This window comes from Equus przewalskii, chromosome 17 (genome assembly GCF_037783145.1).
Source record: "Equus przewalskii isolate Varuska chromosome 17, EquPr2, whole genome shotgun sequence".
Classification (NCBI taxonomy): domain Eukaryota; kingdom Metazoa; phylum Chordata; class Mammalia; order Perissodactyla; family Equidae; genus Equus; species Equus przewalskii.
Window position 1 is genome coordinate 31,950,814 of NC_091847.1, and position 72,089 is coordinate 32,022,902.

A 72,089-nucleotide genomic window follows, 5' to 3' on the forward strand; every position below is an offset into this window, starting at 1 on the left:
CAAAGGTGAGGGGGCAAATGAGGTTATTTCAGCCAGACTGAAGGTCCTCATCCTGCGATGTCTGTCAATAAACTAGCCCATGTTGTTGCTGAACTGGATCTTCTGCCGAGAACACAATTGAGAAATGAGAAATATTTCCTGAAAATTTTCTGGTTTGATTAAAAATAAAATTTTAAATGAAATTTACTTTATTAAAGATATTTATTTTTATTTTTTTACTTTTATTAAACATTTTTAATTATTTTACTAAATACTTTTATTATATTTTTTATTTTATTAAAAATAACGTCCTTAGTCTAGTTAATCATCTAGGCAACAGGGAAGAAAAAAGATAGTTGACAACTGTTTTGCTAAAGTGCTCAAAATGCAAGACAGGCCGTGGCAACCATGAGGCTTGGTCGTCTCCCGTTTACCTGCTCAGGTGGCTGCTCCTCGGTTTATGAGGTGGAGCAATTCAACCTAATTCAGCTAAATGTATGTGGTGTAGGGCACACCCAGTTTAGAAATGGAATGAGGAAGCTGAGGCTTGCTTGGCTCTGGCACCAAAGTCATTGCACCGGCTCCTGTAATGCCCTCCAGCCTGTCAGGAGAACTCTGCTCTGCCCTAGACTCCTTATCTGAAAGATGAGGAGGTGAGTGTGTCTGGCTTCCAGGAGTTCAGCCGGCTGTGAAGCAGCGCGATGGCAAGACCATTTTTGCCTGGCTCACCGGTTCTAAGGACGCCAGAGGGAAAAGCTGGTGCCCCTACTGTGTGCAGGCTGAACCGGGCGTTCCAAGGAGCTGACGTAGGTTGGTGAAGGATACGTGTTCGTCTCCTGCCAAGGAGGAGAAAAGCCTTATTGAAAAGATCCGAACAATGACTTCAGAAAAATCTTGAAAGTCACTGCAGTGCCTACACTATTTAAGTATGGAACATCTCAAAACTGGTAGAATCTGAGAGTTTTCCAGGTGACTTTGTGGAGACGTGGTTCTCTGAAGATTAAGATCTGATGCTGGCCATTATGTCTTGATTTCTTGATTTGCTCTGGTATAAAAGAAACTGCATACTTGCTTTGAATTCATGTTACTAATAAATAAATATGATTAAAAAAACCTGCTATATGTCTAAACAATAGAGAGGTCTATTAAAATGCTCATGAAGCCTCAAAAAAAAAAAAAACTCGGCCCCTGACTTTAGGTGAACTGCGTCATGAGGAGGTCAGACGTTGAGGACAGAAGGACTCCCTTAGGAACAGACACCACACACAAACCTTACTGCTCTCATGGCACACACTGCTTATTCCTGTCACTTAAGGCAGAGTTGACGGACTTTGTGCAAATTACAGTTGCCTCCACATTTGGTCACAGAACACGGAAGTGATAACTCTTAGGAGAATGGGAACTGTTACAATGACCTCTAATTACACACATTACAACTGAACTCAGTTCCTTCTCTCTTTTGTTGAGATCCGTGGGGTTTGAAAGGCCCACAGAGCACTTCCTTCCACAAATGTAACTAACACACTAGTAAACACGCATCACTTATACTGAAAAACCTCTGTAAGTGTGTCAATAAAATTATAAGATAAAACACTAACAATGCTCTCATTGTTGACTGTCATTTTATAATCAAGGCTACAAAATACAGTCATGGTCCTAAGGTCGCAGCTTGAAGCCGGAAACAGTCAGGGCCACTTCAGTAGTTCACCCTTGGTCTGGTGTAAACTGGTTCCCATAAGCCTATACTTCTGATGTTGGAAGGAGCCATCTGGTTCCTCAATTACTCACACCTCATGAGGGGTAAGCATGACAAAGCAACATACGCACCCTGAACTGTGGAGAGACAAACCAATCCTACCACCACCATCATACCCCATTTCTCCTGCTCAGAGACTCTGAGTGAGCAGTCCAGTCCCTTCGACGGCCTCTACAACTGACTCAAGCCCACTCAGAGTTTCTGGAGTATCCAACTCTAGGGCCTTCCAGAAAGTTTTTTTCTTTTCTGACTGGAATGGGAGCTCTGTTGAAATCATTCCTATCTTCCCCTCAGACTCTCTAGATAGAGGGCACTAACACTCAAATGTTGGTTCATGATCCAGGGAAAGAGAGAGCAGGGGAAGCCTGTTTATGCCACAATTGGCATGTACCGTATTTGGTCTACACGACAGACCCAGTGTTTTAAATTTGAATTTGTTCTCAATGTTGAAAAAAATCAGAGGATGTCTCATAAAAGTCAATTCACATTTTCTTTTGAAAATGTTGAATATTTGGCAACACTGGGCCTGCATTCCTCCGTGATGCCAATCGGCTGGAATCAATTTGACTCTGCACAGGGCATGCGTTCCCTAGATCGCCATCTCTCCACGGCACCCCATTACAAGCTCTATGCTAAGGCTGGGTGACTGGAGCTACGTAGCACCTTAACCTGAGCAGCCTTCTTTCATTTACATTACCTGCCTGACTCCTATATAAATTTGAACTTGTGACCCCTGCTGTAAGCCATGCAGTCTCCTTTATATACCACTTCCCCTGCTTCCCATGATAGCTGCTCTGGAAATTTTAGTCTAGCCTCTGTGGCACCTGCTCCCCAGAACACCTCCCAATTTGACTGCCGGAAGGGGCACAATCTAGGGATTGCTTTGGGAGTCTTGTACCTCTTCTTCTCTTAAAACATCTGTGAGAAGTCTTTAAGAAGAAGTGATGTATGAGAGTCAAGAATAATCTAGATTCTAGTATCTAGTAGATTTGGCAACAGCTTCAAATTAATGTCTACTTACCCAAAGAGAATGAGCTACTGTGTGCAGATTAAGACTCTTGAGCGTAACTAGAGTTTCCACCATTCTTTCAGATAAAAAAAGGTTTCCCTAAGTTTCATAAATACTTTAAAGGATCTGTGACAGAGTTACTCTGACAAACGCAGTTTCTGAAATACAGTGGGAGAGTAAGACACAGAAAGCAAGGCTAATTCCTTTAATGAGTAGTGAGTATGTGAGAGCTCAGAGATGGGCGAGGCCGCTGGGGATGTGCAATTCATAGCGGCGGCAATTCAGCTGGGTCTTGAAGGGCGAGTAGGATCTGAACAGGTAGAAAGTGAAGGGAGGAGTTTTCTGTATCAAAGTAACAATCTGAGAAAAACACGGAAGCGGAGAAATGTGGGCAGAATACTGAGAACAGAAAGAGAACAGTTCGGTTTGCCTAGAGCGTAGCGGGGGTTCTCATCTTAAGAATTCTCAACTATTTAAAGTTGAAGATTCCTGGGTCCACCTCCAGAAACTTATCTTCTAACCATCATCACAAGTGGTTCTGTTGTGGAAGGACCACCGTCCATACTTTGAGAAAAACTTGCATTGTGTCTATAATGGGCAGACGTGGGAGAAGTGGCAGCATCCAGGGTACAGACAGCCTTGACTTCAGGCCACAGAGTTTACAATTTTTCTGTGGGCAACAAACAGCTACTTTCCCTGGAAGTTTAATATTCTCTATTGGCATAAGGGAGAAGGATGCCTTAAAGATGACCCCCAAGTTTGGATCCTAGGAGGAACCACTAACAGAAGCAGCTAACAGGGTAGAGAGAGAGATTGGGAACGGCCCTTGGTTTAGTTTGCCTTTAGCTCAGTTGCCATCTGCTTCCCTTGGATTGCCTCTAACACCAAGAGCACTGGAGAAATAGATACCCATGCGTGCTGGTCCAGATCCTTCCAGTCTTGGCCTGGGCACACAACCCTTCCAGGACTTACTTCCTCATCTGTGAAATGGAGATGACAATAGTATCTTCCCTGATCAATTGAGGATTTAAACTGGGTAAAGAGTCTGAAAGGTCTTAGAGAACTGCACATATGTAAGAAATTATTTTCCTAGGGAGAAGAGTAGATTTTTAAAGTTCCCAGCCTAGGTAAATGAAGGCCACCACACCTATGCCATGGTTTGCAAGTGTTTGCAGAGTATGCAATAGGAATGCTCATTATAAAACACTAAGAGGAAAAACCCAAACTGGATACATAATCGTATACCTAGAGTAATTACACTTTTTAATTTACTACACTATATGTGAGAAATATAGCTATATTTCAACAATGGTTTTCTCTAGTGGTGAGATTACACATAAATTTCTCTTTTTCTTGATTTTTTTCCCCTGTATTTTCAAAATTCTCTTCATGAGCATGTATTACTTTTGTAATCAAAATAAGAAACTATTTTTGGGGCTGGCGTAATGGCGTAGTGGTTAAGTTCACATACTCAGCTTTGGTGGCCTGGGGTTTGCTTGTTCTGATCCCGGGCATGGACCTATGCACTGCTCATCAAGCCATGCTGCGGCAGGTGTCCCACATATAAAGTAGAGGAAGATGGGCACACGTATTAGCTCAGGGCCAATCTTCCCCAACAAAAGGAGGACGATTGGAGGCGGATGTTAGCTCAGGGCTAATCTTCCTCAAAAAAAAAGGGAAACTACTTTTTTTTCAGTCCCAGAGCCCTAAAGCCTTTCTGAAACCGATGAAGTTTGGGAGCACAATGCTCTTATGGTCTTTCTTCAAAAACACCATTCTCCCTTTATTTTGACTTTTCCTGCTTGAACACAGACCTATTTTCTTGATTGAATGTGTGTGTGCAGTTTAGATAGAGTCCTCGAGGAAAAGGAAAATATCAAAATGCATGCCTTGAGTTTGTGAAGACTAAGTCAGTATATCACAATTAGAATCAGGAATCCTTCAAATGTTTACATTGGATTTGCTCCCAAATGTTTGCCTTTTTAATGGATTGTCAATAAGTTGGGAGGGACACAGCACTGGAGTACAATAAACAGAGAGGATGCTAATGTCTGGAGAAAGGAAAAGAAGGGAATTTGTAGGAATAACCCAATTTTAGAACCAAAAGGGAGCATAATCTTGTTTCTCTAATTTTTTGTGGGGGGTTTGGAGAGTTAAAAAGCAGAGTACATGAGAAGAGACTTGAGGCCTGACTTGTGTTGTACCCTGGGCTTCCAGAGAGACAAGAACCAGTGCCTCCAGGATGTTTAACATGCTGCTCACAGCTTGAAGCCAGAGCAAGATCAAACTGCATACAAACCTAGGACTCACTAATGTCAGTATGGCAGACTTCTAAGACTCGGAAATTAACAAGTTGAGTAGAGAGAGGCCTGTGTCTTCATTATGTGAGTTACTGGAATTATTAGAATGAAGGACAGAGACCAAGTGGGCCATAAAATACAGGCAGTGAGAGTTTCAGAAGATGTCCCTAAGGTGGGAATCATGACCATCCAAACTGGGTTTCCAATTTATTGATCATTTATTCAGAAAATTCATTCAGGCCAATGTTATAAGAGACAAAATGATCCCCTCATGTTTAGTCCTCCTCTTTGTGTTCAGAAGAATGTGAGCGAGTTAGGGAAACCAGAGTTGGATAGCAAAGACAAGATGTAGCAATACAGGAGGACGAGAGCTGTCCATATTCTGTTAGGAGATTTCCAACATTAATTGCAGAAGTGGGTTTTCGAACAATTACTGAGAGAAAAAAGCGTTTGAAGTAATCTAAATATGGAAGCCTGGGGTCCCATCAGATTTTCATACCAAGTTCACATTTTTTTACCGGAAGTTACTGCAGGAAAGCGAATAAAAATATGTATGAATACGATCTAGAAGTGACACGAAATATTTGTATGTTTGTTGAATTCAGCCACTAGCTTTCTTACAGTTCTCATAGGAATGCTTTTAAAGAAATAAAGCATTAAATTTTGTTTCAAAGGCCATTTATTATCCTCTTAAAGCAAAGATAAAGCCCTCTAAAATGACTGTCATCTGGAATGTTTGAGGTCTTAATTTTGGTGTTTGTCTTTGTGTCCTTTTTTTTACTTTTGTTTTTAGTTTTGGAGGTGGAAGATAGGGTGAGTTGAATTCAAACTGATAACTATTTTAGTTTTCCACTTCACCTTGCAGGTATAGGACTAATATAATTATGTCCCTAAATAATAATAGTGATTATCCCTATCTATCAGAAGGATAAACCATATGTAAAACAGAAATACATTTATACCTATAAATCTCTTCCTGGCTTGGCTATCTTTTTGTTTTGAAGTATTAATATTATCATTTAAAAATACTTAGCCTCTACTTATTTCATTTCAACATTCTCCTGTTTATCGAACCATTACTTTGTCCTCCTTAGGCATAACCTCAGAATTCTATCACCAAATACTGGAACCCAGGAATCCTGAATAAAAATACAACAAAGACAAAGTTTATGCCATGATTTTTCTTCTATTTGGTTCACACTGAATGTTTTTGAGTTTTACAAGCATATATTCAGGGCTGGCTTAGCCAATAAAGAATATACAGATTTGTACTTTAAAAGTTCAATATCGTGGCAAACAGTAAACCTTCAAATAAAAATCTTTTGAAATGGTCTTTGTTTCTCTAAGAATTTACGAATTATCTCTCCCTTTGAAGAACTCTGTTCATATCAAGTATTTCTAATTTCATCCGCCAAACAGAGATAATTGGTGACAATGATAAGGAAATATTGCTTCCTTATGAAATAGTCAACCCCGTAATCAGTACCCAAGAAGGTCCAGAACGCAAAATGAAATGATATTGTTTTTGAGGGTTTTTTTCTTTTTTCTTTCTCCCTTGGTTGATTAGGTTAAAAATATGAGAGATGTAAAGAATGATCATCTTTAAAAGAAAGACAAAAATTAGCATAAACCCAAAATCAGATGACAGGAAGTTGCTTTTTACTGAAAACCACATCAGATACATCTTTAGAACACTAATGAAACAGAAAGAGTTCATAGGAGCACACTATTTGGAAATCAGCCACTTTACTCCCCCCCTTTTTTAAAACTTCTCTCTCTTAAGGAAATAACCAAGAGATATTAAAAACTGGAAATGAAACAATTATAACAACCGGCGCTCGTGTAGTTATTGCTAAATGATCGTCGGAATGGCCCAGAGGGGTTTCCCCTTCCTGATGTGGTAAGTTTTATTCTTTTTAAATCACTCATTCTTTATTTTCAGTGAAGGGAAGGGAAGAGGGAGAAAGTGAAAAATCAGACAAATCTCGATCTGAACGGACTTCAAAGACCCAGTAGGGCCCAGCAAGGGTGACATTTTAGCCTCTCAGAGCTCCCTCTCCTAACAGTAACCCTGTCCATTGGATGGCCTTCTTCAAGAGGGGTTCCTCCCTGTGGATCTGGTTTTTCCTCCTCCTCAGGAGAAGGTTGAGTCACATATACCCTATGCATTTAAAAAAAAAAAGGGAATATTTGCTCCTTCACCAGATGGAAGAACTATTATTGTGCTAACAGTTTACATTTAAATATGCTGTTGAATTTCTGCAAAACAGTGATACATCTAGTAACGCACTTTTAAGCAAATAAGTAAAGAAATCTCAGTTTTTAGATGAAACGTGAGCTACAAATCATTTCCATAGATGTAGCAATATAGAATCTTTATTTTTAAGAGGTGTTATGTGCCTTTAACTCTTTTGTGATGACATTAAACATCTGCCTTTGAGTCTGAAACCAAAACCATTTTCTCACCAACGTAGATGTATGGAAAATACAATGAAATAACCTTGATTTCACCCTTTGGAAGGAAGTTGGGAGACTCACACCTTCTCTTTGCTTTGAGGTTTCACTGTTAAGCAGAGGAAGGACATCCATATTTATTTTCACCTGTTTTTCTGCAGCATCCTGCTATGACATCACTGTCCTATTACCAGTGTGAAGGGTAATGATGGTTATGAGACTCGAAATGAACCCACTCTGAGAACAGATCACCCACAGTCCTTCCATATGCATTGTCTTTGCAATGATGTGAACATATGAGTCAGTATGACTCATTTGCTTCCTGACCTAACCAATTGTCTGGCTCTCCATATTTAATACAGTTACCTGAACTAGATTCTCTGTTCATTTGTGTGACATCATAGATTTCTTGCTTTGCCAAGTATCAGCCTGAACATTTTACTGAAACATTAAGATGCATTCAAATCCTAAATATTTAGGAACATATAGACAAAGTATCTCTTTGGGTTCTTTAATATTATAGCTAAATTTTATGTTTCATAGCAAAATGTTAAATTCCTTGGAATCCAGAAGGTGTTTATCATTGAATAGGGAAACATATCCAAAAATCTTTTGGGCAACCTAGTTCCACCATAGCTAAAGGACCTGGGAAAAGGGGGCTTTGAAATGAAACAAAAACTAAAACCCTATTTTGTACTTGCTTGGTTTACCCTCTTCTGGGCCCCCCAGACCTTTCCTTTGTTTGAATCAGTAAATGGTAGACTGTGGAAGTTCAGAGATGATCTCTTCTAACACACTTTCTGGAGGAGGTAACTGCAGACCAGAAAGATGAAATGCCTTGTGTCAAGCTGAATTCAGATCTGAAACCTTGTCCAGTTTAATCACAGAATTCTGAACAGAGTTCAGTGAACTCAGTGCAGCATCAACTTTGGTGGTAGAGGAAAGGTGGAGAAGCTGTAACATTAGCAAACGGGAAAAAGCTTTCTGAAGCAGAGAAAAGCATTTCTACAGCCAATTAGACAAATAACCCTTAGGGGGAACATATTTCTCCATTAAAGCCTGCCAGCATACAGTATTTCCCAATTAGTTCAAAGAACTTAGTCACAGATGTGGGCCAAAATATGCTGCCTCGTTTAGAAGTTCTCCTATCAATAGTTAGGATCTCTTTGATATAATGAATGGACTTTCTGATGTGTGTGGGTTTTTTTCCCTTTAAAAAGGAGTCACTTATAACCTGAGAAATTTAAACACAAATACGCCCACTGAAAACACAGTGATAGCATGGCAGATGTTTAACGTGAGAGTATTGAAATGAGCAAAGTAATAAATAGAAGTCTAAGTTGTTGGTGTTCCAGTTTGTAAGGCTTTTGACCTAATCCCACCCAAAAAGCTATATAAAATATTCTTCCTTCTATGAGTAGGGTTGCCATATTTAGCAAACAAAAATACGAGACATGCAGTTAAATTTGAATTTCTGATAAATGAGGAATAATCTTTTGGTATATGTATGTTCCACGTAATTATGGGGATATTGAATTGATTCCTAGTTTGTCTAAAATTCAAATTTAACTTGACATCCTGTATTTTATTCAGCAATCCTATCTATCCAATCAGGCCCCGTATCTCAGAATTTAAAGAGGTGTTCATAAAAAATAAACAGAAAAATTGCACTTTACACTTCTTAGCAAACTTTCCCATCTATGGGAATTGCTAGTGACTGGGAGAACAGTGACCAGCCAGGGTGTGGATTCTATCTAGAAATCCTGAAGGCTTGCAACTTGAGACATCTGTGAGAGAAACAACATTATAGGAAAATGTGCTGGAGCAACGGTAGAAAAAATCTTTTCTTTATCTTTTTGCAAGTTCTTTTGTGCTGCCAAGTGGCCAGGTGGTACATTTTTCTTTTTCTTTGGCCCAAGTCCATTTGCGAGACCTGTATGGGTTTTGGGCTACATCAGAGTTCGCCACAATTAATTTCATGTGCTATAGAGAGTGGTGAGATTCATATTCTCATATGACTTGTAGACTCTTGGAATGTTAGAGCTGGAAAAGCTCTATTATTTATAAAATCATCTAATTCCTTTGTATCACATGGGATGGATCCTTGGGCCCAGGGCACCTAAATGATTTGTCCAAGGACTCACAGCAGGAGCCATGGCCAGTACCTGGGTTGCTGACTCCAGACTTAGATCATGGTTCCACGTCTTGCTACAATTAGATATCAAAACTGGGGTTGACAGTCTGTAACTGCCAATGAGCTACTATCTGCTTGATTAGTATCTCCAACACTGTAGGTCATCTGGTTCTCTCAAGCATTGTACTACGTACTCATGGTAAATAATACTAGTAATGGTTACTACTACTGGTGTACAGCAGCAGCCCTGTCTACTGGGTAGCTCATGGCTCTGAACTCAAACAGACCTACTCAATTTCTGGCCAGCTCCTCACTAGTGGTCTGGACTTGGGTAGGTCAGGAAGTTCTCAACCTCTCAAAGCATCTCTTTTTTCATCTGTGGAATAGCAGTAGTTATAGTACCTACCTCAAATAATTGTAGTGAGGATGACATGAAATATGCAGGTAGTAGGGCCTGGCACATAATGAGCCCCAGCCGAAGAGTTGGCCACTGCTCTAATTATGAACATTGAGTTAGATCCTGTTTTCACTGAGCTCGTATTCCAAACAAGAATGACACACACAGGCATCTCCACTTTTTCAAATTTAAGTATTTCCTCTGAGATCAAGGCATAATATTCCATGAAATAAACAGAGCATTTGGGTTAACTATCTAACAAAGCCAGCAAAACCACCCCATTGTTATTATTAAGAACTTAAGTCAAAGTTGTAGAGCAGGCTCCGCTAGTGATGTAGGGAGGCAGGCCACATACTATAAATCTTCCCTTTTTCTCTCCCACTCCTTGGAAATATTCAAATGTGGCAGGCTGATTTTATTTGGGCTATTTTAACAACTGCATTCAATTATACCACTGACTCATTTAAAGATGATTGAATATAGCAAAAAACAGAACTACAAAGTCAGCAGAATTCCTCTTTGGGCAGTACCTCACCTCGCATTCTCCAGTCTTCTTTCACTGCTCCACACCCTAAACATTCAGTTCCTTTTGGTAACTCTCCGGTTCTTAAAAGCCCCAAGCCTGTCACTCCCACATGCTCTGACAAAGCACTGAGGCCAAAATGACACTGTCCCCCTGCATCTCCATTAAATTTCCCATTTCCTAAGTTGATAGATCACATCAGGCATTTTGAGGAAACAACATTGAGTTAACTCAGTCCAAGGTGTACCTGATTGATGATCCAGTTAATTCAGACAGTTTTTTTTTTTTTTACTTTTTGAAATAGGCAGATTTCAGCCCAAAATACAATAGATTTTTCTGAGTTGAGGTCTACTTTGAGGTAGGAATGTCTAAGTGAGAGAATTTTAAGTCATGCAACCCAAGGAATGTAACCCAAATGTCCCCACATTTTGTGCGTTTCAGGAATCACTCATCTATTTAGTACCTACTGATGTGGAATGTGCCCTATCCTGTACAGCCAAGGGTTGTCAACCTTCTCCCCCTTGTTTTTCTGCAACTCCTAAAGAATGGTGACGTGTTGGACAAATCCATGATACAGTGATTAGTCAGCTCTTGCTCTGGTCTACTGCTCTGAACATCTTTGCTGGATCCCTCTTTCCATTTCACAATGCTGCTCCAGGCTGCTGGCTTTCGACCTAATATGCCTACGCACTAAATACTGACTCAATATCCTTCCTGAATTTTCCAAAGCGCAACAAACACCAGGTTATGGTATTTACAAAATCTTACTAAGGCTTGGGACTATCAGAAGTGAATTGCAATAGAAAAAAAGAAAACAAAATTTAAAATTCAAAACCACTTCCTCTTAGAATCCAACCTCAACTTCTTTCCAGAAAGATTTCCTACCACATCTCTTTTAAGCCTCTCCACTCCATTCTATCCCCAGCCCTCAACCTGCCACTGCGTTCTAGGATTCAGATCACCTACTGATTCTGTAGGAACTACAGTACGGACCAGTGAAGTGTATGCAAAATCCTCCCAGAGTTGGTGCCAGTGGAATAAGAAGGGCTGGGGGTCAAAGGACATACGGGTCAACCAGGAGGGAAACTGACTTGTGCTGGCTGAATTCTTCTCCAGGGATGTCCTGGGAAGAAATTACTTTTCTCAGAGTGATGCTTGGCTTAGAAAAACAAGGATCCTCCAAGATCCATTTCTGAAATGCATTCAATTGAGAAAAAGAAAATCCTTCCTCAGGTTTAATTTCTCCTCAGAGGGGCTGTCCACACCAGCCTCTGCTTCCTCTCAGTTCTCCCTTTTGCATTGTTCTCAGAGACAAGTACACACTCATTGATTTATTCATTCATTCAGCAATTATTTTCTAAATACTTTTACTGTATGCCAGGTGCATTGTTAGCTGCTAGCAGGAGGGAATGAAATAATATCCTTGGAGCTTCCCTAAGAGCTTCCGTTAGCAGGGAAGTTAGACAATATACAACCAAAAGCAACTCCTAAATACATAAATCGCAAATTGCTGTAAAGGAAAAAGACACAACTCTCTGAGAGTAACTGGGGAGCTGTGCTTTAGATTTGGGGCAGGAAAAATCTTTATGGCCAGGTGATATTTAATCTGAGAAAGAAGGATGAGAAGGAACTAACCATGTGAAGATAATGTACCCTTAAGGGTATGAGTGTGGAGTGGAAGTAGGGTGAGAGTGAAGAAGAAAGAAGAGGAAAATCGTTCATACCAAAGGAACAGCACATGCAAAAGGCCCCAGGGCATTTTCCAGGAACTGGAACAGGAAGAGGGATTAGGATGCTTGAAACAGAGTGAGGCAGAGGTTGGAGGGTTTCAAGGGACTACTTTTGAAGGGCATTCACTGTAAGACTCAAGAATGAGTTTCCATTTTATTCTAAGTGTAAAGGGAAGTTGATGAGGAAGGGAAGTGCAATGATCAGGGTGATGATTTCTTAAAGATCGTTCAGTAGAGGTAATGAACTGGTAAAAGTGGAAGTGAGGAGAGAAGTTATTAGAGATTGATGATTGTGGTGGAGAAAAGCGAAAAAGTTCAAGATAAATTTTGGAGGAACAACAGTCAGGACTTGGTGAAGATTCAGATATGGAAAAGGAGGAATCAATGACTCTCAGAAGGTCACAAGGGAAACTTCTGGCATCTTGAAAATGATCACAAGTGTATTCATAAGTAGAAATTTCTTGAACTGTATGCTTCAGATGCATCCATTTTACGCTTTTTATGCTCTGTAGACTATATTTGAATAAAAATGCTTAAATGAGGTTTCTGGCTTGGCAGCTGTGTGGATATCAGCATCCTGGTCTCAGCTGGAGAGGTCCAGAGTGGAACAGGTTTCAGGGGGGGTTGGTAGAGGAATCAAGAGACCCAGTTTCGTTTGTGAGGTTGAAATCTCTGAGAGTCATTCAAGTGGACACGTCACAAGGACAACTGTATTTGTGCACCTGGAACGAAGAGGCGAGACCTGAGATAAATATTATGGACTCTTCTCATTTTCAGAATTTTACTGCTCCATTCTGAGGAAACTCAGATAAGAAATAATAAACACACTTTCTGAAAAAACAAATTGTGGGAAGTTAAACATGTTCATAAAATATTAAGAAGTTTTTACACAGACTGTTTCTGGTTTCTATTGCAATTCCAAAGGTCTGATGGTAACCAGAAGTCCAACGGGGCTTTCACTTTATGTAACATCTCTGAAGTTCTGGCAGCAGAGAAAATATACATAAGGCTCGTTTTTAGAAATCATGATTGGCCTAGATTTTGTTATTGTTCAAAACCTTTCACAAAACCACTAAACAACTGCTTGTGTGTGTGATTTTGAGGTGGTTAGATATGATAAAGGCCAAACCTCATGCCATCTATGCCTTCCAAAATTTTGGAAAAAATAGTCAGGAAGAAACATTCAAATTAAGCATTTTAAAACCTAAAGTATATGATAAGTTACTATGTTGACTTTGTTATGGTCATACATGTGAGTTATCAATTACTGGCAATATATCTGCACACATATCTCCCAAATTCACACCTCCTTGTTTCTGGACTTGGAGTTGTAACACAGCGAATTGCAATTATCAAGATAACATTTTAAATATTACCATACGAATGAATCAGATAACCAGGTATTCCTCTGAAATTATCAAAATCATTACTTAGTGTTTTGATTATGTGTTACTCTGTATCACTGATCCTTTCTCAGGATCTCAGTGAACCTCTGATGATACAATCAGAACAAAAATAAAAGTAGATGTGTCCCTTTGTGTTTACCTGCTTCCACACAGCTTTTATTCCTAACATGCAAATGCAACTGTTATGGGATGATGTTTACTATAAAGAGAGGTTAAGAAATAAAACCCTGCTAGGAATTTGCTTCATGAAGAAATATGTTTAGAAACAGATCAGCCACCCACTGAACAGAGAACACTTCAAATCTTAGGTTATCATAATTATTTCTGAATGGGCTGACAGCAAACTGTGTGAGAGTCAAACACAACATTTAAGCTGCCTCCAACTCAATCATGGTGTGAGCCACATAGTGATTTCTGCAGGGCTGGAGAATAATTTTCTGGCCCATCACCATTCAGTTTACACCAAGTCACTGGAGATAGAAAAACATTTTTGAGACTTCTACATCCCAATAAATTATACAAATTATCTGTCAAAAGCAAGTTTGATTTAGTACGCATGAGTGCTAGGCAAGACACCCAGGGGAGCAAACCAAAAACCATTGATAGAAAATACAGAAAGACTGGAGGGCACAAATTCAACAGGAAAAGACATGAGGGCCATTTGGATCCATAAAGAGAACAGGGCTGCCATTTCTTTACATACATTCAGGCTGTGTGCACACTTTAAAAAGTTCGTCCTGACTATTTTAGAGAACAAGGGCAAAATAATGTAAATCCTCAATGCCTAGAGTGGACGAGGGTTTGCAATGCTAAAGTGATGATAGAGTTAAAGAGGCAACCAGTGTCTATTTTCTAAATAGCTATCGGAGTTCTGAGAGATGAGGCTAAACTAAAAGCAGGCAAAATATCTAAATTCAGCTTACTGGTGGGAGTAAGATAAACAAGCTAACATTTAGTGGCCACACAGAAAACCAGTACAGAGTGGGAAGAGCTGAGCAAGGGAGCTGGAAGCCAGATGGCTAGGAGTTGAATCCAGGCTCCACGTCTTTCTAACTATACAGCTGTGGGCAGACTAAGGCACCTCTCTCTGCCTTACTTTCCTGGTCTGTAAAAATAAGAATAATAGGGGCTGGCGCCATGGTGAGGTGGTTAAGTTCTGGCATGCTCTGCTTCAGCAGCCCAGGTTCACAGGTTCAGATCCCAGGCATGGACCTATGCCACTCATCAGCCATGCTGTGGCAGCAACCCACGTATATAGTGGAGGAACATTGGCACAGATGTCAGCTCAGGGCTAATCTTCCTCAAGTAAAAAGAGGAGGATTGGCAACAGATGTTAGCTCAAGGTCAATCTTTCTCAGAAAAAAAAAAGAAGAAGAATGGGTCCTTTCTCACAAGGTTCTCTGGAGATTAAATGAGTTAATTCTTGTAAAGCACTTAAAACTATGTTTGTTAAATAAATAGGCACTTAGTTAATTGTTAGGTAATGTCATTTGGAGATAACAAACAATAGCTCAGTCACAAGTTTTCTTCTAACCATTATTCTCATGGGTTTATTTCCAAGAAGACAAGAAGAGGCAATTTATACAAGTTTGTCCATGTAGTCACTTACTTCAATTTCTACTGAAAAGCAAGGGTGAATGTGTTACTGAGCATGGCCTCGCCACCCAATGCCACACAGTCACACAGATATGTGACGCCGTGGCACACCGCTCTTTGAGGGAAGAAAGGCTTTATTGTACAATCGATTGGCAAGGAGACAGGAGGCCAGGCTCTCAAATCTGTCTCCCCATCCAGGTGTGGGGTAAAGTTTAAGGGATTAGGAGGGCCAGCTAGTGTGTGGAAGTGCTGGCAGGATGAGTTTCACTTGGCAGATCAAAATTTTCTTTTCTGTACATGCTCCTGGCTGGATCCCTGCCTCTGAAAAATAGCTTTAACATCCTGTTGTTAAGACGGGGTCAATTATGGGAAGTTATTTGGAAAAGTACAATAAACAAGGGTGAAGTCGTTGTGCAGATTTAAGTCCTTGCCTTCTCCATGGATAAGAGTTCCCAGAGATTTAAAGTCATCCTCCCCTTCCTGGCACAGAGAGGGAGGCACCCCTACAAATGGAGATTTCCCTTATAAATATAAAGTTCCCTGTCAAAAGGGTGACTTCTCCCAGGTTTTCAGAGCTTTTCCTGTGTCTGCTGTTTTTTAATAACCATCAGCTCAAAACAGCCCTTATGCCAAAGGCATATTTTGGGGTGGCAAATTCTGTTCCTGGTCCTGTGGTTGCAAATGGATCACCTAAGACAGTCTTCTTCCTTCTTTCTGTTATTGACCTTGAAGGAAATCTGTGGCCGTGTCTTTGCCCTCTCAATTTGGAATTAACATTCTAGGGATAGATAAATATTTACACGAGTATTTTTACAAATCAAGTGTTAGGCTATGTGTAGGGGTACACAGTATAATAAAACTAGGACCCGGTCCTTGGGCCCTTACGATAAATTGAGTGGCAACCTTGCGAGACTTAAGGCAGATTAGGTGGATGAGAAGTATGGACAGTGCCAGGTTGCGCTGTCTGACACGCAGTACATGCGCAGTAAACAAGGTCTTTTTCTAGTCTCATCTTCACAGCATTTAAAAGCCCTCTACTCTACACCTTGAGTTCTCCAGCTCCTCACAGTTACAGCAAAGAAAAAGTAAAGCAGGATTTTCTAGTATTCAAGCTAATTTTCAAGCCCCATTACGGACTGCTTTCATGAATTGAAAAAAAAATACTATTTTCCATTGTTTTAAAGACTTCCTTTGGTGGTTCCCCACACAGAGAGGAAATGAGATGCATCTATGACCTATTATGTCATTTTATGGCTAGTTTTTGCTTATATAAGATTGTTCCCCACAGAACAATTGCCTATCTAACTACAACCTACTCATGTCTTGATGTTTCCTCCACTTGCTTTAAAAATTTAAACAACATCAGATCGATTTTGGGATGAAAGAATTTCACTTGTTCATAGGAGAAAATGATAATTTTTTGTCCTAGAAAACCAACTTCTACAAGGCAGAAGATAAAATTTAGAAATAAGTAGAAATCAAATTGCAAACTGTGTCTTTGCTATCTCAATCTGGGACTAACATTCCACATTACCAGAATATTTAAAAGTTTCTGTTCATAATCATTTGTTCATTTTGGTATATCATAGATGTTTGCTACTATATAGATTAAAATCAAAACTACACACTTAGAATTTTCTCAACAAAGAACATTGCAAAGAGTAGTTCAAATGAGAAGTGAGTGAATATTGATTACTAGAAGGAAATATTTTCTCTGTTCTAACAATGTATACGTTATATACACTTAGTACTTTAAATTATAAAAAGTGATGACTGTCAGACTAAGTTAATATTCTGTTGTGTAAAATTCTCAAAAAGGTTGAATTTATTTTTGTAATGGAGTTCGGTCACCTGTACTAAAACCATCATCCCTGATTTTCTATTATTTTATGTCTAATGTCATAATCCATTCATATATTTTGACCCTCTATAATCCACTCATTTCTTCGTTAATTCAACAGATGTATTTATTGAGTGTCTACCCTGTGCCAGGCACTGCAGTGGGATCAGAGTTGCAGAGAATGAGACAGATGAAATCTCTGTCTCTCTGGAGCTGGCATCACCCACTTCTCAAAACACTGCTCTAAATTCCCTGGGAAACATGAAGATTCCTCTATCCCCATGACTGGTAAAGAATAGTCAAGGTCAAAGCATTGGCAAACATTTTATGCACTGTTATAGCAACTATCATAGAAAGAAGAGGGATTCAGAAAAGAAACTGTCTGCATTTATCAGACACCTGTTTTGTATTAAGTCATGAGCTTAGCATTTTATATATTACTTTAACTTCCTCCAAATCTGATGAATTACACCATAATTATTCCCACTTAACACATGAAGAAAGTGTGGTTTGCTTTTTGCCCAAGGCCACACGGCTCTTAAATGATAGAGTATGGATTTCAACATAGGTCTGGGGCCCAAGTGTGCATTCTTAAACACTATGCTCAATAACTTTTGGTTGATACAAGAGATTATGGTAGCACAATAAATTGTTGAGAAGCAAAGGAGGCCATCTAGATTCGGGGCTGATGAGATGTGGAACAAACAGTAAGTGTTCAGAAGTTCTCTATTAGAAAGTCTATCCATAATGCTGTAGAATTAGCATTTACACAGGAACTGAGGGTGGTGTAATGCAATCTCACAAATGTATGTGACTGTAATGCTTAACATGTGGAAAAGTTGGGTGGCCCAAAGGAAAAGCATTTCAAGAAGACAAGAGGAGGACACAACATTCCTAAGCTCTGTTTCACCTTGGTTGTCACCATTCCATTTCATTAAATCATGGTCTGTTTTGAGTCATTCAAAGATCATCTGATTAGAGAGTTGTTTTCGCCATCTTTTTCCAGTCACCTCCCATCACATATGCGTAGCTGATCCCCTTTTCCTCGTCTAAGGAAACAAGTATGAAAATAGTCTCATTCTTTTCAAGTCTTGGAGAAGAATGGCAAACAAGGAGGTCAGTAACACCAAGGGCACGGGACAGCTGTGGAATGAGCAGCAGGTGCTCTGTGAGTCAGTAATAGCTGGACTCCGTCTCTGGGACTGCATTCTTCAAGATGCCTGAATACTCGCATCGTGATGGATTGTACTTGCTACAGACGACTTTATTTTGTCTATTTTGAATACTTTAAATAAGATCCCTGATAAAGTCAACCAAAATCCTGAATAATCTGAAAAGAAAAGAAAACAAAAAGCCTTCTGAGCCATTGTGAGAGTAGGAACCTAAAGGCATCAAAAACAAAGAGAAAATCAGGAGTCCTGGGAGTTACGTAAGCACCAAGGTTGACTTTTACTCTAAGGACTGAAACTGGGAGGTTTGGAGCTGCCATTCTGATGGCCGCATAGAGCACAAAGATTGAGAGAGAAAACTTAGGTCTGAGAATTTTCCTCCTGTCTCTCAGATCATTGCTATGGACTTCGAGAGAATTCTGCTGCGCTGTTCTTACTGCTCCCTTCCCCCAGATAAGTCAGAGCTACAATCCGATGGCGAAAGGAGGTGTAGAGAACAGTGGATGTGGGTCTGGAACTTGCCTTTCCCTCCCTCTCACGTAGGGAGCCACCTGGAGCTGCCCTCTTCTCACCCTGCCTCAGGGACCCACACAAGTGGATCAAGCTCTCTGACAAACACAGCGTGAAGTTCAGAGCACATACTTGATCGTGTCTACCAGTGAGCACAATGGACAGTGGAAGTCAAGCACGCAGACTCATGTACCGGGATCTGCTCTTGTGCTCCTAAACTCCCAGAGATGAGCCTGGGTGCCAGGCCTGTATAGAGGGGAACAAGGGCAGCCACCTGGAGGGTGTGCTGGTGGCTTACTTGCACACCTGGCAGTGTTTACACCATGGTCCATATTTCCCCAGGCCACGCCCTCAGGTTCCTGGCAGAGTTACCTTGTAGGACATATGTAATTGTCTCTAACTCTCATTCTAAGTCTTTAGACTCATTCTAGGTAACTACAGATGTAGTGGTGGAGAGAACCAGAGACCAATAATAACACTAATTACTACCACTTATTCACTCTGGGATGACACTGCTAGGTCCTGAACACATGTGGTAGGTGCTATCATCCCTATTTATCCATGTTGAAACTGAGGCTCAGAGAAGTCAAGGAACCCACCAAAGTTGCACAGCTATGAGGTGAGTAAGTCAGGATTCAGCCATTGCTCTGTCTGATGCTACAGCCTGCACTCTAGTGCTACCACACACAGTGGCTGCCCTCACTTTCAGCTGCTCTGCTCAGGAACTGGCACCAGTGTCTCTCGGAACCTGGGAGTAGTGTCTGCTCCTGGTGTCAGTATCCTGAATAACCCACTCACAATCCAGTTGTGGCAGAGCAATGCTCTGGGAGTCTCCCTCTAGGACTTCTATTTCGGTAGGCTTAAAGCATTTAGAGCACTTTAGAGAAATGAGATTCTTAAAATTCTGAGGTGATGTTGTTTCCATCTTACTATTTATTTAGCAGCTTAGCCATCTTATAAAAACAGCCCAGTTACAATGATCACAGGAAAAATATCTTTTTCTCTAACTGAAAGGGCACCTCATATGGTGAGGTGAGTGATCTGGAAGGCTCTACACTCTCCCGGACAGAGATTTCTCATGATTCACAGGGGCTGTAACAGACAGTCCTTGAGGTCTTAGAGATAAATGGCTTTTTTTTTCTGACAGTGTTAATATTCAGCTGTTACTGAGCAGGTCAATTCTTTGTCTTCTCGAGGCCGTGGCGCACATTTCTGGAAACTCACTCATTTTCACCAATCGCCTCCTCTCAGAAAACATGAAATTGGCTTGAATATGATATATTGAATTAGGTTGGGGGAGAGTGCTGAGAAAGCCAAACTGATGATCCTCCAGAATCTGCTTGTCACCTGCTGTGAGTTTCGAATCATGCCATGAAGAATAAAGGACTGCCAGGAGTGTCTCAGATAAAGTGTCAGAAGTGTCTGATTTAATTGTTAGCGTAAGGATTTAAGATGCTGTTTTTCCCTGGTGCTAACACCTCTCATTGATTCTGGAGCATTTCCATTTGTTGTTTAACAGAAACAGCCTTGGTATTTATAGCCCTATCATTCTAGAAGGGAAGCATTTGCAATTTGCACTTTCAATTTTGACTCCTAGACTTCTTATTCTTTATACACCCTTCAAATGGTGTCAGACTGCAACTCAATGAATGCTTTGTAAGCGCGTGCACATAGCAATTCTCAGCCCCACAGGCAAACATTTCCGAAGGACTCGCATGATCTTTTGCTAATTGAAATCTAAATTGATGAGGCCTAGTTAGGTCCGACCCCACTATACTCAGGGCTGGAGGGTACTTCTGTGTGCCTGTGCAGGTGTGCATGCCTGCCTGCTGCAGCTGGAGTCGTATCTTCCGGAAGAGTGCATTGTCTAAAAGTGGTCACGTCAATACATACATTTATATCTGATTCCACGTGCTTTTCTTATGATGTCATGTTAGCATTCCATTATCAAGATGTGGGATCTTTGTTTTCTCTTCCTCAACTTGAGGGGATTTTTGTAAATGCCTGACCAATAAAATGTAGTAGAAATGGTGCAACATAGCTTCTGAGGCTGTCAGAATAGGCAATACATGTTCTCTCTCTCTCTCTTTGTCTCTCTCTTCTCTCTCTATGTTGGTCTTGGAGCTCAGTCACCATGTTATGAGGAAGCCCATGGAGAGACCACAAGCAGATGGATGTTGTGTCTAACAGCTCCAGCTAAACACCAACCAATGTCTGACTGCAAGCTCTGTGAGACCCTGAGCCAGAACCCACCAGCCAAGCCATACCCTAACCCACAGAGACTTCGAGAGGCAATAAATGATTATTGCTATTTTAAGCCACTACATTTTGGGGAGATTTGTTATAATGCAATAGATAACTAAAACTTACCCGTTTCTCACTTTCCTTGATTTGGAGCCCAATTAGTTCATAAATACATTTTTCCTATTTTGGCATTAGAGATGCTCAAGCAATAATTCTGAATGCTTTTTTGTTATCAATGGACTTTAAAAAAATAATAGGGAACATGTACAACTGAAATTTCACAAGGTTGTAAACTATCATAAGCTCAATAAAAAAAATCACATAAGTTTAATGGAAGTGCTTGCACTCCAAAGCCAGTTTAAAAGAAGTACTTATACCACAAAGCCATTGCTCAGACCTCCTACCAATCTAAAATAAAACATATTACTATTAAAAAATAATAATAATAGGTAACAACACCAAGTGTGAACTGTAATGCAAACTGTAACGTAAAAATTGTATCAATGCAGGTTCATCAATCGTAACAAATAAACTACTCTGATGGAGGATGTTGATAATGGAGGAGGTGATGCGTGTGTCGAGGTGGGGAGCATATGGGAAATCTCTGTCCTTTTTCCTCAGTTTTGCTGTGAATCTTAAACTCCTCTAAAAAAAGTAAAGTCTTAATAAATAAATAAATCCAAAGAACATAATAACAGTTAACATTTACTGAGGACTCGGTATGTAGCAGGCATTGTTCTAATCTTTTTGCATGTATTAACATATGCATCCTCAAAATAAACCTATGAGGTGGGCACTAATAACTGTTTGGTTATACTACCATGGAAAACTTACAGACCACCCAGGATACCCAGCAGCTTTCCAGGTTCTGGGATGAGAAGAATAGGCCTAGGGCCTGAGTGAAGTCGGAGGGCAGGGAGGCCAGGCTGTTTGGTGGGCAAGGAAGAGCAAACCAATCATTTGTTCATTCATTCAACAAGTATTTACCAAGCCACCTACATGCGCTAAGCCTTGTTCCTGGTGTTGCAGGCAGAGCGGCGAACAAACTGGAAAAAGCCCCGCCCTCCTGGAGCTGAACTTCCAGTGCTCTAGACCATGTCTCTTCTAGTTTCACAGGGTGACCATGAGGAGTCCCACCATGCATGCCATGCTGCTGAGTCCACTGAGTCATCATGGACACTGAAAAAAAGCCAATTATGGAACATGCTTAGGATCACAAGCACATTCTCTGTTCTTCCCTAACTGTAAGTAAAAGAGCACAGCTAATGAAAGTCAAAGCCATAGGAGAAAGAGGGAAATTTCAATACAAATAAACCACAACTCAATTTTTAAAAAAAGAAAAAGAGAGACTTTGGTAATAATTTCTGACAGAAAGAAGGAAGGAGGTAATTTTGGAACAGAGGCAACTCTGAGCAAGGGAAGCCCATCTGGGTAGGGGCTTAGTGCAGTCAAGCCTGGGCACACCGAAAACCACAGGGGCTAAGTTAGAAGAGGAGATGGGAAGCATCCAAAGAAATATGTTGCTTACTTGGAAATTATGCTCAGAGGCAACCCTGATGGAGACACTAAGGGCTACAAAAGTGACAACCATTACCAAGTCACACCAAAGCTCATATAGAAAAGCTGGTTCCAATGAAAAATTGCTTGTGGTTTCTATTCCACTGAGTTCTAAAGATTTGTAAGAGGAAGAGTGAAGCTACTAAGCCTAACTTCTCTCTAAGAGGATTCAATTGACTGCTCACCCGAGGCAATTTGCAGATTTTGCAGACCACTAGGAAGTTGTAATTGCAGACTGACTCCTCTGGCTAAAGAGGATGTTTGTGTAAAGCCCTTCTCTATGCTCCAAGCTGGGCAGAGGGTCTGGCCAAACAACTGTTGGTGCTTCATGACACAGAAGCCCCAGCCAGCAAGGCAGCTTGTGAGGAGAAGACTAGAAGAACTGCCAGGATCCTAAGGAGTTCCCAACAAGCCTGCAATGAAAGTGCATGGCCAAGGGTTGGCGAGCTGGAAAGCAATCCAGACTCAGTGCATTTCTCTGCCATCTTGTGAAGAACAATGATCTTCCCTTCATTCAGTCACTTGGTTAAAGATCTCACTTCGTTAGCTGCTCAAGCTTTATTAAAATCTCAAAAATTTCTGGGAGTCCTTCTTCACAATTATGGCTAACTGGAAGCAGATAAAGTCCAGGAATCTTGATATATTCTCCTATTATTCCTTTACTGTAGAGTTTCTAAGATAAACCTGCTCTCTGCCATTTCTTCAAACCTCTTCAAGTGGCAAAGGTAAAAGTGTCATTTAAATAAAAATACCCCAAACTAAAGCTGGTTTACATGGAGAAAAATCTTACAGAAAGCGATCTGTGTTTTGAACACATGCATCCAGAATAAAAAGTGTTAAGAGCTTAGAATCGAGAATCTTAAAGTAAATTTAACGCTATATGTAGAAGTAGTTTTAAATTTGAAAACAAAATAAAAATATTCTTTCTTTTCCTTGGTATCTATTTCAGGTTTCTTTTGCCCCAAATTCATTGGGAAGCAGGGAAAGGTAAGGAAATAAACAGTGCTTCATCCAACCAAACACTCTGGCTGTGTGCCAGCTCTCCACCGGGGCATCCTGGGCTGGGGTGGGAGAAGCTGCCCTTTCTTTTTACCTCTTCTCTGACAAAGGAATACTAAGCTATCTTTGAACAGAAGCAGAATCTTTATCTATATAGTGAGATATAACTTGCAAGAAAAAATTGAAGATCCACCTTGGAACGTATACGATTATATGATTATGCACTTTTTCTGAGATGATATATAAAAGAAAAATTAAAAACCTCTGTACAAGTACACCAACAACCTCAAAAGACCATGGGAAAACATATTTTACATATTTATAAGAAATAAAAGCCTATGTTTTTCTAATTATAAATAGCTTATTCAAATCATATTCATTTTTTTAGCAGAATCACAATTCAAGAAACCTAGTGGCCAATTTCACTAAATATTTATTTTATTTTATTTTATTTTATATTTTATACAAACAGAAACATGACTTACAACCCAGTAGAAAGAATAGAAAAAGGATATGAAGAGTCAGTTTAGAGAAAGCAATACAAATAGCAGTTAACATACAAAAAATGCTTGTCTCACTCATTAATGAAAATGTAAATTAAATATTAATGAGATACCATGTTTCACTTTCCAGAAAAACAAAACATTAAAAGTTTGAGGTTATGTTGTAGAGTCAAAGATCTGGGAAATATGGGCTCCTGTACACTGCATGTAAGATAACGGTATAATTTTACTATATGAACATTTGCCAATATTTATCAAAATATAAGACACATGTACTTTTTGACCCAATAATTTTACTGCATACATACACACAAATAATTTACCGCTAAAAATTTCCTTGGACATACACGAAAGTTTATATAAATATGTGTATGTGTAATTGTGTCTCTGTGTGTGTGTTTATGTGATATGACTGCATCTTCACACATATGAGTGTTCATTGCAGCATTGTTTATAAAAGACTAAAACGGCACATGGAGTCCAACAACAGGTATTAAGCAAATTCTAGGATGATGACATCATAAAACACTGTAAAGTCATTAAAAAGAACCAGTTAGATTCGTATGAAATTATATGGAAATATCTCATAATGTAAGTGAGGAAAGCAACGTGTGGCATAGTATATCTATTATGATCCTTTTGCTGTAAAGTAAAGATAAAAATATACAAAGGAGAAAGAAATGCAAGTCTGTGCACTGCCCTCCCCACTATAAGATATATAAGATATCGTCAATCAGTTCCACTTTAGAGAAAGCTTAGGAGTTGGGGTGGGGGCAGAGACACAGAATTTTTGTTTCATTTTGTACCTTTTGGTACCTTTTTACATTTTCTAGCCTAATGTATTATTTATTTTATTTTATATAAATACCAACAGGGTTATCCGGGCAGGGAAATTGAAGTTCAACACTCTATTTTCTTCTTTGTATTTCTCTACATTAAGGAAGCATACTCTTAGCTATTACATTAAAATATATCTTCCTCTCTTTTTTCTTGCATGTTGAAAATCAAAGTCAAATTTCTCTACCAGTTATATAAGTAAAGCCTGCCAGATTCAAAAAGAAATTAAGAGATGCATCTTTTTCTTATCAGTATATAAGGATGGACCATTGATGCTCGTCTTAATAAATACTTCTGTGGTTAATTGGCAACAGATTTTCTAGTCAATGTTTTATGTGATTCTTCTGTGCATGTCAATTCACATCTGGGGATGGTCCATATATCCTTGGTTAAACTCTTAAGAAAATAAAAGTATATATATGTATGAAAAAATATATATGTGTGTATATACACAAGTATTTCTTTTTAGCAAAATCACAATTCAAGAAATCTAGTGGCCCTTTTCACTAAATATTTTATACAAACAAATTTGATCTATACCAGAGAATAACTAATCAGATATTAATATTTATTTATAATAATATTCATGACAGTTATAAAGAGCCTTCAGCATCAGAACAAAGACAGGACACATCTCCAAAGAGATGAAGACTTTCCCCTAAAGGTCGCATCTAAAATGACAAACCTTTCCAAAATCGTGCAAAAAGAAAAAGAAATTCTGAATAGCCTCATATCGACTAAACAAATTGAATGACTAGCTAAAACCCACCAACAACCACTCTATGTGTATTTTAAGTGTCAAAATCCGAAACTGACAAAAGCTAAAATAATCCATATGTTATCGGATTAGAATTGGAGACATCAATATGAACTACTGTTTAGCTTAACATAGATACAGATGGTTACATATAGAAATATTTATAGATAATATACTGTGGTAGTGAAATGATACAGATATCTATATGAAAAAATGATCATCTCTTACATCACAGCATATAAAAAAATTAACTTGAAGTAGAGTATTGACCTAAAGGTAAAACTTAGCTATAAAACTTCTTTTAAAACCACATAAGAATAAAAATCTTCGTACCCCTGGGATAAGCAAGGACTTTTAGAACACAGAAAGCACAAGCCATAAATTTTTAAAATTCATAAATTTTATATTATCAAATTAAAAACTTTTGTTCTTTGCGAGACATCACTATGAAAATGAAAAGGTAAGCCACAAAATGGGATGAAATATTTCTAATATGTAGATTTGACACAAGAATCATTTTGAAAAGTCACTTCAGAAAGGAACCTATGACAGCCAGTAAGTAGTGTTCGGCACCTTAAGGCATCATGGAAACAAAATTAAAATCACAATGAGATACCACTGCATATCCATTGAAATAGCTGAAATTAAAAGAACTAACAAAATCAAATGTCGGTGAGACTATAAAGCAACTGGAATTTTCATACTGTTTCCTTGGGAACATAAAATAATAAAATCAATTTGGAAAAACGTTTAGCACCTTCTTATAAAGTTAAACATAAACCTACCATAAAACCCAAACATTCGACTCCTAGGTGTTTGCCCAACAGAAATGAAAACATATAGCCACACGAAAACTTGTACACAACTGTTCAAAGCAGCATTTTCATGATAATCCAAAATGGGGTGAGAAGAAAGTTCCCAAATGTCCATCAAACAGATGAATAGATAAACTGTGATATGCCCACACAAGGAGCTACTACTCAGTAATAAAAAAGAACAAACTACTGATTTATGCAACAATATAGATGAATCTCAGAATTAGGTTTATTGAAAGAAACAAAAGAGTACGTTATTTTTTATTTGCATAAAATTTAGAAAATGCAAACTAATGAATAATGACAGAAAGCAGACCAGTGGTTGCCTGGTGCCAAAGGCAGGAGGTAGAACGGATTTTTAAAAAGCAGAGATGAAATTTTAGGTGGAGAGAGAGAGGGTGGTAAAAATGTTCTTACCTCAATTGTGATGACATTTCTTGGGTGTATATAGATGTCAAAACCCAAGTAACTGTATTTATTTAGCTGATGTAGTTTATTGTACATTAATTATATTGCAACAAAATTGTTTTTTTTTTAAGAGTCATTTATCTGTTGTTTTGGAGAGAAGTCACCAAGAATTGAGAGAAAAATACACTGGAGTTGGAGTAAGCAGTGAGAGCCAAGATTTAGAGCTAGCTGATAGGTAACAGGGAGAAAGAGATGCAAGAGAAAGATGTCTTGGGTACTAATTGTAAGGGAGGGCAACTTACCAGCTCTGACTCTGATGTCCTCAAAGGTTCTGGTGTCCCTGATGGAATATGTCATCTGATCAAGATGCATCCTCTGACACAAGCCTTCTGTAACTCCTCTCTGTGCTCCCTATCCCAGTAAAGCTACGGGTTCTGAGGTTAACACCTTAGAACCCTGGCAGATAAATTCTAGGATATTATCTGTTAACCTAATGTCTCAAGTAGTGATGTCTGAGAATTGTTTGATGCCCTCTTCCTTCCCCACGCCCACCCCACTTGATAACTTTGAATTTCAACAGGGCGCTCCTAGACTCATCAGTGGAACCCACAGTGAGAACTCTCTGCAAACGTGGAATGCAGGCATCGTGCCTGGGGAAGAGCAGTGTTGGGTTTGGTCAGTGGAGTTTTTGGCTCAGCTCCTGCAACCATGAGACACTCTTTCCTCTAACGGTAAGATCAGCCCTGCCAAACCATAAAAGAATGAAGATCAGGACTTTTAGTACAAGGAAAATCTCACGTCAGCAAGGTGAGTCTTCACCTTTAAAAATTTTTGTTTTTCTGGCACTAAAACTAGGAACTCAACCCGCACAAAATCATGTGTCTCTTGGAAAAATGGCTCCTTTCTGGACAACTTCTGAGTTCTCCCTCTGTTGTCTGGATCATGAGGTTCAACAGGGGATTCAGGTGTAAAGAGAGGGCACACACGTCGTAGGTGACCTCCCAGAACGCTGCCCTAGTTCTTTCAACTACTTGCTTGTCTGTAAAAGCAACCTAATAGGATCAAGGATCAAAGGATGATTTTTTTTTTGAAGCAGGTGTGTTGTTTTGAGTGGGCAGCTCTTTAACTGCTTTCCTGTGGGAAATGTTAACATCTTAAGCAATCAAAAATTATATAGTATGTGTAGTAATTGTTTCATAAACTAATAATTTTCCCCCTCCCCTCCTCTTCCTTGTAGGCCACATTGGTTTGAATTTTGTCCTCCAGAAAGATACTTTGAACTCTTTACCCCCAATATCTGGGAATGTGACCTTATTTGGAAACAAGATCTTTGCAGATGCAATAGTTAAGGATCTAGAGATGAAATCATCCTGGGTTTAGAGTGAGCACTACATTCAAGGATTCGTGTCTTTCTAAGAGGAGAGGAAACCTAGAGACACAGAGAAGGAGCCATGTGAAGAGAGAGGCAGAGATTGGAATGAGGCAGCTACAAGCCGAGGAATGCCCAGGATTGCCGAGAGACAGCAGCAGCTAGGAAGAGGCAAGGACAGATTCTCCTCTAGTGTCTTCAGAGGGCGCATTGCTCTGCCGACACCTTGGTATTGGACTCCTGGCCTCCAGAACTGGGAGAGAATAAATTCTTGTTGTTTTCAGCCACCCAGCCTGTGGGAGTTTGTTATGGAAGCCCTGGGAAACTAATACACAGGCCAATCCTACAAATCAGCGCAGGTTACCAACAATATTTAATTTAGACCATGCCCCAAAACTATGTCAGAGAAACAAGGCACTGAAACCAGAGTCAAGAATTTTCCATGTCTTGCTTAAGGTAAAAGCAAAAGTCTAAGTGATATCATAGAAAGAAAAGACAAATTGGATAAGATTGCCAATTGGTACAACTATTTTGCAAAACAGTCTGGTATTATTTTATAAAGCTGAAGATGTGCACAGCCTTTGACTGAGCATGGCCACTGCAAAGGAGAGAGATGGTTGCCCATGAGGACAAGTGCAGGAACTTTTTAAGAACATCATTGTTCCTAATGGCCACAAACTGGAAAAAATGCAAATGTCCAGGGGCCAGTGTGGTAGCATAGTACTTAAGTTCACATGCTCTGATTCAGTGACCTGGGGTTCATGGGTTCAGATTCCAGGCACGGACCTACACACCGCTCATCAAGCCATGCTGTGGGGGCATCCCATATACAAAATAGAGGAAGATTGGCACAGATGTTAGCTCAGCGCCAAGCTTCCTCACCGAAAACAAACAAACAAACAAAAAGCAAACGTCCATCACAGGATAGCAGTACATGAAGTGAACTGTATACTTACAAATGGAATGTTATTCTATAGTGAATATTCATAAACTACAGCTACATATAACAAACTGAATGACTTTTTCAAACATAATGTTGGACCAAAAGAAAAACAAGACAAGAAGAATGTATACATAGTATGATTCCATTTACAGCAAATCCTGCAAATAGTCCTCAAAACTCAATTACAGTGTTTGGAGAAGCATCCTTGGACAGTTAGGCTATAAAGCAAAGCAAGGAAATGCTTACTATAAAATTTATGATAGTGGTTAACTCTAAGAGGGAAAGAAAGTGGTTCTGGTCGGGAAGAAATATATGGGGGTGGGGGGGTTTAGGCAGATTGGTAATATTCGTTTTATTAAGCTGTGTGGTAGTTTCCCAGATATTTACATTTTTATTGTCCATACCTTTATTCATTATACTCTTTTTCTTGTATGTTAAAAATTTTAAGTATTTTTTAAAAAGCAAACTTTTAAGAAAGGGTAAAGCATAAAAAAGGAAAGAAAATCTATAGAAGCTTTAAAAGAATAAAACGTTCTAATTCACCTTGAAGACCTTTGTATGTTTTCCTATGGTTCTTTCACCTTATCCTTCCTCCTCTGGTTTCCAGCCCGACAGGTAAACTCTGAGTCAAGGCGTTATCTACTGAAATCCAAGATTCTGGAGAAGAATGGGAATATGATGAAAACGCTCAACAAATCTGAATTGTTGCCTCGAGGTCAGGCTATGTGAAGAATGTGGTGTTTAGTTTTGCCACAGACTGGCTCCCCTGAGCCTGCAGAGTGTGGCTGAGATTGGCTGGAGACAGCGTAGGGGTAAGAGGAAGGCCAGCTACCGTGCGGCACTTCGCCACTTCCAAGGGCTTTTCACATGGTCTCATTTGAACCTCACCCAGCCCTGTGAGAAGACTGGACTCCCTCTATTTGACTTGTGGTATTGTTAAGCTGCAGAAAAGTTGAGACATGTCCAAAGTCTCAAGTTAAGGAAATGACTGAGCCAGAGCTGGAAACTGGGTTTCTCCGTCTGAATTCAGTGACTTTTTAATGGAATTCTGTGGCAAACATACAGACATCAACGTACATACGGCAGGAGTCTCCGTAGCATCTACTGAACTGACTTGACACAAACGTCTCCAACTCAGGCTGTCAAAACATGGGCTGAGAGCCATCAGGCTCTAAGGGGCTCTGCAGAAGACAGACATCGTTTAAGGCAATCACAGTATGTTTGAGGCCATTTGTCTTCTGTAAGGTTTGTACCCATGGCATAATCAAAAGACAAAATTAATATTGCATGTGATAGTTTGTACTGCTTATTGAAGTCCTCTGTTTGTCTTCCATGTGGTTGATATTCCATCCCCCACCAAATACTCCTTACATCCTTCCCACCAAACCCCAGTTCTTCACAAACTCAAAGCAATGAATCACTCAGTAAATCATTTCAGATAAACAGACGTAATCAGATCTCTGTTTGGACTTCATGCTGGAGAAAGTGTGCAGACCCTGACTGTTTCATATTGCTGCCCCCCGTGCCAATAAATCGACCATTTGCAATACTGCTTCTGCCAAGAAATCCCCCAGGCTCTCGTGTGGTTTCAACAGAGGATGTATGAAAAGACTGAACAAATAGCATCCTTTTATCCTCATCCCTGTCCTCAAAGCTTTTGCAAACCTATGTGAGCTGTTTTTCCTGATATCCTCCACAAACCGTGGAAGTCTATTGAAACCATGCCCTGTACTGGGACTTGAGGTTGGGAGTTAAAAGGTAAAGGTTTGCATCCTTTAAATCCTTTGATAAAGTAACTGAAATAAAACTTAAGCTACAGTGAAACCAAAATCAAGATCCCGGTCAGCATCAAATGGATATATTTCTGATGCTTTTTGCAGTAGAGTCTCTCAAACACACTGCACCTGAGACACAGGCCAATGACTCACCAATTCTGTAGAATGGTAAAGCTTCTCGAAGATTCTTAGAATCTGGGGGACAGAGACAAGTCAAAGACGGCATTGTAAAGAAAAGAGCACATGGTGGCCAAGGTATTGGCTTATCACCTATTGAGCTGCATAGGATGCTGGGTATGGGCATAGTTCACTCCCTGCTCTTAAGACAGGTCTGACCTCTGGGTGGATATGTCAAAACAGCACTCACGTCACCTCCTTCTTCCCCCTCTACCCTTCCCTGGGAGTTACCTCCATAGTACACATCTTCACCATCAAACATAATCTTTCCAATATCACCATACTTCCATCTAAAATGAAATCCAAGAAGAAAATGAATTGGAACTTTAGTATACTCCTTTTGAAGCATTAGGAAGCCCTACATCTGGCGTTTATCTTTTAAATTGGAACGGCACACGTATCATATAATCAATGTTTAAAAAGAGGACATTTAGTTCATTTTTAAGAGTCTGATGAAGTTTAAGGAAAGGCCACAGAGAATGACCGTCACCTTGAACTAGAATCCATTATGGCTGGGGCGTTACTCTGGTAGACACAGTAACATTCACATTCCTCTCAGTGTTTGGCTGTGCCTCTACCTGCAAAGGAAGTTGCAGCTGATATGAAATTATTCAAGGAAACAAAAAGAAGAAGATCACTGTGGGTTCTTAGACCAACCTTTGCGGAAAGAATTGAAGTATCTTCGCACTTGAAGGCAATCTTCCCTTGAAGTTGCTGAGAGACTTGGAATTGATGAAACACAGTGTCCAGATCTGTAAAAGGGAGATAATAACTGTCCCTTCTCCACTGGCTTGCGCTGAAGGTTTAATGAGATCATATAAAGCACTTAATAAGTTGAATACTTAGTAATTGCTTAATAAAAGCTATAATTAGTGATTATATTTCATTATTTCTCAGAAATACTCATTTACATATGAAATTTCAGGTTAACAGGGTGAATAATAGTAAAACTACTCCGGACTGGAATATTGTGTTGCAACCTGCGAATCACTTTTTCTTCCATTACATTACTTACTGCTCAGTCACCTTGAGGTTCTGTCTTCCCGTATTTCAGGGGAGGACACCAGGGTCAATCTCTCCGGGAGTTCATAAACAAAGAAAAAGCAGGAGCATTGCCTAGCACTTCTTTTATACATCTATTATCCCAAAGACAGTATCAGACAGGCATAAAAATTCGTCTCAACTGTTTTTAACTAATATCCCTTTGAACTATATTTTTATAATTTTGATCATCACAAAATATTCTTTGAATCATATTTTGACCACTCTGTCCAGGAAGTGCCCTATTCAAAGAAAGCTCTTTCATTTTCTTTTTGTGTCCCTTTCTTTAAAACAAAAATTACTGGTAGAAGTGTAGGAACGTGTCAGCTATCCGAAGGCATCTCATGGGGTTTTAAGCAGCTGTTCTCTCAGGGACCTGTTCCAAGTGAGATGAAATAGATGTGCAAAGAAGTTAGCGGCTTTTTTTGTTTGCTTGTTTTCAACAAACGCTTTATCTAATTAACCATGGAAAAGGTTAATGATAATTTATTATAGAAAAACTGTGCTGTATCTATGTTTTCATGGGAATTGTGTGGTGATTAAAACAATTTAGTAGTTCCTTAAAAATAGCAATGACACCTATTCTAGGTAAGACAATAGATAACATTGCTACCCTCCATCCTGCCTGCACGTTAGAATCACTTGGAGCTTCCTGAAACTACACAGGTCTGTGCCTCACCCCCGAGAGATGCTGACTTAATTGGTCTGCAGGGGGCCTGCACACTAATATGATTAAGTGCTCTCCAGGTGTTTCTAGCCTGCGGCCAAGATTGAGGATTGCTGTGATATTACCGTGACAGATGTGTATCAAACGAACAAACAAAATTTAACCTCTCCTCAAGGAACTTCAGATGCTACTTAAGGAAAATATACTTTTAAAATTCATTGACATACTTTGAAAAAGTATTAAATAACCCGACCATTGATAAACTCCATATTCCTTTTTTCTTCTTTCTTGCCTTCCCTCTTTCTCTAGTAATAAGACATTTGAAGGCGAGAGAAATAGAGAAATCACATCTTAGAATAAAAAACAGAAATATCTAGGGCCACTTCATCATATGCTTTGTTACAGATACCTTTAACGATACAGAAAAGGAATTTCTTCCTGAGAAATGAAATGCGTCCATGAAGTGTCTAAGAATCATTATAGATGCTTAAGGAGTGTGTTAATTGTGAAAACTGAGCAACAAGAACCAATAGTGCCGGATTTTTTTAAGGCTCGGTTGATGCTCATTTATTTGGTGATGAAAGTAGAATCCAGGGTTCTCCCATTAGCTTGATTTTCCTCTCCTGTTAGCATCATCTTCGTCTTCCCCACTAAACCACATGGAGTTCTAACCCCAACCCAGTGTTGTTATTATACCGTAAGGAACCAAGCTCACCTTGTTAATAGGCTGTGCCAAAGCTGGAGAAGCCCCAGTGGAGAAAATCTGATTTCAATTTGGGGATGAAAGTACAATCTCTCCTGCCACGTTTAAATTGAGAGCATATTACTCATTTTTAGTTAATTTCTCACCCTGAGAATAATTCGGCCCACGTGTGCAGTATATGTTTCCTCAGCTGCTTCCTTAAGGACCCCAACCTTGACAAGATAGCTGTAGTTGGGGGGGAAATTAATAAATGATAATCATAGCTAAATATCCTATTTATGTAGGAAAGTGCATGTATTAAAATTAAAAGAGTAACAAAAACAAGAAAAGTGGATGAATAAATTTGTCTTGTCTCTGACTTAATTTTCTGTTAATATTCAGGCCTGAAGCACCATGGGGATGTGGAAGTGAAATGCAATGGTTCTCAAAATACGTGTCCTGAGAAGAAACACGATTCTAGCAAGTGAGTGTGGGAGAAGCCACGCTGTTCATGGGAAAACTGTATCTTTCTATACGGATTTTCAATCCAGTTCTAGATAGAGTTCTTGTAGAATCGGAAACCTGAAGGAGATTTTGCAGACTTTCCCTTTCATCTCGTTCAAGTGTATTCCTTTTTAATATTAATAATTGTTGCCATCTCCAACATGATTGTAGTGTCCATGATTCAGAAAAATACGTAATATAAAAACTCCTATGAATTGTCATTTTATATGTATTTTTATAATATATATTTACATATATTTATAATGTTTTATATATGTTTACATATGTCTGTGTATATATATAATTAAGTATGATTGCATTTGCAAACATTTGGAAAATATAATACATACAGGTTACGTGAATGTCTCCATGTTTTGCAGTCCACAGTCATCCTTTTATTTGATAGCCAAGAGAAATTCCCAGGTCCCCATCTTAATCGTCTGCAGTGTGTTCAGCCTCTCCCACTATGTTCCTGAAGATTCCTGAGAAGGATGCTTTTCATTCTAACTCTATTCTCCTTTTCCCACTCCTCACCTTGCCTTCATAGCTGCTGTCCTTCCATCTAAATCATCATCCCGTACATGCTCACACATTCCTCCTCTTTATTTGCTAAAATATCATTAACACACTATTGTTGTATATACGACTTTCCTTCAAGTTTTGAGTAATAGAAGAATGTAATCACCCCACAACAAAAAAGGCCATTTACAATTGAATAGCGAACATCTCACTTCAGTCATTTGTCCAGCATTCCTTACCAAATACTATTTCTCTGCCCTCTCTCTTTCTAGCTCTTCTCAGGACCTAGCCTGACTCCGTTTTGCTGGGATCTGCTCTCTTCTAGCCAAGAATTTCTCCCACCTCTAACACCCCTCCTCCCTCACCACCTCGGGTCCCCCCAGCACAGCAGTCAGGATTTCCACCTACCCTGTCTTTGGCATCAGGGGTAAAACAAAAATCTCTGTTATTTCACTACATGGAGAAATTTTAATCTCTTCTTTCTTACTATCCTGGGTGCTATGATTCATCTAAAAAGCCCCATTAAGCATCTTTCTTCCTGTTGTCTCAGAGAAGTCTGCTCAAACTTCAACTTGTAACATCCCATTTTTCCTCCCTGCCACAAACAGGGCTGAGAATTATTTATTTGGCCTACGGCAATGCTTGGTGCATCCCTTGGAATCCCCCACAGTGTGGCCCAGTCAGTGGTCCACAACCACTCCAGCTCAGAAACAGCTGATCTATACATTCATAAAATTATCCAGTGGGCAGATTTGATGCAGTTCAGTTTTGATGAAAGCATTCTTTCTCTCTACTTTATGGTGAATTTTCCTCCTTTTTCCTCTCCTCACTTGCTTTCTGTAATGAAACAAATGAACACTTACAGAGAAAGGAGTAAAAGAAAGCCTGTGATAAAGTGTTAATTCTCCCAGAGGCATTACATCTTAATGCGTAACACAGTCCTAAGCCAAGAGAGTTTAAAGCGAGAGTATCCATGGCTGTGGGATATTAATCATCCAAAAGCCAGTGGAGAATACGTCTTTGAGGGGCAGGAGGCTTCCCAACCCTTTGAAATCAGGCAACATAACAGGACTTCCTATGCCATCTTTGCACATGTCCCCCCTTTCATAGACCAGCTTAATAATAGAGGAATTAGAATGCATGGATTCAAGTAAAATCATGCCTTCTTCCTCCATTCCAGAGTACTGATTTAATATCTCATTTATGCTTTATTCACTGTCCTCCAAGTTGTTCACAGTACAGCCCCGACTTGCTCATAGGTACTAAATCGATTCTTACAAGAAGTCCCAGTGCCCAGGTCTTACAGAGCGTTGATCGATTTCTAAAATTCAGAAATGTGCGTCTCTCTTCTCCTGAAAAGAAGTTAATTAAATTGTAAACTCGCCTATCAGGATGTACACTTGCATTTTGAAATGGTGCCAAGTAAACATTCTGTGACTGGCATTCCATTGCAGTGGTTAGGATTTCCAATCAGAAGCAGACCCTCTGGGTCTGCAACTCAGATCTGACAGTAATCAGGTGACCCACGGCAGGTTATTTAGTATGCCTGGCTTAGTTTCACGATATGTGAAATGGGAATAAGTACCTTCCCTGTGAATCTGTTGCGGGAATGAAATCAGACAATTCCTGTTTAGTGCTTAAAACAGTGTATAGAAAGAAATTCAAACGTGACTCCTCATGTCTGTTTTTACTGAGGTGTCTGAGTGATAGATATAGATATCAAGGTGACCTAGAAGCTGATTTCGGAAATTGCAAAGAAAAGTGCAATGAATTGGCTATACAACTCTACAACCCCCAGCCTCTTTGAAACTATCAGATATAAAGAGAGGAGAAATAGAGTAACTGTTCAGGAAGAGATTTCTTTGAAGACATCTATAGCTGTTCTGTGTCCCTACAATTCCTTTTGGGGTGGGTGTTTGGGGTATGTGGTCTTCTTATCTTTTAATCAGCTGTTTTTTAACTTTGCAGTGAGAAAGGTCTTCAATGAGACCACTTTGAGACCTTGATATACCTTGTCTGGGACTAGAGAACATTGTGGAAAAGGACCTGACTCCTGCTCCATTGATCATGAAGGATGAAAAGACAAAGATGAGCTCAGTGCCTGCATAGCAGAGGAAAGACCGAACTGCTGGGTTACAGGCAGCTGCAGAGCAAGTATTTGTGAGGGCAAAGGATGCAGCAGCATTTCCCGTGGACTAGATGCTGACTACCCAGGAGAAATTTACCTGGTACTAGTACTGACTGAGTTGCCTGGGAGGGATGAAGGGCCCCAGCAGCTAAAGCTGGAAAGGAGCATCGTCAATGTGCTAGAGGCTGTAAAGGGAATCGCATGTGACTGCCCAATACAGAGATGCATATTTGGTTCAAGGTTATTGCAAGAGCGCAGGTCCACCCAGCCTCTGCAATGAGCTTCAGGAAGAGTCAAGGAAGTGTTCCAGAGAGAATGGCAGCTTTTTCAACATTTGCCGGGCACAAAGGACTGTTCAAGGAAGACATTTCTTAGCCTTCTCTTCCTTCTTCCCTCACCAGAGCTCTGGCCCCAAAGGCAAGGTGGTTGGTTGTGCTAATCGATGTTCTCCAGAGAAACAGAACCAATAGGATACGTGTGTGTGGAGATAGAGATAGAGACAGAGGTAGATACCTATCTGTCTGTCTATCTACCTACCTACCTACCTATCTATCTTTCTATTGAGAAACTTATTTTAAGAAATTGGCTCACACTGTTGTGGTGCCTGACAAGTCCAGGCTCTGCAGGGTTGGCTGGCAGGCTGAAGACCCAGGGAAGAGTTGCAGTTCGAGGAATCCAAAGGCAGTCTGCAAGCAGAATTCCTTCTTGCTGAGGGAGGTGAGTCTTTGTTCTATTAAAGGTCTACAACTTATTGGATGAAGCCCGCTCACATTATGGAGGACAATCTGCTTTACTCGAAGTGTGCTGATTTAAATGTTAATGTCATCTAAAAAACACCTTTGCAGAAATATCTAGAATAATGTTTGACCAAATATCTCAGTATCGTGGCCTAGCCAAGTTGACACACAAAATTACCCATCATAGGTGGGGTGCAAGGGAGAGGACAGAAGCAAGAGGATGAAGGAGAGAAGCCCTCCACACCCCTTTCCCACTTCGAGTTTGCAGACGTGGGGAAGGAGTTGAGATTTGATGTTAAATCACACTGTGAGTTTGATGATTATTATTACGTACTGGATATTCTAATTTTTGATGTGAAATCTCTGTATTACCTAAAGTAAACTTAGAACACTAGGAGAGAAGCTCATGGTCCTTCCTGATACTCATTTAGGAGCAGAGGCAGGTACTTAACATTTAAAAAGAATAGTGGGATACCAAAAAAGAACAAAAGAGAGTCTTTTGATTATTCCATAATTATTCATGCATAATGTACCAGTTACAAGTGCCCGGTCCACCGTAGATATTCAGTAAATATTTACCATTCTTATTATACATACATGCATATAGCATAATTTACTATAAATAGAACAGAAAATCTATACCCTTTCATATATTTACTTTCTTGAAGGTGACACACACGTGTAGTCTGACAACCCGCAATAGATGCAGATGTTTCTCTGAACTGCTTGATAGGTGGGGAAGAACAATTTTTTTTTTTTTAGGAAGATTAGCCCTGAGCTAACTACTGCCAATCCTCCTCTTTTTGCTGAGGAAGACTGGCCCTGAGCTAACATCCATGCCCATCTTTCTCTACTTTATACGTGGGATGCCTACCACAGCATGGCTTGCCAAGCGGTGCCATGTCCGCACCCGGATCCAAACCAGCGAACCCCAGGCTGCCGAAAAGCAGAACATGCTCACTTAACCGCTGTACCACTGGGCCGGCCCCCAAATTGGTTTTTAATATATTTTCTTCTTTTATAAAGTTAGATTCCAAAGACTGTGCTTTCTGTTTTAGGGTTTCACATAGATATATTGCCTGAACTTTGCTCTGGGTGAGATAGACATAAACTTTGAAATTTAAATATATTCATCCTATGGCAAACATCGTTGCCTTTGTTGGTGTTTATTATGGTCTGTAGCCTGGGGGCACTACTGACTCTTAGGTAAACAAATAACTAGCTTGCTCATTTGAAGCAGGAAGGTATAATTAACGAATTTGCTTGCTGTTCTACTCTACTGCTGACTGCCAGCCCTTTGGGTCTCTATTCTTTCATTGTCAGTCTCTCTCTTTCTCTACTTCTACCTCTACCTCTATCTCTATTCACAATATACCTGCCTACTCTGGTACTCTGGATTCCGGAAAATATAGTTGCATATGGTACTCAAATTAGGATGATCAGTCTGAGATATCAGTCAACCAGACCCAATACTGATGTTCAAGGGTAATTTTTAGATGTTATTTTGTTGGCTGTGCAAGCAGCCTTTCAAGAGATGCTTTTAAAATTGAAGATGAAAATCAATAGGAATAAATTTGGTGTCCAGATGTGGCAGGCTTGCATTAGGACAGAAATGGGCTCTATTACACAAATAAACCCTTTCAGTTATAACCTTAGTGGGTCTAATTTGGCCATGGCCTTCCTGATCAGCCTTTTTTCCGTTTCTTTTCTTTTTTAAATTATGTGTTATTCAAGCAATTTAGCACTAGAATATATAATATTTTACCTTACTTTTAAAAATTTTTGCTAAAGCACTAGTTCAAGTTGTTTCTACAGGAAAATGAGATGTATGTGTGAACTCACGGGACTGTAACTCAAAATAAGTGGGCCACCATTTAAAAACAGAGATGGACTGGAGACGGCATTGTGTTAAGAGTCGCGCTTTCCTGAACAATAATGGGAAGACTTGGCTGCATCTTTCGGCAACAAACAGCATGTTAAATTATTTGTGGTTAAGATTTAAACAAGATTCATGGTGGAAAATCAGGCAGTTTCAGCAGCCTTATTCTCATTCTTTCAGACCACTTTGAAAATCAGATCTGCCAAGATTTTGAAAGTGGGATAGAAAGAATGTAAGTCTCACCATTGACTTTTCAATGCTATATAAATCAAAAGGGTTGCCAGCTAGAAGACAGAATGAACACGAGTCCACAATGATGCAGGCAATTACTCTGGTAAATGTTGAGTCTCGGAAATTGGAATTGTGACACTATTCTCATATTAAGCAGGCGGAAGGAGATGACCCTCAGATATTTTTATTGATTCAAGTGGCTGATACCTTTTCAACAACCTGTAGCTTTTTTTTTTAAAGCTCAGAAAAGCACTTTGTTAAAAAAAATTAGAGTTTCTTTCATTATCCCTCCAGATAGTAAATCATAATCAGTTGATATTTCTTGAACATCTACTAGGAGTTGTGATAGACATTAGTATACTTGGGTAACAGATTACCCAAATCTGAAATGCAAAAATCTGAAATACTAATCAGAAATACAGAAAGGAGACCATCTTACATGAAAATACAAAAATAAAAAAATGGATTTAGAAAGAAAAATGTATAGTGGTAAGCTGTCATTTCCACCCTAGGATAGGCGGTGACCTATCATATTGTTAACCCTTGTTGCCAGCCTTGTTTGTATTCTTTTCAGACCCTGAGATCATTTTTGCCACAGTTTCTAAGACGCTCTCCTCTCCCCCCTTTCAGAGAGTAGGATCTCCATCTCTCTCAAAGTTGCTGAAAGGCAGATCTTGCTGATGCTCCCAGAGCTGACAATATGAGAAGGTGGTGAAATTGACTGGTGTTCTCCTTGCCAGCACGACGCAGGGCCTTCCACGTAAGTAACTGTGAAAGTGGTCATGCCAAGGGACAGAACAGGAGGTCCTCTTTGGGTAAACAGGACATGAGTACCCTTGTAACCTCTGGCTGACCTTCTGAGGGGAAAAGCCAAAGTAGTCAGCATCTCTGGCCAGTGAAATCAGCATCAGCAACAATGGATGCTCAGAGAACTCCCTGGCTTTGGGAAGGAGCAAAGCAATGACACTTCTAGGTAGAGCAAAATGATAATAATACTGCAGAGACTTATTTATTTTCAGTCTGTTCTCCACTACCTGTCACATCTGCCTGTGATAAATATCTGTTAGACATATGGTGATTTGTTATGAAACCAGTTATCCTGTTGTCCTCCAATAGCAAGAGAGGATTTATAACTTATACTATATGATACCTGAAGGTGCCAGGCTCTTTTAATTTTAACTGGGTTCTTGAGTAGAGAATGCTGAGCTGCTGTTGTGGTTTTGTGGGCTTGTTTCCAGCACACGGAAGTAAGGACAATCACCAAGAACACTTTTCTTATGAATATGATAAATAAATATGGAATGAAGACTTTGGGGCCAAATTGGCATTGGTATCATTTAATTTCTTCTTGTGCTTCCAGCCAGTTAAATGAATGGGTGCCTGTGGTAATTAAACTCACTTTGATAATTAGACACTAAGGATTCTTAAATTACTGAATGTTAATGAATGTTTTCCAAATACAGCCCCTGTATTGTAAGTACGGCCAAATGGAATATTCCTGTTTATCGTCAAAACAGAGAGTTCTTTAAAAAAATTCCACATAGATAATCAAAACTAGGAACAGGATTTGGTGTTGTTGCCCTTCTTACAAATCTAAGCTGGTTGATGAAATCTGAATCGAAAACAAATTTTATTGTAAATGAGACATAGTTGAACTTGTCTGTTGGAATTTGGAAAGCCACACATAACAGTGCAAATTAAAGCCATAGACAGGAGAAAACTGTAACCCTACTGCAGCTGCCTACAATGGACAACCCATAAATGCCTACTATCTTTGCTAATAATCTGAGGCTAAAGCAGAAAAAGGTCCGGGCTATCTTAGAGGTGTGCGCTCCACACAGAAATGTACAGTGGTACTGCTCTGGGTTTTCCACCAGTAGATGAGCCATATCGAGTATTTTTATCTGAAAACTATGATTACAATGATTCTCGGGGTTGCTTTACAACCCTTGATAATTGATTTCTCAGGCTTACAGTGCAAACCGGTAAACCAAAACACACTTTATTAAACACAAATCAGAAACAGTAAGTACTAAATGATGAGGATCAAGGCTGCCCAGGGAGAGAAGTCCAAGATGTCCTGCCCTACATACTGATTTATATCATCCTCCGGGCATCCTGACCTGATCTTATCTGATTTCTATCCAAAGTTATAGGACCACCCAATAACCAGACCCCACCTGCACTGATACCATTTTAACAATTTTTTTCATGATCTTTCCTTTGTCTTGTAAAGAAATAACGCACATACCCATGCCTTGTAAATTTAGCTCTAACCCACAACACATTGCAGCTGTTTACTGCCCGTAGGTCCTGTTCCTATGCTGTGGCTCTTTATTGCCCATGGGTCCTGTCCCCATGCCTGCAGCTCTTCACTGCCCGTGGGTCCTATCCCTATGCTACTCCATGCTATTCTCCGAATAAAGGAGCACTACTGCCAGAACTTGAGAGTCCAAGAAATCTTTCTTTTGACGACTCGGCTCACCGAGACTGCATCACTAAAGAAACCATTTCTAAGGCATGCCTTATATGCAGTTAATTATGCAAATATTTCAAACATTCAAATATTTATTTCAAGTATTCCACAAAGCCCTTCTTACATAATCTTTCTTAAAGGAGGAAGAAGGGGATAAGACAGGAAATTAGCATTTCTTGAACATACTTTATGTCCCAGGCCCTGTATGAGCTCTCCACGTATCATGATTTCATCACTAAAAAGTGATGGCATATTGATGGGTGAAGACTGCTTCTTCTTTTTCACTGGACAAAACCATGTGAGACATTAGAACTAACCCAATGGATTCTACCCCATACCAATCCATTACTCAAATCAGCAAATTCACACTCAGACACTGAGGTCAAACCTTGCATTGCCATTTCAGCACCATGTTGAAGGAACCTCTCTGAACCTTGACTATCTCATCAATGAAAGGTGGATAACAGCCCTGCCAAACAAGGCTGTTGTGAGGACAAAGCTTGATAACATAAAAAAAGACCATAGCACAGTACCTCGTATTTAATAAATGCCATATTCTCCCTTTCCTTTCTCCCTTTTTTGACAAGGTAAGAAATATTCCCCTTTTTTACATGCTCAAATGTGGTCTTAACAGTTTTAATTGTGTGTGCTATCTAATATAAATAAAATGGAGTGAATAAAATGAGTCAAAAGGGTACAAATCACAGAGATGGGTTTTGAGGTTTTCTTACACACCTTCCTAGTGAGTGATGGGATGAAAGAACACTCTTTGGTAAAGGAATCTAAAAGTCCCTTAATAAAATTCTAATACTCCAAGGTTGGCCCTGGAGATTGTTTTATTCCAGCCATTTCACCCATGTTCCAGTTAGCATGGGACAGAACAGGGGCCATTTCAGCCAGAGGAAGGAACAGAACAAAGCATGCTTCCTGACTTTAGGCGCATTTCTTCAAATTTCACTTATACTGATGCTTGTATCCCATTGGTCAGAAATTAGTTATGTGGCCTCACTTAGATGCAAGGAAGCCTGGTTAGTGAAGTTTTTATTCAGGGAAGCCGTGTGTCAGCTAACAGTCAGGCTCTGTTACTGATAAAGAATTGATACTGGCTCAACACAAGGTTGACATAAGGGAAGCCACATTGTAGAAAGAAAACCATACTGTAACTTTAAATGACCTGACTAACTAGCCTAGACATGCTCTGTTGATTTTATGGTCCCTCCTAGCTACTTTGAGATGATACCTTTGTTCTTTTGAGTTCCTTAGGATGTGCTGGGATAAGAAGCAAAGCATCAGCTGAGAAGGAGATCGGAGAGGTCATGCTGGAGGTTTGAGGATAGAGAATGTATGGAATAGTCATCAAGAGATCGGACAGTATACCTGTTCATCATCGCCACGGTGATGGCATGGTAGTTTAAGTCTTGGGAGCAAGAGAGGTCACAGAGGATGAGAAAAACAGCACTTTGGGGAGAATTCTTATTTTTGGAGCAAGAGGAAGAACTGATGAACGGAACAGAGAAAGACCAGTCAAGGAAATCAAAGAGAGAAAACGTTCAAGGCAAGACAACATATTACATAAGAGTGTGGATTAGAGAGTCACAGTCAAATCCCATGTTCACCTCTTTCTAGCTTAGTGACCTTAAGCAAGTAACTTAGCACCACTGAACTTTGCTTTCCCCGTTTGTAACATGGCAATAATAACACTACCTGCCTCACAGCGTTATTGTGAAGATTACCTGGGCTATTGCTTGTAAAGTGCTTAGAATAATACTGGCTCATAATAAGCCGGTGTTGTCAGTCAGAATTGATGCAGAAAGGGAGTTGCCAAATGGCCACAATCTGAATGATGTATGTGGAAATTGGAAAGTACCATTTCCACTTTCTCTGTACTGGAAATGGGTGCAGTTCCTGGGCTGATGTTTCTGAGAGACACCTTCACCCTATTCCAGTGCCTGGGCTCCCTGTCTGTTCTTGCTTGGCTTCCCTGAGTCATCGCAAATGATCTTGTACAGAATTTTTCAGGCCAGAGATGAATCTTGGTTGAGACTCTGAATTTGCCAACCTTATGACGACTATTCCTGGACTGCTTTCAAGACATTACATTTTCTACTGTTTGAATGATTTAAGTCAGGGTTCTCTGCTACCTGCAGCCCAAATCATCCTATCCAGTATGGTTTGGAAACAAGACTATCCTTGATCAAAGAGTAAATTAAATCACATTGCATTTTTTTTGATAGTTGGAATATAATAATAAAAGCCTAATTTTTTCTTTTGTTTTTTAAGGACATATACAAGATTCTCAAAGACAATAAATTCCAATATAGTTTTAGAGATATGCAAAAGTTAAATTTACTTTTTTCAGATGCAATAAAAAAAATTCCCAAAATGTATCTTGACATTTCTTCATTGTTCCTAAAATTACTGACTCATTTAATATATTCAAAAGGCTTCCATTTTAATTAAAGTATAATAATGATAATATCTACTTCATAGAATACACTTTTACCTCTTTGCTTCTATGTCGTTTGTAAATTAATGACTAAAAGACTTCCGGTTTTGGCCCAGAGACATAGAGAACTGTAAAGAATATCACTCCCCCCCTTACAACAGCAAAATAGCTGGACGCATCAGAGAATTGAAGTCTCAGGGCAAACAAGTAACCTCAAATATAGAGAGAGAGATGCCTGCAGGGATAAATGCACCTGAGCACGCACTTACTTGTGGCAGACTTTGCCAGACACCCCATACAATGGTAAGAAGATACAGCTAAAATGTTTCCAGAAATTGCTAGAAGCTGAGTGTGAGAGTGTAAAGCCCCTAGATGTGACAGATAGAGAGGAATTTGCACATTCTTGCTGGCAGTGCTTATAGGGAGGATTTGGAAGAATTCTGAGAAAGCTTATTTCATGATGCTGACTTGAGAAAGAGAACAGCAGCCACGGCCCAAACTCTGCCCAAATTCATTTCCTCTATCCCCACCTCAGGGTGAAAGGCTTAATCTGTAGTGGGAAGAGCAATGAAAATTGTCACCATAGGGTACTGGAAGTCCACCGCCTGTGGGAGAAGAGAACAGAAAAAAAGAAGAAGCATCCTTTCTACAGGAGGGATACCATATGGTATCCATATTTCTCCTATGGGAGAAATACCAGCAAGATCCAGCTCTGCAGCTGGAGAGGCAGAGTACTTGTAAAGACCGCCGCCAGATCCAGGGACAGAGCACTGCCCGAGACTGAGACTTAATCAGAACATCAGGGAATGTTCTCTTCCCCCACCATCAGGCTACCATGATTAGAGTAAAATAGCAGTGGGGAACCGCTGGGAGAGCTGCAGGAGACTGATCTTTATCGGGCAGCAGTGCAAAGGGAAGATGAAAAACCAAGGAGGGAATGGACATTGAGAGAACCTCTATCAAACCAGCCCACTTTGTAAACATAAGGTATCACTAGAGGTTTGAAGCCTGAGGTACACTCAGGGTAACCTTAAAAGCAACAAGCCCCAAACTCTACCCAACTTCTGAACAGATTAACAAAAACTGTGCTTAAGTTCTAGCTGAAGAAAAGGGATGCTCATATCCAACTATAAAAAATATTTAGCCCAGTATCTACAGCCCTACACAAGATGAGTGGCTTTCAATAAAAAATTCTGAAGCCTGTGAAAAGGCAAACACATATGCACATACACACACATACACACACAGAAGAGTCAAAGCACTTCTCAGGATCAGCCTGGTTATGACACAAGTGTTGGAACAATCAGAGAATTTTAATTATGATTAATATGTTATTGGCTCTAGTAGAACAAAGTAGATAACAGGCAAGATCAGATGAATAATTCAGGAGAGAGATGGAAAATATAAGAATCAAACGGAAATGCTAGAAGGAAAAACATATCAGTAACAGATACGAAGGCCTCTCACAGGCTTATCAGTAGACTGAACAGAGCCAAGGAAAGAATCTACGAATTTGGGATAGGTGAGAAGAAATGAACTGAACTGAAACACACAGAAAAAAAGAATGAATAAAAAAGAAAACAGCACCCAACAGTGTGGGACAATTTCAACCAGATTCACATATACACATGGAGAAGACAGAGAAAATGGGGCAGAAGAAATATCTGAAGAAACAATGGCAGAGAATTTTACGAAATAAGTGACAGACATGAAACTACAGATCCAGGAAGAGCATAGAACACCAAGCAAAATAAATACCAAACACACACGCACACTCCCCTAAGCATATGGTATTCAGACTTCCAAAAATGAAAGACAGAGATTGAAGTTAGCCAGGAAGAAAAAACCCCACACCTTATCTACAGAGAAATAAGCATGAGAATTAAAACAGACTTCTCATCAGAAATTCTTCAAACAGAAAGTTGTGTAATGACATACTTAAGCATTGAGAGGAAAAGTCTCAACCCAGAATTCTATAACTAGTAAAAAGAAGTAAAAGAGAAATAATTTTTTTTCTCAGACAAAAACTGAAAGAATCATTGCCAGACATACTCTACAAGAAATGCTAAAGGAAGTTCTTCGTGCAGAAGAAATAAGAGATCAGTCAGAAACTTGGATCTATACCAAAGAATGAAGAGAGTAGAAACTGGAATGAATAAAAATGTTATGAAAATGTATTTCTTATTTGTAAATGTGCTAAACAATAACTAACTAAAGGACGTATGGCATATGTTAAACATATGACAATAATAGCAAAAGGATGGGTGGGAAAAATTGGGCATATACTATTGCAAAGGCCTCATACTACATGTAAAGCAGTATAATATTATTCGAAGGTAGACAAATTAATTTGAAATGTATATTGTAAGTCACAGGATAATTGCTAAAAACATTTTAAAAAGAGCTATAACGAATAAATCAATAGAGATAAAATGTAACCATAAAAATACTTAGTTATGGGGGCTTGCTCCACCGCTGAGTGGTTAAGTTTGCACGCTCCACTTCAGCAGTCCAGGGTTTCGCCATTTCAGGTCCTGGGCACAGACATGGCACCGCTCATCAAGCCATGCTGAGGTGGCATCCCACATGCCACAACCAGAAGAACCCACAACTAAAAATATACAACTATGTACTGGGTGGCTTTGGGGAGAAAAAAGGAAAAAAAATCTTTAAAAAAAATGCTTAGCTCTAGAAAAAGTAAAAAGAAAAAAAAGAAAGTACAAATGAAACAAAGAGAAATAGCTAGCAGGAGGTTAGATTTTAATCCAAGATCAATAATCACCTTAACGGTGAATGGTTTAAATACACCACTGTCTAAAGACAAAGATTATCAGATTCAATAAAAAACAAGACCCAAATATGTGCTGCTGACAAAAAAAATGAATTTTAAATAACATAAATATATGTCTTTAAATATTTAAAGCTTAATCATATAAAATATGTAAACTACATATGAAAAATATTAAAGATCAAAATATTAATAAAGTGAGTCATTAACTTCAGTAGGTACTCTGTGCCATATACATTTATTTTGCATATACGTCTGCATTTTACATCATCACAGTATACTATGAGGCACTTTTTACTCTTCACTTTTGAAATAAGAAAACTGTGACCCAGGCTGTCTGATTAAAAATCTACACAATGATTCACTGTTGGAACTGCCACTACAGATAGCTTTTGGTTATGAGTTTAATAATGCCTATGAGTCCGTTGGTTAAGAATGATTTCACAAGATTTTCTGATTCTTCTGAGTGCATGCCTTGAGTAAATATGAAAACAGATCCATTTTATTATGGAAAAGATCGGGGGAATGGCATGACCTCAATTTGAAATAGTTACAAGTTCACATGCCAATATTTCATAGGTCTATAAGAGCATATTTATAAGTTTTTAACTATCCAATTTTACTTTGCCCCTGTGATCTTAACTTCTCATGCTCTCAAATTTTCTAAACACTTATTCACATGATAATATTTATCTTACTCTTTTCTTAATACACTTCTGTTTTGAAAACAAATATTGGCTAGAATACCACATACCTTGGCAATATCCAGATTTCTATAAACTTAGCATAGGTATCAATTTTTTTAAACACCTTATCTATTGCTTGCATATACTTTTAATCCATTAAATTATATTAAAAAATCATGTAAAGATAAAGCCAGGAACTGGAAATAATGTTCTGGAAAGCTTTGAATACTGCCAACAAAAGTTTATAAAAGAAAAAAAGCTGATAGATTAATAGGATATTTTTATTTAAATGTTAAAGTTGTAAACTTCGTATTTTAGAGTTTTACTTTAGGTATGATTGCCTGAAGAGTCAGCATAGAACAAAATTCTGTATTCCTTTCTTGATAGTCACAAGGGTATATTTGGAATGGAAAACTTCAAATTCATTTTAGCTACAGATGGTTGTTGTAAAGAATACTAAAAATGGTCATAAAGCAATTGGCCAATAAACACACCAAAAACAATAAAGTGTATCTGGAACAAACTAGCTTTAATAGCACATACCACCCATTGTAAGCACCATATCAGTTTCAGCAATAAATAAATGGGTATGAACTAGGGCAGCTGTTAAATTTTAATCAGAAATACTAGACACTAGCCCGGAGTGAGAGAAGAAAACTTGGAGAAAAAGGTATCATCTATTTGACAGAGGGGACAGTCTTGTGTAGCAGACTGGATATTACTCCCCACTCTGGAATTCCTCTAATGCCTAAAGTCAATCTTTCAATTTTTCTGATTGATTTCAGTGTCCAAGTAGTAAAATATATACTTTACTGTGCTCTTTGGCTCCTAAAGCTACCATCATGCTCTGTTTCATCCATTAGAGAGAATAACAAATTGGAGCAAAAGAGCAATAGACATCAACCCAATTTCTCTACAGCTTAGAAGGATAAATGATGAGCTGTTTCCTCTCACTGCCCCATGACATAAACAAATGCCACATGTCTACTTGTCTTTGCTTTCAACCTAGTATACGTGATTCCCATCAAAAACATTTTCTTCCGTTGGGTTGAATAAAATCCCTTTGCATATGTCTGTACTTAATATTATAAAAATATTATCTTAGAGTTATTAGTGCTTATTATCTGTCAGGCACTATAAATCCATTTTAGAGATATTACCTCATTTAGTATTTACAACAATTCTCTGAAGTAGGTTTTATATTATGACAGTTTTATGAGTGAGGATAATAAGAATTAGAAAAGATAAGTATCTCCTCAATAGTACCCCATTAGGATACAGTAAGCTTGGACTTGAATCCAGGTGCCCAGGTGACATTTGAACTGAGATCTGGAACCCATGAATCAATTGAAACCAATGTACTAACAAGGAGTGGTACAACTAAGACTACACAGTATGTTTAGCCAATAAGTCATTTTATATGACTGAAACTTAGAGCATGAGTAAGAACAGGAGGACTCTGGGAGAGACAGGCTGTCAAGGATCAAGTCATGGACAAGCTCATTGACCACAGAAAATCACACGGTTTTTGAGACTTTGGCAATAGCAAGCTGCTTGAAAATGTTTAAAGAGGGATCTGATGTAATTGGAGTTGCACTTAAAATTGTAAGACAATTAGCAGCTTCTTCAATAGTTCAGAGGAAGTATTACAGGTACCTAAGCCCTAAGGCAATGTTAGTGAAGATGAAGAGAAAAGTTAGAATTGATGACACTTAGACTTGAAATAGGATTTGATGGAGAGAGGGATAAATTTAAGGTATTGGCTTTAGTGGCTAGGTAGAAAACAGTGCCACTAAATAAGATGAAGAATTAAGGAGGAGGACAAGACTGCATATATTTAGGGCACATGCCATGATTGTATACCGGTGGATAAGTCTAGTAGACATTTAATAATATTTAATAATGGTTCAATTCATTGGAGAAAGTGAGAAGAAGATGAAAGACACAATAATGAGGGACCACCACCATACAAGGAGTGATCAGAATATAAGGTGTCAGTGAACGAAACTGAGAAGGGGTGAGCAAAGAGACAGAAAGAGATCCAGGGGTGTATGCTATGTTAGAAACCAAAGAGCGTAGAAGGTGAAGAGAGAAAAATCTCAACAACATCTAATGCTAGAGAAAGATGACGTAAGATTAAGCATTGAAAAGCAGCAACTGGGTTTTGCAATCAGGAGATTATTGATGACCTCAGAGAAGGCAAATTTGGTCAAGGATTAGGGATGGACCTTTGGTCATAGTTGACTGAAGAGTAAATAGGAGATGAAGTGGAGATACCATGTCCAGATTACAGGGTTTTTTGAGAAGTTGGCAGTTAACAGGAATATCTGAGACTATATCTGACGTGAAATACAAATGTGAGATACTTGTTTTCTTTGTTTTTGGACATTTTGTTGCCTCAGTTTTCTGTTGTGAGAAAGTCAGACATGCTGTCAGGTTGCAGGAAAGTTTCCTATAGAAAGTTGAGCAGTGGGGCTGAAGCTATTTATGGTGGGTTGAAAAGCAAGAGAGGAGGAGAAGAGAAAGTGCTGAGAAGCTGGCCTGTAGCTAGAGGGGTGTGGAACTTAGAAGAGCCCCACCTGATGCTGGATAAATGTCAAATGAGTGAATCTTCTACAACACACACCAGGTTCAAAACCCTGAATGGCAGACTAGTTTGTTTGTTTGTTTTTAGGTGAGCTGAGCTAGCAAACTTTCCCCAACTTATCTCCTCAAACTAGTCTGAGGTAAGTGGCCCAGAGTCCTTTTAAGAAAACCCAGTGACACTGTGTGACCATCTGTGTGCTTGCAGTCTCTGCTTGTACCTCCTTAAAAACCCCTGGAGCGAAAGAGGTCTCTGGTGAGACTGCTTGTTTACCCCCGGTGGTAAATAGTCTCCAAAGATGCCTTCATCAGTTCGTCTCCGTGTAGGAGCACAACAGCCACCCACTCAGAGGTGGAGTCTACTTCCCCCAACTTACATCTGGGCTGGCCTTGTGACGGGCTTTGCCAGGAATTTGGTCTCCACTCATGTCCAATTCTGGTCCAATTATGAAAAAGCAGCTTCTGACTCACATTTCAGTCAGTTGGAATCTTTAACTCCTTGAAATCTGTGGCTTTTGTTGGGATGGGGGAAATGTATTTTCAACTCTCCTCTGGCGCTACTTTGTTCTTCAGAGGTAGCTTGTTTCGGAATGCTCTGGTTGGGAAGTGCCAATGGTTCATTTTCAGGGGCCACTCATGGGCCACAAAAGCCTTAGAGAGATTTTTCTGTAAACAATGTTTTCAGATACTGTTTCTGCATGTCAGGGGTTGAATTCTAGCGTCACAACTTCAAAGGCTCTCATCACATACACACCATTTGAGCTTTTTGTTTGGGAAAATGATTTGGTCTAACCCAGATTGCTTATGAATAATTTCCAGCTTAGAACAGGCTATGGGAGAAGTTGTTGGGTTCAATATCTGTCGAAAAAATTGGTTTCTTTAAAAGAAAAAATAAACCACTGAAGCTATTTGCAGATTTCAATTTATGTATGAAAATGGAAAAAGCAGTATTTAATTTCTTAATGGAAACCCGTTTCCAGCCTGAAGAGATCTGTGGAATAGACCTCATTCTACTGGAACAAAGAAGGTCTTCGTGTGAGCAAATGCAATGGAGTCACTCTGCCTGAGGAAACAATCTGGCAATTAAATTAGCTACTTACAAAAAATGACACACTTAGCTTTAGAGTAAAATTTAAATTTCTTTTTGATTGTTATTTTTGGTCATCCTTTTCCCATTTCTTTCAGATAATTAAAATTTTACTATAATCCACTTAATAAAAGACATTTAACATGCTACATTTTTTAGTTCAAATTTTTCAAAAAGACTTGTTTTTTTCACATTCACAGTTTTTTCCAATCATGTCTGGCTTATCTTCTGAATCAGGAAAACAAATGCTCTGTCTTACCAGGGACACGGCAAAAATAGAATGATTGATATTACTTGGCACCTAGTGCGCTGAATGCCTGAAGTGGAAGGCTTGTGTATCAAAGGCAGACCAGGATGGCTGATAATTTGTATACTGAGTTCATAACCAGACAGCCATTGTTCTGATGCAAACAGATAGGCTGTGTGTGTACTGAAACGTAAATATAGGAGAACATAGTCTGAGCAAGGATTAAACAACATTTTATTCTTTCTTCCATTGTGATTTCTGAACAGCACAGTGCCTCTGTAACAAAAATACATCTCAGCATGTACTTCAATCACAAACCCTCTGGTTTTCACTTCTGGTTCTGCAGATAAAATTATGAGCTATAGACAATAAGCAGATGTATAATGTTTTGGTGATGTGGGTGCATATACGGCTTCTGTCTCTATTAACACCATCATATACATTTATGCATAGCAATATAGTCAAATAGAGAGGGAGAGAATAGAGAAAGAGTGTTTTTATTGCCAATTTCAGCAAAAGTGGCATTTTCCTTCAAAGTATGTAAGTCATTTCACTAACATTACTAGGCCAACATATAAGAGCAGACAGCTGCTACTAAGTTCCAATAAACTCACTAGAAAACCTCACAAATATGGATATTAAACAAAAGAGACAAAACGAGCAGGTTTGGGGCAGTGATCCAGACAATTTACACCTGATTTTAAATGATTTTGATTGGTTTATAAAACACATCAATTCCTACCTCAAGGTATTTGTTATCAAGATTATAAACCACTACATTATACTTTAAAACAAGGTCAGGTGGTAGGGGCGGGCAGAGCAGGACCAAAGTGTCCTTGGGAGGTTTGTGTGTGTAAGAGACAGAGAGAGGCTGAGTGAGAGAGAAAGAAAGAGAAAGAAAGAGAAAGTTACTCTATGGCATTTTTGAACACATATTTGTGGAGGTAAAAGAGGCTTGGTTGAAGCATTAATAATTTTCAGGACCTTGTTGAAAACTTGCCCTGAAGGACAACGTTATATTTGAAGATGAATACTTAGGATTGTTCTCCGGCTTGTCAAGCAGTGGCAGAAGAAAAGACAAACAATACAAGAATGTTGAGCCACACATAAATCCTACAGAGGGAGGCAGATGATCGATTATTTTCTGATGCTGCTTGAACAAGAAAAAATATTCTGGAGGCAAAAGGATTGCATAAGAATATCTTTCAAGAACGTCTTAGCCATTTTTCCTAAGCTAATAATGATAGCAATACTCATGGATGACCAAATCGTTTATCATTAGTAGTAATTTGCTTTGAAATCCCATTAGCACGACTGATATGTATGGCTTCTCTTTCAACATTAAACTTCAGTTCTCCACTCTCATTTCCACCCACCCCCCGACACACACACACACACAGAGCCCTGCAAGTCACCGTTGGTTTACACACGGTTTCCTACTGAGGGGCGGGGGGACAATGGAATTATGGTCCCATATAAGGACCATAAAGTTCTGTCTGGTTTTGACTTTTATGGCCAACTATTGAAAGGTGAAATTTTTCTTGCTTTAAGTGATTGTCCAAATCTTTGAATCAGAAAGGATCTCAGAAATTATTTACTTCACACTGCTCCTGACCAATTTTACAAATAAGAAAACTAAAGATCCAAATAGTTAAGTGACTTGCCTAATCAAACCTGAAAATACAAATCTTAACAATCACCTTTCTGGATTAAAATCTTTTGGTAGCTCATTATCCTCTGCAGGATAAAGCAGAAGCTCTTTGACAAGCCTCCCCCTATATTTTCAGCGTCAACTCCCACCCCGCTTCCCTTCCATGACTTTGTTCAGCAACTCAGAACTGCTGAGGGTTCCCCACAGGACACACTGATTCTGGCCTGGGGCCTTGCTCATGATGCCTTCTTTTCTAGCACACCCTGTCCACCTCCAGCTCTTCTGTCTAATTCTTTACGCAGTGTTGAAAACTCAGGATGAGGCATCTTGCCTTCATAGAAATACCTCTCGTTTCTTGTTTGGTTCAGACGTCTTTCTGTGACCTCATGAGACTGTGAATATATTGATCACAGTTCTTAGGCTGTTGCAATTGTCTGTTGATGGGGTCCTGTCCCATTAATCTCTAAGCACTTTGATGACAGAGATTATATCTTCTCATCTTTGCATTCCCAGCAAGTGTCTGGAACAAAGTCGTTTCTCAACAAATTTATGGAGCTTCTATTTTTATTGCTAAAATAACCTTATCTTTTTTTTTTCTATTTCCATCTACCTGTTAAGCATGGGCCTATTAGATGTATAGAGTGATTGAAGTTTAATAAAACATGTATCACTTATAGAGACCGAAGCTGAGGAGGATCAGCCCTGAGCTAACATCTGCCACCAATCCTCCTCTTTTTGCTGAGGAAGACTGGCCCTGAGCTAACATCCATGCCCATCTTCCTCTACTTTATATGTGGGACGCCTGCCACAGCATGGCTTGCCAAGCGGTGCCATTTCTGCACCCAAGATCCGAACCGGAAACCCTGGGCCACTGAAGCAGAACGTGCACACTTAACCGATACGTCACTGGGCCGGCCCAAGACTGAAATTTTGAGAGCACTTTCATATATGTACTTTGGGCAGGTAATCTTTGAGCCCGACTATTCCTACTCTGTAGAACAGAGCTAATACTGTCACCTACCCATGGCATTAGTGTGATAAATAAATGAGACGATTCTTGTTAAACATTCAACAAAGTTCTTGACACATCGTAGTATTAAATTCTTGTTGTTGTTAGAAGTATTTTTTCCAAATGAATAGGAAATGCAGGCTTTCTCACACATATTTCTGCCATGATATTTGAACCTGATTTAAAGCTCTAATCTTGAAATTATTTTTCATTTCTTCTAGGGCAAAAAAAAAAATGATTACCAGTTTTCAAGAATAAGATATGCCTAAAACTGAGAAATGAAAGTGTCTAGACTGGTAAAACTAGAGCGAAGTTTAGGTGCTCTAGATATTTAAACTAGGGAAAAAATGTCAAGGGGAATTATGGTCAATGTTTTAAAATATCTGAGATATTTATATGCAAATATGATTCATATTGTATAGTAAATACACAAGTAAAAGGAGTAGGTAGAAATAACAGGAGGAAAGCTGAATAATCACCAGTTAAGATTGGTTTGTAGAGAATTTCTGTAAATATGGACACTTAATCTTCTATAAAAAACTAAAGAGGGGCCAGCCCCATGGCTGAGTGGTTAAGTTCACACGCTCCACTGCGGTGGCCCAGGGCTTTGCTGGTTCGGATCCTGGGCGCGGACATGGTACCGTTCATCAGGCCACACTGAGGCAGCATCCCACATGCCACAACTAGAAGGACCCACAACTAAAATACGCAACTATGTACTGGGGGGATTTGGGGAGAAAAAGCAGGGAAAAAAAAAGAAGATTGGTGACGGTTGTTAGCTCAGGTGACAATCTTTAAAAAAACAACAAAAAACCAAAGAATAATAAAAAAATATATGTTTCAGCTTCATCAACTGTAGACATTTAGATTGCTTTCAAAGAAATGTTAAATAATTTTAACTTAAAAAAAGTTTGGACTATTTGCTTTGTAAGTCCTAAAAGGAAAACTTAGTATAAAACCTAAACTGTTTTGCTGGAATTTATAGGGAAAAAAATAATAAGTCAAGGACTGATCTTATTTAGCAGTAACCCATGATGCTAAAATCACTATTTGCGTTGATAAATATATCATGTATTGTATTTTATTGCCAAAAGATGGATAAAATTCCATGAGAAAAAAGGTAGAAATTAGAAAAAGGAGTATTATTATTTTGTTCTCTGAGAACATATATCATTCTGAGCTTTGCTTCTGGCTTCCTGGCAACCTCCAATTTTAAATTCCGTCTATAGGTGTAACCTACATAACATAAAACTCAGATGGTAGTATATGTGCCTTTTTATTTGCCTTGGCAGACCTCTCATCTCTCATAACAAGACTCAGGTAACAGATGAGAATCAATAAAATTATAGTTGGTCACAAAAGACTGCAGACCCAGCTTATTCAGAGTTTTGTATTCCACCTCCTAGGAAACAAAAATTCCACAGATTTCATGCCTCTTGGGGTGGGCCAGCTCAGTTACTTGGACAAACGAATGAAGAGGATTTACACGTTTTTCTTGGTAGTTTTCCCATGTGTTTATTTTCTTTAAAAAAAACTTCATAGCTACTTTAGAGTTTCTAGAGAAATCCAAGCATTCTTGGAATAGTATCTTGGTTTATCCCTCTAATACCCCTATATCTTTTGGTTTCAGTGCCATTGAAAATCCTTCTTCGGGCCAGCCCTGTGGCTGAGTGGTTAAGTTTGTGCACTCCACTTCTGCGGCCCAGGGTTTCATCAGTTCTGATCCTTGGCACGGACGTGGCGCTGCTCATCAGGCCACACTGAGGTGGCGTCCCACATAGCACAACCAGAAGGACCTACGACAAGAATATACAACTATGTACTGGGGGACTTTGGGGAGAAGAAAAAAAAGATTGGCAACGGATGATAGCACAGGTGCCAATCTTAAAAAAAAAAAAAAAGAAGAATGAAAATCCTTCTTCTAGGTTGTTTTCCAACCACCAGTATTTAAACCACTGGTTTATACATAGTTCCACGGGTATACACAGATTTATTTGGAATTCTCTGAAGAGTATTTATACTTAAACTCTTTTTATTCAAGTTCAATAAGGCAGGTCAAAATGCAAATAAGAGTGATGTTATATAGATAGCCTTGAAACTCTTCCTGATTTTATTCAGTAGATCATTCTCAAACTTCCACACTTTAACTATTATTGCTAACAAATTGCAACACACCCAACATCTGATTGCATCATCCAGATGTCATCACTGAGAAGTGCTCTCTTAAACCAAAATGGAGTTTGACTTGCCCATCCACAATTCACGAATTTGAAGATATACACATGGAGCTTTTAAATGTTTCTCATAGTCGGTCAACCTGCTTTACTCTTTAGAAGCGTGTGTTATTTTAATGAATTCACCCACTCAAATCTCTTGAACCATTGAAGCTGATGTGCCCATCTGAATGCAGTGACATTCGTTTCTGTACTCATGGCATATGTTTGTGATTATTTTGAACCTAATTGTAAGCCTCATAGCCTGGTAACATGCAGCCGGAAGCATCGTCATGACGTTTTTAGCTTTGTAGTGTCAGCAACTGGTTCATCACCTAGCATTTTGGTGTTAAATTCACTCGGAAGAGTTCTCGTGATACTGGTGAGTATTCCAACCATCTGATTTTAAAAACAAAGTCTTCATGTTCTTGAATAAGATGGGCAATGGTAGTTATGACTTGATGTGCCCAGAGACTCTTCTGTAAGGGGGTGAATAAAGGGAAAGGAAGTTTTGTATTGGCATCAGGAGAAAGAATGGAAAAATCAAAGCAATAGAGAAGGATGACACAGCACTCTCTAAATGGACTTGAAACAGTCTTCATCATCAACAGAAAGGATTAGAATCTTAAGCTGAAGAAAATGTTTTCATGAAAGACTTCCTGAGATTCTAAGCATGAGAAGTGTCGGTGTCGCAATCCAATGTTCACATCAGGATAGGTGCGGAGAGGGCTGATGGCCACTCTGGGTTTATTATAACCAGTGTTTAAATATATACATAGCTTACATCTGTTAAACATACACAGGTGTTCTGGATGAAGTAATTAGTGAATGCCAAGAATTCTTAGTGATTTCTCAAGGAGCCCTCCCTTGGCCTCTTTTTTGATATTATCATGTTATTGCTGTGATCGTATATTTTTATCTCGGGGGAGGCAAGGTCTCCTAGGCAACGGCCCCTCCTGCTCCTGATATCATGTCTCCATCTGTGCCCCCAGGCGACCGCACCTGTCTTAGGTTGCTTCCCCCTGGAGGTCTTACCTGTCATTGGCTGACCAGCCTTCTCACCTCTGGGTCACAGTTTGTTGACAAGACTTTTCCAGGCATTATTAACCCTTCATGTGTCAGGGGTGGCTACAAGAAGTGCTACTTTCGAGAATAAATGAAAAAGTGAAGATAAAAACTGGAAGGGGTATGCTCCCCTGGTCACTCACACCTGCTCACCACCTCATTAGCACCTTGAGGTACTGAGGATTTCCTGCAATCTGAGAGGCTCTTTCTTTTAATAATTGAGTCCATCTTATTTGCATTTACTGACCTGAGGGATGTGTTTGTTCTTAGTTCTTATATGATTTGTTGTTACTGTTTTCTAAATTATCTATTTTTATACGTGATCTGTCTGTGTTTTGCTTTGGGTATGTTTCCCTACTGATGGCTTGGAGGGTATATACTCCATTTTTAGCTCCTGTAGAGTTGATAATTATACATTTTAACAATAATCTTAATGCTTTTTGTTTTTTCAGTCTTACAGAGTGCATATTGACTGTTCCTTTAAAAAAGTGAGTAAACTGGAACATTCACATTTTCTCCTACTTTCCTTCTCCACTCCATTTCCTTATTTTGATGTTATTAATTTAAATTTTTCTTATGGATCTCTTTATGTGATGAAATAATGAATTTAAACATCTATTGCTTGATTTATCTGCTTTATGCAGTATCAATCAATTCCCCAATGTGAAAGATTAGAAATTTAGCTTAACTATTTTTCTTTCCTTTATTCTCCACTTTTAAGAATTAGTTAATTATATTGCTGTTTCTACATTTTCAAAGTTTTAAACATTTGTATTCTGATCTAAAACCATATTTGCAATATTTGTTTCTGTTAATGCTAGATTAGCATTATTTGTACCCAGCCCTTTCCCACAGTGTCTCCCTCTGATGGACCGGAGCTGAGGGATGCTTCCACAGCTTGCCCTCACTCCCAGAGCTTGTCATTATAATGAGGGAGTATTGGGTCTATCAGAGGTATGCCTTACTTTTTAAGGATCATGCTATATCAGTTGGATGATTTTAACTGCAAGTAAGAGAGTTTAAACTACCAGCGCATGCATTGTCTTACGTAGTGAAGAATCAGCAGGTAGGTATTTTCCAGGGTGGTTATTTAGTGGAAGAGAGACATTACTAAGGCTCAGATCCTTTTCATTTTTCCTAACTGCCAAATTCGGCATTCTTACCTTCCCCTCAGGCTGGCTTCCTTCGTGGTCCCGAGACACTTGATATATTTCCAAGAATCACATGCAGATAATAACACTCAGAGGCAGTAAAGGGGCTCACCTTTCTGTGTATCTTCTTAAGGTGAACAAAACTCTACCAGAAGTACTCTGTTATGTCCATTTTCTAGAATCATGTCACTTCTCAATCTCACACCAGCCACCAACAAAGATAAATTATGATAATGGGCAAGACTAATCATAATTAACCTCTGAACTTCACAGCCACCCCATATTTACACAAAACTCAGGATCTGTCAGCAAAGAATAAAGCCAGGGGCAGAAGCATGCATAAGGAGGGAGTAGGTGGAGGGAATGGCTACCAAGAAGAAAACCAATGATGTCTGCCATAGTGGAGACATTGCCAGAACTCTACAGAGTACGTGTCTGCTCTTGATACTGTCCTGCCACATTTGGCAGCTATTATAATTTTGTGGTATGTGGTTGTAGCCATTTCCCAGAATCATTGAAGATAGACTCTCTTTCCTCTTGACACTAGCTTAACACAAGGTTGACATAAGGGAAGTCATATTGTAGAAAAGAAATCATATTAAAACTAGATCAACTAACCCAGACAGGCTCTGTAGATTTTACGGACCCTCCCAGTTGCTATAAGATGATAATTTTGTTCTTTTCATTTCCTTAGGAATGTGATGACCCCCAGACAGAGAGTCTTTGCTGATAGCCATCACCAGTGACAACTGAAAGATCAGGGTAGAGGGGGTTGCTCCAGTCTTTGATGCATACCCTGTAAAACAAAAGACTATCAGGAACTAAGACCAGATGTCTGCCCCTACCTGGAGGCCAGATGGAGGTCCCATTGGGATTAGGTCTATTTTTCAGCGACTGTTAACATTTGGATTGTCTATACTTTGTATCCTTCCGGTCCAATGCTTGATTATAAAACATGCCTTTAGATGTTGTTCCAAAACTGTTGAGCAAGGTACAAAATTCTAATAATGCAAAATGTCAACCTGAAGCCAGGAACAAGAGAATATTTCCAAACTGCTAAACAGTTTCATTCCTCTAACCCAGACTGACACCCCGATTCAGCAGGAAGTAGCTAGATCACTCATTACCCTGAATCCCTCAAGAATAAGGAATGACCAAAGAATAGGGGGATTGAAACTGGCAAACAACTAGCCATTGATGATTAAGTAGCTAGTAACTAAAATTTGTTTTCATTTTTGCAATTACTGATTATTGTTTTTAGCCATTTAACCCATCCATTGTTAACTGTGCTCTTTAGGCAATATGCTAGCTGACTCCCACTAGGTTCCTATAAATAACATCTCCCTGGAACACCATGGTAATGGGTTCGTGAGCTGTTTTTCTGGAATTATAACCCCTAGTCCACTTCAGGCCAGTTAAGACCACCAACTCATAAACTAGGCCCACACAGATGTCCGATAAGCAACTTTTGGTGTCAACAGGCTAAAAACTGCACCCTCAGATCATGCTCACACCACCATCTTGTGAACATCTGTCCTATGAGGAGGCCTGAAGTCTGGCTATGCTTGTGCAGATCATCAACTACTTCACCTCTCCTCATCTCCAATCATCTATCTCTACGTTTCAGACAATCTTGTCCCCCTATGCTATAAATATCCCTGGGTCCCCATTTTCATGGAAGTGGATTTGAGACTCATGCTCTCGCTTCCTTGCATGGCTGCCTTGTGATTAAAACTCTCTCTGCTGCAATCGCGTTGTCTCAGTGCTTGGCTTTCCGGGCAGCAGGCAAAACCAAACCTGGTGTGGTAACACATTTCTGTTCATTTTGCTCATATTGGTGGATTTTAGAGACAATAGTGAGAAGAAAGAACTTCATTCTGCTCTCTGTCAAACCAGAGATCAAGTCAATGGATATTGCCCTGGAGATAATTAACTGGGAAAGCAGTAGAGAGTAACTTTAGCAATGCACTAGAGGAAAGAACATGAACAGACTTTTTCTTAGAAAATTAGGAATGCTTCCTTTATTGAGAATTAACCATTTCTCTTCTTTAAATCTCATAGAGACAAAAATTTCACTACACTAAGAAGAGATAGAAGTGGGTCAAATGATTTCACATACTTTTTTCTTTTCTATCAAGTGCAACATTCAGAACATTTAAATATTCTCTATAGTGCTTTCTTTCAGTTTTTTCCAGAAAGTAGAATCTTGATTCAAATGGTCCTAGGGCTCAGACTAGGAATAGTTTATTTGGTGATGGGAGGAAACAAAGAGGAGGTTGGTCCACAACACATTGCTGGTCTCCTGTAGGGACACTCAGGTGAGTGTTTTAGCAAAAGGAGGACCTATCTTTGTTCTTATTACAACCTCTTCTGGGGCAGAGGTTGAAGAATGATGATGAAATCTTCTCACAACCTTCCTGAAGCCTAATCCCATTAAACTTCACCCAAGGGAAATCCCATTAGACCCCAAAGAAAAGAACAAGTCCCTCTCTAAATAGATTAGAGGACATATATCTAGTGAGTAGGCTTTCCAAACAAAGGAGCACCAACTAGGGTTATTTCTTTCCCTTCAATGCAAACAAAGCAGGTGTTTTAAAGGAAAGGATTCAATGACCCTTGGCCACCTTGCTTCAGAGCAATGGCCATAGTCTAAGTGCACTGCTTTTCTGAAATAAGGATAAATCACTGCATGACTAAAGCCACGTGAAAAGAAGTATTTCCTGACATCTTCTCATACAGATGCACATTGAGAGGGCACTGAAGTGAAGATTAGGGGTGGGAAGTGGGGCATGAAAGCCATCATAACTAGGACATTAATGTTACTATAACTTCATTAGTACTCTCAATTTTGTGAGATTGAGGGATATTCAGGTTATATACTCATGCTTAAGCAAAATTAAGTCTATAGCCATTAAAATAGATCGATTTCAACTACTTCTCAATAGACTTTGCCAGGACAAACTTAAAGCAATTACGTACTGTCAACCTAAATAAAGAAGTAAACTGAGGCAAGCTCCAATTGTCACCCATGGACGTCCCTAAAACATTTTCCATGTCTCATGCCTTGTTTTTAAGTTGTGCTTGCTTATAGGAACCAAGGCAGAACAATGCCAGGTGGCCAACGGGCAGAATTAGCCCAAACCAGAAAGATGACGATGGGGTGCCATGTGCGAAATAAAACACCTTCTCTTAGGGGAGAAGGTGTTTTAGAGCAGAAGCTCTGCCCTCTCCATTGATGGATCAATGAATAACGTTTCTGCTCTGCTGTTCCAAACTGGTCTCATTCTACTGGCGCCAGTGGCTCTGTTCCCTGGCCACTTGGGGGTCCCTGGTCCCTTAGGGATCTATAACACAATGACCAGAAATAGAGTTTATTAGAGAATAACAGAGGAATTGCAATTCAGGAAACACATACTGTGGCAAGCTACAGGCAGGTTCGTTGAGGGTCTGGAGTCGGCTGTATTTATGAGCAAGGAGAGCAAAGAGGGGGAAGCCCAGCCGCAGGCCAAGCAGTAAGTTCACTGGCTTGAGGATCAGGAAATATTCTTGGCAGATGTTCATTGGTCAGGAGATAAGTTGCGGTCTTCTACAAATCAAGCATTTACAGGAAATCGGTCCCTTGGTTAAGTTCCATTCTGCTGAGGGTGCATGCCTGAGATTTGCCAATTCATAACCTGCGGTTTCATTTTAGATTGAAATCTTTTCACGGTACAAAATCCATTCTTCAGGTTGAGGCAGCAGCTGTGGAGTGGGAGAAAGATTCAAAGAACTCTTTGGGTGGTGACCTTTACACTCCTCAGACTGAACGTCTCCATGATGGCACAATCAGCAGAGGCCCAGAAGCGGGCAGGCCCTTGATTGCTAGAGTATAAACGGACCCGCTGATTAATTTGATCAAAAAGTAATCAGAATAAATCTGAGGACTGCTCTGATACTATAACTGGGGTCCTGGAGCAAGATATAAAAACTAGCCAAGCGGAAAATCTGAGGAAATCCAAAACAACTCTCTTTGTGGCAAAAGCTTAGGGAATTAGTTAATTACACTATCTGGTGTTTCCACAAATAAGGTCTGTGGATTATCACTTTTCAGGGAACTAAATTTGATACTTAACAATATGGAAACATTAAACTTTTATCCCTTCTTGATTATTCAGAAGGCACTTTTGATCTGGGATTTTTTTCTGTGTTCAATAATTGCCATCGTATATTTCTATAGGAGAAAATATGGCTTTTCGAATGTTTTAGGGGCACTTTCTACGTTAGATAAGGCCTTAAAGAGGGAATGGGACACATTAACTACTGTGATTTATTTATTTTGAGCCTCCTTCATTGTTCCAGTCCCTAAAGACTAATCAACAGAAACTACCTGATTTTAACAGCTGCCAACAGACGTTTTACAGCGTCTTTGAGGAACTGAGGCAGTTGCCCTTAAATTGAGTCAAAATTCATAATTGTCTCTAAAGAGAAAAAGAAGGGTGACTTTAAATTCTTCAATTATCGAGATAATTCTCTCGTGTTTTCCCCACAGATCTATATGCACAAACAAAGCTAAAGCAATTGTATAAGTTGAAGGGCTTAAAAAAAGTAAACTATAATCTTTACCTGTTTCTATGGTGCCTGTCTCCATGGTACCTGGTTAAAAGGACACTGTACGGCCCAGCAGGTCTGTTACTCCTAATTTATGGCGGTGGTGCTAATTATGCTTTATGCAATTTAAACCAGACATCTTGTTTGCATCTCACATTTTAAAATAATTATTTCTTCATACTCTTCTCCTTGGGAAACAGGGACGTTATTCTGTCTATGACATGTGATTACATCTAAAACATGAATTTTAAATAGCCTGTCTCATTTAAATAGCTATTTAAATAGCCCACCAAAACATGTATATATCCCATCAGTGTAAAGCTGTCTATAATAGAGATTGAAGACAGCACGTAATAGTGATAAAAATACCGCTCCCTTTAAACCCTTAAATAGAACCCATTTAAGGGTTTTCATTTTTACCACTGGTTACTTTAATTTTGCTTACACTTAAATGTAAAACTCATTTTTCACTTTTTGCACATTTTTTTGAGTTCTGGTTCGTCATATGTGTGAAAGTAAACATTAAATGATGAAAATTCATTGAGATAACACATTAACATAAAAACATTCAGTAGAATCAAAAGAAAATGATAGTAGTAACAATACTATTGCTATAGAAGATGGATCAATTGATTTGATCCAGAACTAGAATTAGGATGACTTGTAGGTCTATTCTATCATTATGACAACAATCCTAAAATAAGATAGAAGTTAGCAAAAAAGCACTTGCTAAGCACCAGGCACTGTTTTAATAGCTTTACACATATTACCTCATCTAATCTTGATATCAATCCCATGAAATAGATTATTAGCCCCATTTACCACACCAAGAAAATGAGGATCAGAGAAGTTAAGTAAACTGCCCAAGGTGACACAGCTATTACGTGTTGGAGCCTGAACATGAACTGAAGCTGTCTGGCTCCAGATTCCGTGTTTCTTACCTCCATGCTAGCCGTAATGTATGCTAATCATAATGCAGTTAACAGTGGAGAGAAAAAGAAAGTAAAAATGAAAATCAATGCCGGAAAATGGATCCACCACTGAAGTATTTGTCTTCCCATATTTTTAGTCACTCCTCCTCCTGCAAGATTGATCCCAGGCTCCTCGCATATCTTTACCAAGGATCCTCTCCAATTTGATGTGGCTTCTTCTCACGCTTAACTCTTCATGTCCCAACAATCTTCACCTCAGAGAAAACAAACGATCTCAAATAACTGTCCTGAGGACAGAGGCAATGAAGATACCTTCAGCTTGTCACAAAGAAAAGAAATTTTTAGACTTTCACTGCTATTTTTAGACAAATTTGGGGATTGTAATACCTGAAAAAAAAGAGTCATATTTTTAATCATTTGAAAGTAATATATCTTAGTTTGGCAGACAGTCAGCCGAGAAAGTCCTTTAGGAGGGTGACCACGGAATTTATTGTCCTTCCTGGTGCATTTTTGGGGAGTGAAAGGCTGTGCTAAGCAATTTTGCTGGATCAACAGGCATAAGAAGGGACTGTGCTGGGCAAGCTGGGCTATCTGATTGCCCAACCATTAGAGATTGAAAAGAGGCAGAAAGATGGTTAAAGTATGGGAAAATAAATGACTTTTTCTTTTGACATCAGAGATTTTTCAGTTTATGTTAAATATGCTTGCGCTGGATTTCAGATTTGTTCATTCCTGAGGCTCATGATCCCCAAATTTATTTATTATTGTGGCTATCATCATTTCACTGATTGGGAAATTACTGTAAAATACTGCTACTGTAGCATCAGCACTGTGCAGAGGACTTAATTTATTTTGTCTCATTTACACCTTACAACAATCCCAAAAGGTAGGTCCTATAATATGATAATAATTGCTTTGATAATGAAAATAAATTAAAGTGACTTGACTGAGGTCACACAGCTTTTAAATGATAGAACCAGGACTTGTATACAGATATGAATGCAAAACCATACTCTTAACCACTATATCATATGTCCCTCAAATTATTTGGCCTCTGAAACCTTTTAACATATAACATAGTGATGTTCTCCACCATGAGCTTGTGAGATACCATTTGCCTTAGATTACCGTATATTGCAACTACTACCTTAGATAAATTGATTACTATAAGAAAAAAATAAAGTTTGGTTGATATGATTAACATTAAAATATTGAGTAAAATCACAAATACACATTCAAACAAAAAAACAGACTCCATGACATGTGAATATTCAGAAACAATGCACACTGGAGTGGTTGAGGGGATCAAAAATGCTCATTTGCATAACACACGGATCACATGACATATGATCATTTCTTAAAGTCAGACTATTCCATAACTTTAAGAATTACATAAATGTAATTTATGTGATATCTTACAATTGTATGTATATATATGAGGCACTATTCTTATCCCTTTACTTATATTAATTCCTCACAACTATCCTGAGATAAAAACTATTGTAAATCTCATTTTGCAGATGAGGAAACTGATGTACAGAGATGTTAAATAATCTGCCCAAGGCTAGTGCGTGCCTGAGCCAGGATACAGGCAGAGTCCGTCTGGCTGCATATCAGTGCTGGAAATTATGGTGCCTCGCTGACCTTCACAGCATTTTTCATGTGCTTGTTACTGGTGTGTGCAGAGATATGAGATAAATGTTAAAAATCTTCTAAAATGCATTCTGGCTTCATTTTATTTGTTTTCCAGGTTATATATAAATACTCCTTAAAATCTGTAGAAAGTAAAGTATGTGTGTGTGTGCGGGATATAGAGGAGAGTAGAGCTTATCTAATGATAAATAAGATAAGATTAAGAATGGGAATCTAAACTAATATTTAAGCAAAAAGAAAGGGAAAAATTTAAAATGTATAAATAATGTGCTTTCTCTCTATTCCCATAATTCACATGTGACATTGCCAACTGAGTTTTGGGAATGAGTTTTGGCTTTGCATTTCTTGTTTTTAGTTGTATTCTTCCTTGTATTTTATATGACTAGCTTTGATTGCCTTGATACAGTCATCTAGATGTTGGCTCCTCAAAGTATGGTCTGTGGACCTGCAGCATTCGCATCTCCCGGGCACTAGGGAGAAATGCAGAATCCTGGGCCTCACCCACTCTTACTGATTTGGAATCTGCAGTATAACAGGATTCCTGGTAATTGCTATGCACCTGAAAGTTTGAGAAGCACTAGTCTACGAAACCATTCTGAAATCCATCACTGATGACAAATACTCTTCTTTTTACATTTTTAGAACCAATCAAATGGAGAAAAAGTCAAACCCAGACATCTCCCTTTGAGGAGCAGGGGCGGTGGGAGGCAGGAAAGATGCCTGGATAAAAAGAAATAAAAAACTGTTTCTTGCCTACTCTTCCACCACCCTCATTTCAATCCCCAATCACCACCCATGCGCACGGTCAGCTCACAGGATGAACACACAACTACCATAGAACAATGAAGTCCAAAATGTTTCTGTCCAGGACAGTCTAATAGAGGAGGTTAAACTCAGAACAGGAGCCTACAAGGCAGCATTGGTAAAGAAAGTTTTTCTTAACCCAGTTAACTTATAGTAATGAATCTGTGGGCTAATTAACCAGGCCAAATGTCTCAAAGGATTCAAGATGGGAAAGTAGAGTGGGATGGAAAGTTACTAAGTGTCTACTGTGTGCTTTGTATACAAAACATCTGTAAGTCTTCACAATTAGTGGACGAGGTCCTTATCTCCGTTTAATAGGTAGGAAATTGAAGCACGGAGAGGTGAGTAAAATTGCTCACAGCCACACAGTAAGTTGAGGTTGTCAGCTTCCAGCTTTGGTTCTTTGAGGAGACAGTCTTGTAACTATTACCTAGAGCTGGAAGTGTAAAGGAAAGCAGACAGCAGGTCTCGTAGAACTGAGCTCCTTTTGCCTTATCTTTCTCTTTCTGTTTTGCTTTAACTTGGTGAGACTTGTTTTTAAGGTGCACTTCTGGTACATTATTTACCGTAGATGGAAACATCTACTTAAATGAAAAACTCAAAAGATGTGTAAGGTGAAGTCTCTGCCATGAGGGGCTTTACAGTTTAACTGAGCAGAAAAATTAACCCACATGTAAAAAACAAATATGTATTAGGCTAAGACTGTGTGACTGGCTGTTGACACAGACGACTTCAGACCAGAGACCAACTGAGTCATTGTAGTTATCTGAGAAATCTCTGAGATGAGGTGGACCTTGGGATAAGATCTAGAAAGATTCCTCATTCAAATGTAAGTGTCATTGAGTTTCCATTGAGTTAATATTATTCCAGACCTTTAGTCCCATACTCCAGAGAGAAGATTAGGCTTGTTTCTTTTACTTATACAACTTATACAATTGCTATTTCTAATGTAAAGTACACGTCAAATCTCCTTTCCCAGACCTGCAAGAGCCACTTTAAATTTTTCTGTATCCTGGAATTTTGCTGAATTCAATATTGTTCCAATAATAATAACAATATCATATTTTTATGTAGCTTTAAAAAACATTTTTCACATTCATTAACCCTAAATAAATTATTGACAGTAGGCTTGGAAATCTCCTTGTTTTACAGAGATTTTGGTATGTAAAATTTATTTTAAATGAATTTGGCCTGGATCAGCAACTGAGGTAAAACAATTAAAATGTCCAATTTGGGGGAATTCCTGGTCACTTTCCAACATGCCATTAGTTTTCATAATCAAGCTGTTATATGATCTTTTTTTTTTCATTATGCATGAGCAAATAGACTTCACTACACTCAATTTGAAGCAATTATTTTCTGTGGCACAATATAATCAAAAGCCTACCGCTATTTGTTGAAGGGTTCTTTGTTTGCCAAGATTATTAATAAAGTTATGCCAGGAGCACATACAGTGCTGCTCAGCGCTCAGCAGCTGGCTCTGGCACAGGAAGAGAAATCAGAATTCTTGATGCTTATAGTTTTCAATATTCCTGCCAGTGTGTGTATTGGAGAACATTTCACATTAAATAGCACTAATTGCCTTAATTGGCTTATGGCTAACAAGCCCTCTGAACTTTGGATGTGTAGTTAAAGCTTTGGGTTTATTGGGGAAACTTAGATTCTTAACATATTCAGCGTTCCAGGTGTAAGACACAGAGCAAGAGAGTTGAGGTACATGCGCCACCCCTTGTGTGTTGTGGAGTGCTGGGGTGTGGAGGGGGTGAAGAGCTCCCTCTGATCAGCTCAGGGTGGTAACTCTCCACACAACCACCCAAGATAAATAATTCTCTTTAGAAGGACTATCAACATGTCTTGTCTCTCTCCCGGAACTATCCACGAACAAGCAAGATCTCTCACTTGCTTATAGGACAACTGTGTCTGCAATTGACAGAATCCAGCTTTGCTTTCAGGTAGATAATAAATTTAATCATACTTACAAAAATAAAATTGCCTTCCTATTTTATCTTAGCCTGAACACCTGAATCTTGACCCTCTCCTCCCTTCACTGTCATTCAGTCTTTTAATTTTGTTTTTAGTTGTGGGTATCATCCCAAAGGACAGCCTGGTGGAGGTGAAAACAGAGCCAGGAGAGCATTGCCACCACCTTCCTTCTTTAGCTCCTCTCCCTGCTTGCAGATGTTGGAAGTTCCAGAGAAAGGGGGGCATCCCCTGTTAAAAATCAAATGTCAGCCCACACCCACACAGAGCCCACGTGAGCTTTCACACATTTACATCTCAACATGCTTGAGCTTAAAATGCTAAGAAGGATCCTGAAGCTCTACGGGTGCTCCCAGTAGAAGGGGTAAAGGGAAGAGAGCTCAAGATGGAGGGGTCACCCCCCATCCCAAACCATCATGCTCCATTGTTGTCAAGTAGAATGGTTTGCTTTATTTCCTGATGAGCCTAATTAAAAACAAACAAACAAACAAAACAACTGCTTGTTATGCCTAATGCATTGAAGGAATAATTTTACTGCTTAGCAGTGTTGAAATTGCATGTGATTCAGGAGGAACGAAAGTGCTAGAATGATAACATTTGCCATTTGTATCTGGAAATAGAGTTGAAATTGTTTTTTCTTTTTAAAGATTGGCACCTGAGCTAACATCAGTCACCAATCTTCTTTTTTTCCCTTCTTCTTCTCCCCAAAGCCTTCCAGTACATAGTTGTATATTCTAGTTGTAGGTCCTTCTGGTTGTGCTATGTGGGATGTTGTCTCAGCATGGTCTGATGAGTGGTGCCATGTCCACGCCCAGGAGCCAAACTGGAGAAACCTCGGGCCACCGAAGTGGAGCACTCGAACTTAACCACTTGGCCACGGGGCCAGCCCCTAGAGTTGAAATTTTAATTCAGGCAGAAATCAGAATTATATCTGATCAAATGGGGAAAACTCACGATCTTGAGTGCATTTGGTAGGTGGGCAAAAGCTTGTGCCTAAAAATCATGATTGGGATATGTCAGGTGCGCCCTATACAATTTCTGGAGTAATCAATGCCACCTACTGTGCCAAGGGGATGGGGCTGGTTCTCAGGAGATGGGTAGGTGGGTCTCAGCCTTAGTCCTACCCCTATATGACCTCAGGGTGATCTCTCTGGGGAGGGCTCAAGTCTTTGTTTTCCATTTGCCCCTGGGCAAACCTGCAGCACACAAGAGCATGTAGGGAGAGGTCACTTTTGTTTGGAGGTTTTACAAATGTGGGAAAAGGAAATAAAAAAGGAAACCAGAAAATCCCCATAAGTGATAGAGCAGTTTAACCTGTTTCTCCTCTTTTCTGATGTTCTTATTAAATCTGAAGTTTATAATCACTTCCCACGCATGCTTGTGAGCAATTAAGAGCATCTGCCAACACAAGAGAGGAAAAAATGAAAGTGAGTAATGGAGTGGATGACAGAGCAGGGACTCGTTCATGTTTTTTAAGCTGTAGATTTAGGACCAGGTTCTTGATCATTAAAAGCAGCAGTTACTTTTTATGTTAGGGTAAAGTTTTAAAATTAGAGCATAAGTAGAGCTACTTCCTTTCTAGCCCAGATGAAAGGCTTCCACACTGTAGTTCTCAATGTCAACCTGTTTGAAAAATAGCACAGGATGACTGCATCCTGAAGAAAACTATTTTTAAGGTACTCGCATGGCATTTCTACCTCTTTGGATGCTATAGCTAGTGGAATATACTCATAAAATGTAGATGAATTCAGTTTTTCATTGATTGAACAAAAATCTACTAAGCAGGCCTTATCTACAAGGCATGGAACTGGGCTCTCAGGATATCAAGATGATTCAGGCCATGATCTCTGCTTCAGGGTGACTCATAGTTTACTGGGCATCCTATGTAAGTTAGGATGCTTTTGGTTCAGGTGACATCTTTAACTTACTGAAAGAGTCATGAAAGACATTGGGGTATACAACAGAAAAGCTAGACATAGGGTGGGCTTCGTGATGGACTGATCCAGTGGCCCAGCAATGTCATCAAGAGCTCAAATCCTTTCTGACTTTCCATTCTGCACAACCCCTGATAAGCCCGCTTCATCTTCTGTCTGCTTCTCCAAAAGCTCAGGGAGCCTGCTGGTAGCATCTATGATTACACACTGTAGAAGAGAGAAATAGTCTCCTTGGGCTCTTAAGAATAATGAAATTCATTACCCAAAAGGCTAAACGATCTTTTATGTATCTCATTGTCCCAAGTTGGTTCAGACCTACAATATCCCTGAACAATATCCTTGATAAGGGGGTTGAGATTGCCGTAACTGGCTTAGCCTCCTCAGCCTCCACCTCTGCAGGAGGGGCCCGTCTGATTTCCCTTAGGCAAGCTGGCTATTTGGGGAAAGGTTTCTACTAGGCAGGAGCAAAGGAATAGCTTCTGGGTTACATCTTTTCCCTGATTATCTTCGGTAACACTAAGAGCTGTTTCAGTAATGTAGGACTGGACTGGCTGATAATATGATTTCTGAAGGATGCTGTTTCTCCTAGACCAGTGGTTCTCAAACTTGAGAACCTGGAGAGCTTATTAACACACCGTTTGCTGGGCCTCACCCCAGAGTTTCTGATTCAAGAGGTCTGAGTATATTTGCAGTTCTAGCAAGTTGCCAGCGGTGCTGATACTGCTGATAACTTTGTCAAGGTGATGCACCTAACAGCAATTCGGCAGCCTTTGATGTGCCAAGATCACTGGGACAGTTGGACAGAATTTACTTGAGATTTTGAAAACATTTTCTCTCCCTGAGGCAGTTTTCATTTATTATATTGTACAAATGCCTGGTTAGCCTTGAAGACATCCTTCCCTCCATTGGACATGGCCTTGTCCATTACATAAAGAGCCTCAAATATCTTTTGAAAGCTATTGCTGCTGTTGGTCTAATAAAAATAGTCCCCCAAATTATCTTTTAAAGCCACTAATGCACATATAAAATATAAACTCATTTTATAGTCAAGCTTTAAGAAAGTTACATTCCATATTTCTGCAATTCTGAAAATATCTATTATTGTGTAAATCGGGCTCTCCTATACTGACAGGAGGAAATGTATTATTGAAAGTATTGGAAAACTAAATTGCTTGGGGAATAAAAAGATCATAATGTATTGACTTGCCACATGTTCAACACA

At 39.3% G+C, this 72,089-nt stretch overlaps 1 long non-coding RNA gene across 1 annotated transcript; it reads right to left on the reverse strand.

Annotated features, from left to right (window-relative positions):
- Positions 1-10,207: 10,207 nt before the first annotated feature.
- On the reverse strand, positions 10,208-27,952 carry LOC139076792 (uncharacterized). Its single transcript, XR_011528751.1, has 3 exons — positions 27,226-27,952; positions 22,047-22,226; positions 10,208-13,004 (listed from the first exon to the last, which is right to left on the reverse strand). It is a non-coding gene; the product is annotated as an uncharacterized lncRNA (long non-coding RNA).
- Between the last annotated feature and the right edge of the window lie 44,137 nt (positions 27,953-72,089).